Here is a 53,962-nt window from a genome sequence, read left to right on the forward strand (position 1 = left end):
AAAAATCGATTTTTTGTAGCTTCTAGCAGGATCCTCCCTTAAAGAAAGATAATGCATAAATACGTGTTCGACGGACTTTTATGATTTTTCTTAGATCGAGTGTTTTTAGATTAAAAGTCGTAAATACTAATTTATTTAAAATGTCTAAGAAAAAAGGGTTCAGGTAAGTTTTTAGCAAATTAAAGCCCAAATGCTCGCACTTCTTGACTATGGGGAAATCGTGAATAGATTAAAATCAAGTTTGGTATCATATTAACTTATTTTAAAAGCTTCCTGAGTTTTATTACCATATTTTACTTATGGTCAGCGAAAATTATACTTAAATCATCCTCAAATGAGGTATATGTTTTAGAGTCAAGGGGGAAAGTCGGAAATCATTCTATTGGAGGCAGAGAAATGAAAGAACTGATTGCATTAATTCTTGACTTTGCTCAGATATACTTGAGATCTTAGAGGACCCTGTTCACACGTTGCTACAGGTAACATATGCATTAATTATGAACTATTCAATACAATCAATTGTATTTATTAATAAAAATAAAAACGTTATTTCCGATGTAAGAATCCACGGCGTTAAAATTTGAACATTACGTCCAAATTTGAAAATGATTGATGAGTAATTTTTAAAGTTATTAGTTGATAACATTAGATTTAAATAAAGATGGTAGATCATTCTTCATTTATTAAAATAATATTTATAGTTTTTAATTATAACAATTTTCAAACTCAATTTAATTCAGGTCTATTCGTATCGTACAATCTAATGTGGCAAGAGGATCGTTTCTCTTTTAAATTTTTCAGTCAAAATAGTTGCTACAATAATATTTCCTGTCATCTTTTTAATTCCCAATCGTGTACCGTTGCATACTTGAGGTGGATTAAAATTAGGCTGAACAATATATGTATGTATGGTGAAACATTTTTCAACCCAAGATTATGTGTTGTTTTTATATATCTAGATAATTTAATTTTCATCAACAACAGTAGCGAATGATTTAAAATACATCTGTTAGCATGGCAACAGTTTTTGTATCTGGAAAATAATTTCGTCAACATCTACGCTAATGTAACCAAATTACTGAGCCAGTTATGATCCAACCATTTAATTTTTATTTTCAAGAATGTGGTATTAATTAATTAATTTTGTCGTGAAGAAATTGTCTGGCATCTATGTATTTGGCTGTAGCTCGATAATATTTCTGAGCCATTATGATCATTTCCAATTATAGTTGAACTTTTTATCAACACTACATCTATTCTGCTATTTTTAATGTTAGATGTAACTTTCTGTTTGTAATAAATGCCAGTGCGTCGCAAACTATCAATGCGATTTTCTGTTGCGTTATTAAATATGTCTTATCGGTTCCACGTGGTGCATGCTAAAAACAAACAGAATTGTTCAGTAGCAACATTCAGTATAATTCATGTACTGTGAATACTTCCAACGTTGAACGTGTTATTATAACGCAGTCTTTAATACAACAACGCGAAGTTTAGTTACAGAATGCAAGGCTTATATTAGAGTTTAACTTAGTATAATAAACAAAAACTATGCTAGTATTTTGTTTGCCTTCCTTTGGACAGGAACTCACTTAATCTTCAAGGCACGAATTTTACATTTTTCTAAATTCTGGAGAGATTTTACTCATTCTTCAATCAAGGTCTTTTTGGATCGTGCTTCCTTGAAATGTTTTCCTACCTGATTTTTCATTCAAGGTACTTTCAGGATTTAGGTCTGGGGACTGCATAGGGTTATCCAGAGCTTGTGGTGTTCAACATACCAGGCACTTACTAACAATTTTAGATTTATGGTTAGGATCAATGCTTTTGAAAGATCCAATTCTCTGTTAGTCCAAATTTTTCAATATCAGGAGCTCTGTTACTTCTCAAAATCCCATACATAATTATTTTTTTCATCGCGGATTCCCAATACTAGATGCTGTCATACATCCCCAAACCGTAACTGACCCTCCACCGTGCTTTACGCTGTTGGTAACACACTATCATCAAAGTCTATATTTTTCGAATTTTCATTAGAGTACAAAATGTTTTCTGAGAAGTTTGTAGTAAAATTTCAAACGGTTCTGTAGATTCTTGTTGATTACACACCTTTTTTCGTGGTACTCGTCGATTCAGACTACTTCTGCTCAAAGTTTCCCTGATTGTTCTAGCTTTTATAGGCTTACCCGGTGCCTCTACTGTATATTTCGATATTTGAACAGCACTTTAAACCGGATTTGCTTTAATTTTTCGTTCTATCGATCGCGCTTCAATGTCAGCAAGGCGATCTATCAAAAACATTTCTTATTTGCAATGGTTTCTTCCAACAATTTCTCCGATTTCACGCCAAGATTTACCTTACAAATTTAAATTTAATGACTTTCATATTTCAGTGGTTGCTTTCTTACCCATTGCAAAATTTGATGTTTAAATACAAGTGCTATTCGAAAATATTTTTTAATACACTCATTCGCTCCACTAGTAAAAAGTACGCCTCTCCAATTTACATCGTTTCAGCCATTATTGAGTTATAAATAGTGCAACTAATGTCAGCCGATCGTTTCTAAATACTGATATTCAGTAAGTTAAGGTTTATGGCATACTAACTGTCAAATCTATTGCCATTGCCGTTGCCAAGTCTGTATGTGGGCATTTGTTATCATAACATAATTATTTGGGAAATTCGAGCTACTATACCGCATGTTTTGAGCTCTTGAACCGTTTACATTTTTATATTGATGAAAAAAATTTAAGTGCAAAATAAAAAAAGTAGAAATGTACTATAATAAGTGTATGTAATTTTTATATACCAATTAAATTAATAAATTTAATATGAGCAATGATAATTTGACTTATGCTTGTAAAAGTTTAAATTTAAGACTTCGCTTATTTCCCAATCCATTTTGTATAATTTTTCTGCAAATTAACAATATTAAACAAAATATTAATTTTTTGGAAAAATAATAGGTTGTCAAAAACGTCTTGCGGTTTTTTCGTTAGTTGGCGCTGAAAGCGCGTAGTTCTAGTTTTATTCGTCGCATCGGGTCATGCTATACCTTTTTGGAAAGCTCATTTCACTCGCTAACAAGTGTTTGATTGATTGTCGTTTCTTTTAAGTCGTTCGTGAGTTATAGCGTCGCAAACATGGAGCAAAATAAAGAGAAAATACGGCATATTTTACAGTACTACTACGATAAAATCAAAAATGCCTCTCAAGCCGCCAATACAATTTGTGCAGTTTATGGACCCGATACAGTTTCCATTTCCACCGCACAACGATGGTTTCAACGTTTTCGTTCTGGTGTAGAGGTGGTCGAAGATGCGCCACACTCCGGAAGGCCGTCGTCGAAAATTGCGATAAAATCGCTGAATTGGTTGCAAGAGACCGGCATAGTAGCAGCCGTAGCATCGGTCAAGAGCTGGGCATGAGTCATCAAAAGTTATTACAATTTCAATAAAAAACAAAAAATTCAATAAAAATACCGCAAGACTTTTTTGACAACCCATTATATTAAATTATTTAGAAAATGTACTCATAATTTGGTACTTTATTTTTATTATTTAACACAACCGTCTTAATACTCGCGCTACTAAATTTTAAATTACCGAAATGAAACTGCCGTCGATATATGTATATGTAAATGAGCCGTGTTGCCTTTTCGAAATTTTCATAGAAATGAAAACTGATCTGTCACACTGCTGAAGTGACAATTCATTGCCTGCAATATATGGCATACAAATTATTATGGTGTTTAACCGTTAGGCTTGTTGAAAGTTCCCCACTACCTCTGGTTAAGGTCTAATTTTTCTTTAAAGAAAAATTTCGTTGACGTTGACTTCTCACAACACTGAATCGGTTTAAAACATAAACATAATTAAAATTGGGAATAAAAAAGCACGGAAGGAACCACGAAATGAGCTGAGCATTAAATCCTCACGCAAAATTCTAAGGATGTCAGATGATGTATCTGTTTAATTTTATGTAGTGTACAAGTACATATTTTCTTCTTTATTGGCGTAGACACCGCTTACGCGATTATAGCCGAGTTAACAACAGCGCGCCAGTCGTTTCTTCTTTTCGCTACGTGGCGCCAATTGGATATTCCAAGCGTAGCCAGGTCCTTCTCCACCTGGTCCTTCCAGCGGAGTGGAAGTCTTCCTCTTCCTCTGCTCCCCCGGCGGGTACAGCGTCGAATACTTTCATAGCTGGAGTGTTTTCGATATTCGCCGTGGCCAACGCACAAAGGACTATAAATCTTTCGCAGAACTTTTCTCTCGAAAACTCGCAACGTCGACTTATCAGTTGTTGACATCGTCCAGCCTCTCCACCATATAGCAGGACGGGAATAATGAGTGACTTATAGAGTTTGATTTTTGTTTGTCGAGAGAGAACTTTGCTTCTCAATTGCCTACTCAGTCCGAAGTAGCACCTGTTGGCAAGAGTTATCCTGCGTTGGATTTCTAGGTTGACATTGTTGGTGGTGTTTACGCTAGTTCCAAGATAGACGAAATTATCTACGACTTCAAAGTTATGGCTGTCAACAGTGACGTGAGAGCCAAGTCGCGAGTGCGACGACTTTTTGTTTGATGACAGGAGATACTTCGTCTTGTCCTCGACCACTGCCAGACCCATTTGCATTGCTTCCTTGTCTACTCTTGAGAAAGCAGAACTAACGGCGCAGGTGTTGAGGCCGATGATATCAATAAGTGAGGAAAGTTCTCTGATCGCCATTCACTTGGGAGTGACTAGAAACGATTCTTTTACATATGACTCCAGCAGCTCACGACTTCCGGTCTTTGACAAAGTATCCTCTGGGTAGCCTAAGAACATCCGTTTGAAGGCGAGCTAAAGTGAGAAGGCGAAACATCCCCTCTGCAGGGTTGTGCGCTGAGTTTGGGACCCGCCACGTAAAAAAACACCCCCTATGAAAGGAAGCCTCGGACGAGAAATCCCCCTTTGGTACAAGTACGTATATTATAGAAAATATAGCAGAAGTGCAACCAAACGCTAGTCTCAAGGAAATATTTAGATTTTGATGAGTTCACGAAATCAATTCTTCATTAATTATAATATATATATTATCGATAAGAATATGTGTATTAAAACTATTATTGGAAGTTATAAATATGGTGTTACAAATTAAGAAAAGGAATTTAAATTTAGTATATGGTATTTTTAGAGAACTGGAAAAAAATAAATGTTTTTAACCTCAGTCGGAGATAAATCCGCGTCCGTCAAACTACTCTTGCTTTATAATATTAAATTTATATACTAAAGGTCGTTTCCAATGTCTGGTTAGCAGCCTGTCAGTTAAGTTCTGGTAAACTTAACCAAGACACCTTTCCTTAAAGAAAGGCATTAAGAAAACGGCCCCAAGAGTAATATTACTTACCTAAAATCTCCCATGGTCCCCTAAAATGCCAAGGTTTTTTATCTGACTCAACGTTTTGGACATCACTCAAGTGATTATTTAGAAGATCCCTCATAGCAGTACTTGAAGCAAGCATTAAAGGCGTTTGACCTGTTCACAAAATCAGATTTGTATATATAGAATTGAACATATTATAAAAAAATATTAAATATAAAATGTCAACGAACCTGAATACGTAGCGAGCAAAGGATCGGCACCATAAGATAGCAGTAACCTTACAATTTCTTCGTGATCATTTTCACTTGCCTCGTGCAACGGTCGTATGCCTGAATGAGCCGCTTCTGAATGATTCGCACCGTACTGCAAGAGTGTTCTAGCAATCTCAAGCCAACCTTTTGTACAAGCTTCATGTAGCGGGGTATAACCAGCATTATCTTTCTGATCTGGATTCATACCCATACGGTCCAAGCAGTAAACAACAACATCTATGTAACCTAGACGTGCTGCTTTATGCATTGCACTTTGGCCAACGCTTTTGTTTAGCACCCATTTATTTATTTCACGGCACACATCACTCTCGGTCTTCACTTTCTTTTCATACTTTTCTTCCTCCGTTTTCCTATCTAGTTTGGCTAACATTTGCAAATTTTGAGCGGAACTCTGGTTCCCGGATAGAGTTGAATTAGGTTTCTTTTTTTTACGTATGTAATCAAAACCGGAGCTTCCTTTACGCCGCAGATACTTTCCCGGCCGTCTTCTTCTAAAACCAGATGCTGTATTATCTATTTCAGGCGTGGTTCGGTTAGCAACTTTTGAGTTTAGGGACGTATTATCGTCGGTTTCAGGTACACCAATACTTGCCAAGGTGTCTTCCTCATCTTTAATATGTTGGTTCGCTGTCGAAGTTGATGCAGAAACTGAGCCCGGAACAGAATCGTTAATGACAATGTTTAATTGTTGTAAGAATTGTTCGTATTTCTGTTCGAATGTCATTTTGTCATTTCCATCTGACATCTGGGATATTATTTCTGGTGGAGCAGATGCTGGCCGATCATCGCCTACGAAAATCTCTCGAATAATTTCTTTTCGTTGTTGCATTTTAGACTCTGTTCGTGTTTTAGTTTTTAAGACAGTTGTTTCAAAAATACTAAAATGACGTTTCTTTCCATCACTAGATTCTTCGTCAAAATCTTTTTTCACAGGTATAGAAAATAGTTCTGTAACTGAACTCGATTCTGCACTGTGAGAAACATCGCTATGAATTTGGCTCGAAACACCATAATGGTTCACATTTTTTTTATTTTTGGGCTTTGTACTGAAAGCAACGTTTGTATTTATAACACGCGAATGCAGCACATCAATTATTGACCGCCTTTCACGACACAGTTGCTCTTCATGTTGGGTTCTAGTAGTTAATAAAGACTTTTTGCTTATATTTGGTGTTGACTTCTGAAGCAATCTTTCTATAGATTTTGCAAATTTAGTGCTTCGATTAGTATTGGATAGTAAAGAATCTTGTTCACGCTCTAAATCTGGTAGTGAATTGGCCATTTTCAGATTATGTGGATGATCTATAGTAATTAAGCTGGGAGGAATTTTGAGCGAACGTTTATAACGGTAAGCTTCTAAAAGCAATTGACTTTCTTTATCTTTAGGCTTGCTATTTTGAATATCACTTTTGTCGATAGCCAATGCTGCCTTATTCAATTTCTTACAACTGGAATCAGGTACCTTTTCAGTTTTGCCAGCTTTCCCCGACTTCTCATTTCTAGAACGCAACCGCATTGAAAGTTCGCGATCACAGTGCTTGTTTGAAAGCTCTTTGCAAATTGTCGATGTAGAGCTCTGATTGTTGGCAAATTTCCGCACATACTTTCGTTTGATTGACTTAATTTTGGTAGTGGAATTACGAATAATTTTATCATTGCGCAATACTTTGCTATTTGCCAATTGCAGTTCCATTTCCCGTTTCTGCTTGGAGCGTGTCATTGTGTTTAAACCTACCATTAAATGCACTTTTGTTTTTTTTTCAGCTTTCTTTTCTTCGATGGCTTCTTTATATTTAGAATTATTTTGCATCGACGTTATCGCTTTACCCTTTTCTGTTTGTTTTTCAATGTGCATATTATTATATGTCTCCTTTTCCCCAATACTCTTTCTGACTAATTTTTGCGCATTATCGGGAAATTTTGATTCATTGATGACAGAGTGGATATTTTTAATAGCATTATTTTGATTTAAATCCGCTAAAGTCGTTATATCCTCTAAATTATGCAGTTTTGGTGATAACTTTTCCTGTATAACTTTGTCATCGTTTCCTTGAACATATGTTTTTGTAGTAATGTTTTTACCGCTATTATTATCATTACTCTCGGAAGAATCGCAGCCGCAATCAGAAAACTGATTTGTATCAGTGTGATTGCTTTGTCGAGCTTTAATTTTCTTTAGTGGTTTCTTCGAACGATCCGATTTTCTTTTAATAATTTCATCGTCACTCTCCGAACTGCTTTCCACTTTCAAACGAGCAGCAATACGTTTTTCTTGCTGTAATCTCATTTTCCCCCTTTCTTGTTTACTTATCTTTTTTTGAATAACGATATTACATGACTGTGAGGAATGGCCTTCCGGGGATTTGCCTGTAAAACGTTCTCCCGTCATGGTACTTTGAACCCTTACGTCAATTATATCACAAGATTTACTACTTTCTGTCGATTCAATACTAACGTTTGATAAATTATTTTCCATTGTTATGTCCCTTGTTTCTAAGTCTTTAATATCATTTGAAGATTTTTGACTCTCTACCCTTAAATCCGTATTCACACTTACAAATCGGCATTTGGCATTACTTTTTCGTGAACTTGTAAGTAACTGTTCCATAAAATCAGTGCATTTATTATTCCAATTGAAATCTAAAATATCAATCGAACCGTATTTTTCTTCTAGACCTGGAATGGACGGCAGCTCAGAGTTAAAAGTCGAACAAATACTTGGTTCTTCTTTTATTTTAATGGACTCTTTAATAGTACTGGGTACGTTTATTGGTGTACTGAAAGTAAAACCTTTCAGTTCCGCTTTAGTTCTAATCCGGGCTGCAATTATTAAATTTGCCTCCGTTTTTATTGGTGCAACTGGAACAGGTTGGGGAATTGTGGGTGGTGGAGTATCCAATGTCGGCGTTAATGGCTCTATTTTACAAATAGGTACATTGTTGTTAACAATTATGGAGTTTTCCCTTTGACAGCATGGAACAATTTCTGCATGTATTGCCTTTTCAACTATTTTCACATCTAGTTCTCTTTCCTCACTTACTACTCGGTCATTTACAGTTATAACCGCCGTTGAAGTGGAAGTTATAGGTGTTATTATAGCTTTCGGTTGAACGATATGCTCCTGATATCTTTGCTTAACGACGGGTTCATTACGTTGAGAATTTGAGTACTCTTGAAGATGGCGCTTACGACCAAGATAATTAGGATTCCGCTGTTCTCGAACTAGTGTATTGGATGAAGGATTGGTATTTACTAGAGAAATGGGATCAGCAGTTTTTATAACTCCACCAGAATAAGCTGGCGGAATAGTAAGTTCAGAGCTAGTTCTCGATACGGTCCCCATATTAGTAGCTGGTTTAAAGTGTTCGTCTGTTGCAGGCACATTACTACCAATCACTAAAGGTGGTTCAGATTTTATTGTTTTTACTGTCGCAAAAGGATTTGTTTCTACAACACTTGGACGCATCTGACATATTTGTAAGCTTTTTTCCGAAGTTTTAAATACCACAGAATTTGTCTTCAGGTTACTGATTGAAGTTGGGCCTATCCGGGGTGAGATAGTGCAAACTTTAGATGAAATATCAGGGGGAAATTGCTGCAAATTCTGTTTTAATTCTGGTTGTGCTGTAATTAACTTGCAATCAGCAGGCACTATTACTGGATTTGTAACCTCCGATGAACTGTAGAATTGTTCATTTTGTTGGCTTTCTATTATTTTAGACCCCTCTAATCTCTCATCCGAGTGTAACGCAAAATTTGGCGTGAAATCCACTCTCGGCAGGGTGTGCCTAAAATCAGTTTGGGATTTTTTTAAAATTGCTTGATTATATCGATACTCAGTAGAATCAGCCTTCGTTTTAACTGTACGCATCGATAAATCTAGAGGCGATGGAGTTAACGGCTCCTCTATCTTGATTCTCTGATGCAATTCAGGTAAGTTTGCATCGTTACAAACTTTAGCTATATTACGTGTAGATATGGGTGGATTTTCCACTAAATACCCATTTTCTATTGACCCAGCCCCATAGTCCTTAGATATTGAGGCATTAATGGGCAGTGATAAACAGCCGTTGTTTATAGGAGCTTCGCTTTGAGATAATTTGTCCACAGGTGAAATTCCTGTCTGACCTGACGCTGAGTTTAAGGCTTTCTTGATTATCTGTAAATCCAATTCTTTTTCCGATGTAGCACTTCTCATTGCGACTACCTGGTTTATAAGTTCCCTGTAATTGGTTTTTTGGACTTGAGTTTTCTTTACAGCATTTTGTTTTGGTCCTTGGTTCGAGAGGTTTGAAATTTGTTTAGATTGCATCTGTGGATCCATCGATTGCGACTGCGATAAAGTTTGGATAGTCAGCGAATGAGAGGGCAGTGGCTTGGAACTCTGGGAATGTCGTTCAAAACCACAATAATTCGGATTTGGATGAACTGCGGCGCTTTCCTGATGTGCACGTGCGGATGACCGATGACTTTCAATTTGACTGTGATGTTGTTGACGAATTAATTGTGTATAATTCGACGGTGATTGTGATTGGCTCTGAGGGGTTAGACTTGTGTGATGCATTTGTATGTGAGATGGCGGCGTTGTGTGCGAAGGTGACGGTGAAGCCGCCACATCAATAGATGGCGACATATAATTTGTATTATGCGTATTGTTTTCATACTTTATATGCTGTGCTTCATAAAAATATGGTTGAGCTTTGTATCCAGACGGACGGTGAACAGGAGTAGGAGGAGGGGTATTTTGATTTTCCGTACAGAAACTGTTTTTAGTGACTGTCTCTTTTGCTATTTTACTGATTTTGAAATAACCATGCTGTACATTACTTTCACTAAAGCTATTAGTTATACTGTTATAAGGGGAAGTTACGTCTTTACAACAGGTTTCCAAAGGCGAGGACGTTTTATATGGATTAGTATATAAGTCATTATTTTGATGATGCATTGTGTCGCTATAAATTTCTTCTTTATTTTTAAACACTAAATCATGAGTGGGCGTCTTCGTTGGGTGACGAGGAAGTGATAATGAATGCACTTGGGAGGGTGATGGTAAGGCTTTCTGGCTTTTTGAATACTGACTTATAATTTGCGTCTGTTTTGTTATAATCGGTGGCTTTTCTGAGATGGTAGGTATTTCGGCACCTTGCATATAATAATTTTGACTTCGAGACAAATGTGGTCTGACATTGTTCAATAATGTTTCTTGGTGCTGAATATTTAACTGCGACTGTTGCAATGAGTTCTCCTGAACATTATGATGATAACTGTTACCACTACCATGCTGTGAATAATTATTAGTAGAAGGAATTTGCAATTCGTTCAGCTTCACCTCAGAACCATAGCCACGAACTTTAAGTTCTGACTCATGTAAAATTGTTCTTTGCGCATGAATATTACTGAATTTATCCGAACTAAATTGTGGTGTCGACATATATAAGCTCTGATGACTTGTATGCGTGTTGCTGTGATCGCTGTGTGCAAAGATTTGCGGACATTTTCGGGCATAGTTTGGGCTTCCTTGCTGTTCCTTCAAAGCTAATGAGTTACTTGGATTTATAATGGTACTAGCATCCCTTTTGCTGTTATGTATTAAGTCCATTGTTGTTGCAACTTTCTTTTGACTCTGTATAACCTCACTGTATATTGTTGCTTTTGTCGACCCGTGATCAGGAACCGATGCATGGTAACTCACTATATCGTCATATATACTGCCTTTAGGATAATTGCTTATTGCACTTAGAAGTTGATGGTGGTTTTGTTGTAGTTGTTGAGGTGGTAAATTTGTTGCATTGGCGGTATTCGAATGCGTTGGCATTTGTGTAAAGTTTGGCGTCTGAGAATGGTGGTGAGATTGTTGATGCTGAAGTTGTTGCTTGAAATTACAATTCGACTCCAAGGCACAGCTTTTATTAGACACTGAATTTCTTTCTTGTTGCAATCCTACAATACTTCTATTGGTAGGCATTACTTCTGTACCGTATGTTACGTTGCTATTTGAATGGAAAAATTGCCTACCATCGTGTGGATATATTGAATTTTGATTGATTTTATCTCGCGATGAACCTGATTTTTGAAAATCTACTCTTAAAGAGTGTTCTGAATTCCAGGCTCTATCTGCTGCCGATGGACACGCATTGCACGTAATATTATTTGACATGTTTGGGCACCCACAAGATTTATTATTAACAATAACTCTCTCATGCGAATAATATTGAGTATTTGTACGACCATCATTGATTCCTCTAGTAAAATACATTGCACTTTGTCCTTCGTCATCGCCACCAATGACTTCGTGATGTCTATTTGGATCCATAATATTCCTCAAAGAATCTTAAATGATAATAAGTATGTAGACATTAATCAAGTGTTCATCGCAAACAAATGGTATCAATATAGGTTCATAATAAGATCAGAAAAGGCTGGGATTTAGAACAAAATCCACCGATTTGAACTGAGTAGGAGTTATTTTTAAACTATTTAATAAAAAATAAATGATTAGAAACAAATTAATTAAAAATGTAATGTAAAAAATTCATTATAAATCGAAGAAACACGCACTTTATATAGTTGATTTTTTTTATTTTAAATACAAATACACATCTAAAAAAATATAAGTCAACGGCACCCATATACATATATATGTTTTCTTAATCTATCCGAACATATCCAAAATCGGTGGATGCTATTCTAAAATTCCCCCGCATAAAATTTAAAATTCCATTAATTATAATTGAAAATATATACATACATATAATTTCTATTTCAAATAATATATGTATAATGTAAAATTAGAATTTCTAATAAGCCTTGAATTCATTCTATACTCAATATGCTTTTTTAAATTTATAGTTTTTGATATAATTTTTCTTTCTTCCGACACTTTCTTCGGTTTACCCATCGAAAACTTTGTGCTTGCAGCAAGGCCTTCGAGGCATTATAACTGTTTTTATCTGTATGTGTGTTGAAAACCAGTATTTTATTTCGGTGTGGCGCTTTGCTATGTAAGTTCGAATTTCACTTGCTTTCTTCATATGTAGTGTAGTTTTGTTTCATCAAATTATGTTTTTTTGTTGTAACTTATGTTTTTTTAACAAACGTATTCTACTTCTAACTCTGTGCAAGTTAACACTTTTACAACAGGTGTTATTATTGAAAAATGTAATTATAATTTATTCATCTTATTGGCGCTAAAATACGCATTTACATTGTCTTTTTGATTGTATTACGAAGAAAAAACATATAACTAATACTTTGTTGGCCCTTGCTCCAAATCGAGGAAACAACTATATTTTGGCAGGATTTTAAAACATAGATTATATATAATACACATATCTTCCGAAAAAATTATTTGTATAACAATAACATTAACAATTGGTATCACTTATACTGCCACAATACTTATTGAATAATCATTATAAAGAACTGTATATATGCACGTGTGAGATGAGAATTCGGGATTTGAGGACAAAACGTTTTTTCTATGAATTATTATTTTTGCTGTTGTATCAGCAGAAAAGATTCCCTAAAAATCCTGGTCGGTTTAGTACACCTGACTGTGTCTGAGAACAGGTTTACATTTTTTTATATTTTGTATTTAGTTTAAATGTTTATATACTATATGTGGTAAATTTTCGGCAATTCAAATGAATTAAATTTGTTACATGATTAACATGAGAAAATCTGTACCTCTTATTTTTCAATAAATACAATATGTATACATAACCATATTTTATAGAATATTGACGATTTAAACAAGTGTGTATTCCAAATAGCGGTGCTAAATATTAATATCACCTTGCACAGATGAATGTGGTTTACACACATATACTAAAAATTACATGCGTTAATAGCTTACTGAAACAAAGAATGTTCCGATTAATAAAATTTAACACTACACCTTCCCAATAATGGTTTGTTGGTAGGTATTTTTACTCTTGCTTCAACCCGCCACCATCAGCTCTCGACGCAAGTTTTGATTTCCACAACTTTGCTGTGTCAGCAAGGAATGTAGGAAGTAAAGATTACCTATTTTAGTGGTGTTAACAGTGATAATTTTAAATAAAGTCTGATGATCTTCAAATCTTTCTATTATTTTTTTTTTATTTACTCATTTTGTTTTTAATCCATTGACTAATCATTTTTGTTTTCTTCTTGCTTTCTTTAATTAGAATTCACTTTGCACATTATAGTTGAGTACTTCCACTTTCCTAATTACTCCTTGCTTTGCATTATTTTTCGTTTGCTTTACGACACAATTACATTACAAACCTCGACGACTCGTTTAGCTTTGCATTTACTTTTGAATTGTCTTTGCGTTGGTTTTTCTTTGCTAAGCTGTGCATAGACTTGCTACTGAAGAAAATTCAATGACCAAAAGCAAAAAATTTCTACTTCTACTTGTCTTCTTTGATCGGGTGCTTGCCTGCTTGTCTTGTTGTTTGGCCTACTTTGGCGACGAATTTCACGATTTACTCACTACGATTGTACTTATTTTAAATACTAAAGCAACAGTAAATAAAACAAATATTATGTACAATACGAATTTTAAACAATATTACAAATTTGTATATATATTATCATTTTCTTTACTTTTTCTTAAAATCACTGCTTCATTTTCACCAAACGAGACAACGACGACGAGATATAAAAATGAAAATGACGACAGTGTTACCAATGTGCGCTTACGTACATCCTAACCGTACAACCCTGTTCGAACTTGGCATTGAAAAGTATACATAAATAATATGGCCTTTAGCTCGAGGATTATTGCAATAGGAAATTAACATTTTAAATTTCTATACTTTCTAAAAATACTTGTGACTTTTTCCAAATAAAAAATTCTAATATTAGTGAAAATATATTGCATCCAATAGAATACGAAATAAATGCAACAGTGTCGTACATGGTGAATATAAAATTTGTCAGGGTTGAGGAATTTATTAGTTTCGAACACAATAAAAATTTCAAAAACTATTATTGCGACGTTAAACGATCAAGTTGCAATGCACTCAGCCTTGACTCTTTACTTCCAAACTTTAACACTCAAGCACATGGCGGCTAATCAAACTTTGTGAAAACCGCCCTAACTGTTTGAACTTTAACGCCGTCTTGACATCAATTTTTCCAATTAAGCAAACGAGCCAACACGATACTCGAGTCAAAGCTGCCGATCACTTAATTTTGCAAACATGTCTCGGCTACCGAAACCTATTTTAACAGCACGTTGAGAAGTAAAAGCCCTGACAGACGGCAGCGCTAATATGCATTAGCGGGCTTAATTTACATTTACTTGCGCATTTGACCCATTTAACAGGCGATACCAGTGTGACACTTTCAAAAAATTTTTTTTTTGCATTTTCGATAGTTTATATATTCAAAAATATCCTGTGAAATCGGCAAGGTCGTATTTTGAATAGTTTTTGAATGGCAGCGTTCTAAACAGCGACCGCTGAGAGGTGCAAACAGATATAAGTGAAACTTTGAACGCGTTTTTCTCGAAACGAAATTATTCAAAATTGCTGACATCATAACTCAATGAGAAATTGACCGATCGACTTCAAATTAAAACTTGGTATAGTTGAATACATTTGCTATACAATGGAGTACGATCTTTTTGATTGGTGGAAAATTGTCTTTTTGGCATTAAAACAACGAAAATTTTTATTGTAAAAAAACGATTTTTTTTCAAATTACGCTATTTTCTTAATTTTTGATATTTTTTAAAGATCGTAGTTCATTGTATAGAAAATATATTTAAGTTTAATAAACATTTTGAATTTTTTTGTTTCAGCTACTCATTCGACCGGAATCATGCCAGCAGTTGAGGCACTTTTTTTTCGGCACCTCCTGACAGGACATAACTCCGTAATTTTTAATATTTTTGTAAAAAAAAAAACTTCAATATAGTTAAAAATATACTTTATTACGTCCATAGAACGTTGAAACATTCAATCTAGTACTTTCTTAAAAAAAAATTCACGAAAATCGCCTAATTTTTCAAGCGTCACACTGGTATAGCCCCTTAATGCAAGTTTGTAATGCACAAAAATTTCCAGCATTTAGCTGAATTTACCAAATTTGAGTAGGCAACACAGCCCAAAATTGGGTAGTTTCTGCTATTGTTTGGCAGATGTCGCTTGAAATCTGCCGCCTTGTTTGTGTTTACAGAAGGGTTCTCATTTACTACTCCGTAGCAGCGAAATTTCTAAAATTATTGCTATGCTATCGCTACCACTCTCACTTTGCCGGGAGTCACAGCATAGCCTTAGCATAACAATGTAAAGTATGTGCTCTACTCTGCTCCGAGTTTTGTTAAAAAAAACTATAGCTGGAGCGGGAGCAAAAAATTAAATTCTCCGCTATGCTCTGGCGTAGCGGTAGCATAGCAGAGCTAATGAAAATTTTCATGTGCTACAGCTCCCGCATGTGTTTGTTGTTTTTTTCTTTTTTACTATTTTCTGTCATTTACAAGTATGGTACAAGTTGGTGTATAAAAGAAAGTCGTTTATAACTCAAGAACGGCTCAACCGATTTGGCTTAAAATTGGTGGGGAGGTAGCTTAGAAGCAGGGTAAGGACATAGGATACATTTTATCTCTTTATGCTAAAATTCAATACAACTCATAAATACAAAAATTATATTTCAAATCATAAGCATTTGTTCAAAATTTATGTAAGAATCATTTGAAATTTTTAGTAATTCAAAAGTAGAAAGAAATAAGTAAAAATTTTCATTTCCAAACATGCTTAGTATATGGGTTATACTGATTTTGCTTCTTAACTAGGTAGTTTTTTTTTAAGACGAGCCCGTCCGATATATTTAATATCACAACAAAAAATGGTATTGGAATTTTCATCGTCAAGGCACTGCGGATACTTTGCTAGATTATTGGTCAAGGACGCAAATGCATTCATAACAAACCAAACGCGATATCTAACATAAAGATATAGCGGAATAATTGGAGTGTTGATAAAAAGGTTTATTATAATTTTAGATATACAGAAATCTTTTCGATTCTTTGCAATATACATTGAAGTATGTATATGCGTACAATTTCAAACTGATTCTTCCTAAAAAATGATAAAATTACTAAATATTGGGAATGGTAGAATAGAACTGTAAATACGCAGTGCAATGGATTAAAACTGGCTCGGTAATCAGTTCCACGCTTGAGAACCGTTTCATAATATGCAGTCCACTAGGACTGGGACTGTCGATTGGACTTGGTTGATTTCACTGGTGCACAGCCCAAATTCAATGCTCCCAAAAACCAATGCTTTATTAACACACGAAATGTTTTTTGATTCAATTCTTTTGTAAACTAAGACAAGTTCCTTCACCAAAAATGGTATATCTCCTTAACAAATAGCTATACCGTGCGATTCTGTAACTTGAGACAGTCTCAAGTCTCTAAATTTGAGATTTTACGTTAGAGACAATTTTTGAGACTTGAGATGATATTGCTATTCTGTAAGTGACAGTCACAAAATCTATTACATTTCATTATTCAGAGATGTTTTTACACTTGAATGAAAATAAATATGTCGATAACAAATATTAAATTTTCTATAACATAGTCAAAAAACATAATTATCAATGAAAATAAAAATATATGTTGACTTTGTTTCATAATATTTACGAAATTTATGTAAAATTGATTTATTTTTAACCTTTTCGTGTTTGAGTTGCTTACAAAATATAAAGAAACGACAATCGATTAATATCTATGATGATCTCTATTCAGTATATTCAAAATGGCAGACAAGAGTTCTTTTTAGTTTTGTGACCTGCTAACTACCAGGTCTCAATATTTTGAGACTAACGCTAGAGACTGTTTAGTGAATAGTAACTAGTCTCAAATTGAGACTTTGCCTCAAAATGTCTCAAATAGAGACTAGAGACTGGTTACAGAATCCCGCTAATAATCTAACGAATAGAAATCATATGAACAGTATTACTAGTACTATCTATGTATCAGCCACAGTGAAACGTGGACGGGTCCTCTAATAATATTTAAATTGAAAGAAATAAATTTAATGATAATATTTTATTTAGAAACAAAAAATCTAAATCAAACACTTATTTTATTCAGTCAGTGTTTAAATTAAAATAATACAATAAAAAATAATAAAATACCTCTGATCTGTAGGAATTTAAAGATAAAAAATCAGGATTGTAGTGTGTTTTCTATGAAAAATTTTTACATGCCTCGGTCCAGTTCTTAATATTAATATTTAGGGTTAAAATTTTCAGGGAATTTTTTTTTTTGGGTATTTCCAAGGAAATTTCGTGACGGGACTGAAAAAAATTAATAGTTCTCAAAAAAAACATCATAATGTATATAAAAAGGGGGAAAGTATATGTAGTTAAAATTAATTTCGAAAATTCATAGTAATTAATTATTGTAATACATTTGGAATAGATGATGTTTTGGTAATATAAAAATGGTAAATATTTTACATAATAAAAAAAAATTTTATAATTTATTTAATTATTATCTAATTCACTTTATTAATATATTTCTTAAAATATTTGATTTTAGATTTATAAAGTCATATAACGCAACAAGTGCCAAAATGATTTGCATAACATTTTTTTGTTTGAATTATTCAATTAATTTAAATATTATGACAGAAAATAGCAAAAAAGAAAAAAACAACAAACACATGCGGGAGCTGTAGCACATGAAAATTTTCATTAGCTCTGCTATGCTACCGCTCCCAATTTTTTGCTACCGCTACGCCAGAGCATAGCGCAGAATTTAATTTTTTGCTCCCGCTCCAGCTATAGTTTTTTACCTAACAAAACTCGGAGCAGAGTAGAGCACATACTTTACATTGTTATGCTAAGGCTATGCTGTGGCTCCCGGCAAAGTGAGAGCGGTAGCAAGAGTAAAATGAAATGCTACGAGAGTAGCGTAGTTTTTCAAACGCTGGTTTACAGCTTCAGAGGTAAACAGTTTTTATATTGCTAATTAAATTATGTGCAAGTATATTAACAAAAACAAATTTTAATATTTTTAGATGGCAGAAAATAAACAACGCACAGTTTACTATCCATTTATCCAATATTCTTAACTTTTTCGCACACTTTTATTTCACTTTTTTTTTTTTAATAAATTCACTATCAGCTGTCTAAATGCACAAGTCTGCCGTCTGTCACCATAAAATTTCAATGCTCATTAGCGTTGCTAAAAGCGCATTCATTTTGCTCGTCTGTCAGGACTATAAAGTAAACGAAGAAATTGTATATTTTCTGAATTTTGTTTTTGTCGTGCGTTGTTTAATGTCATTATAAATGGGTACAGGTATTATTAATAAATAATAAATAATGTGTACATTTGATGTAAAGTTGTCGTTTTATGAGCTAAACACATAGAGAGCGACACGACATGACTGCACGACAGTGAACTGTACATGGTGTCGTGAAGCCTTTTACATGAACATTTCTGACGCCTGAAATATATGTATGTGCAGTATTCTGCATGCGGATCTGCACAATTTTTTCCAGCCAAAATAAGTATGTATTTGTTTGTCAATCAGCTGATTGCAGTAAATAATTGATTTTGAAATTAAAAAATGGAAGTGGAAAGAAATAAGGATTGACACAATTGCTTTTACTTCTAGCAGCCAAAAATAAATAAATTAATCTTTTATACTTGTGCGCATTAAGTGATAGAAAACAAGGGTATGGACGATTCCCGGGTTTTTTAGAGCTTTGAATAATTTTACATTTTACATATTGGTGGCATTCTCTCCTCTCCTCTCTACTGTCGTCGGCAAATTTAGAAATATTTTTTAAATTAGCGAGAGCAACAAGTGAGAGCCTGCTGTCGTGTAGTCGTGCAGCTGTGTCCTTAAGAACGTGTGTATTATAATATTTGAGAGATTTCGCTTGAAGTCTGTCGCTCTCTATGTGTTCAGCTCATTATTTAGAGATGTCGCGTAGGCTTTAACTGTGAAGTGCTGAACACATAGAGCGCGACACGACATGGCAGCACGACAGTGAACTGTAAATGGCGTCGTGAATTCTTCTACATGAACATTTGTAAGAAGGCAGCGACATAACAATTGCCGGCGTGTACACAAGACAACACAGCTGTTCATTTTGCATGTATACAATTTCGTTGTGGCCATACTAATGCCCTTCATTTCAATGAAATTTTAATATTTTGTTCAAAGTGAAATTTCGTATGCAAAAAATAAGTAAATAGGTAAATTTATTTGTTTTAATTATCAATTGTTATTACAAATTATATAACAGAGCTATTTTATGCTTTTATTTGTAAAATAACGTCAGAGCTTTGATTAATTTTACATTTTACCTATTAGTGGCATCACTCCTCTCTACTGTCAACTCTACTGTCGTCCTATTGTCGTTGGCAAATATAAGAATATTTTGAAATTAGCGAGAGCGACAACTGACGGCCTGCAGTCGTTTAGTAGTGCAGCTGTCTAAACAACTGTGTCCATAAGATCGTGTGTATTTTAATATTTGACAGATGTCGCTTGCAGTCTGTTGCGCCCTATGTGTTCAGCACTTGAGCGGTAGAACGCGTCGCTCAGTCCTTTATTTATGTACTTCAGTTAAGGTTCAATTGAGAATTCTAACTGAAACTCTAATAAAGGTTGTTCATTCCTTCCTTACGAGAAGACCGTATTACCTTATTCTTTAAATGGATTGGAGTTTTGGTAGCCGTGACTTGCGGGGTACTTTCCAATGTTGGGCGAATCTAAGACAGCTTATATATGCAAACGATATATTCCGATTAATACACACTTCAGAACCATTTTTTTTAATATTATCCTTCACCGCCGGTAGCTTAACTCAAAGATAGCTTTAATTGCTCCTGCGAACGGTAGGCACCTTGTCGCGGTGCAGGGGCTTAAACTGTGGGTGGTGCTGCATGGCATCTCTCCTGGGGGTTTGCAGAAGCTGCATGTGTGCGACCAAGAGCTACCCCCTCCTAATCCAGGGTGTTATGCGACTCCCGTGCCCATTGGATGATTTTCAGCCAGGAGGTTAATTCGGCTGTATTCGAACGGAGCTTTCCCAACATCGGGCCGCCTTGGGAAGTAACGGTGGCCTTACCGCGTGAAAGGGCTCTGGCGCGGCGGACCTTTGTGTTTCCTCTTTAAAAAGAATAGACCAGTAGGTCTGGCACAAATATGGGCTGAATGGCTCGTAAGATAACATGATTTGATGGGAATGCAACAGTAACAAATTCTGAAGCCAACAACAGCAACGACAACCAAAACAACAACAGCAAATGATTTATTGTGGAAAGCAATGAGGCACTGCAGGATATAATAGAAGCGCCCTCACGTCCCTCTTTTGAATGAGGGATCTGACTATGGAGAGGAGGGTGGATCCTCAAAAAAAGTTTGAATCGAATAAGAAACTGAAGATAGGTGCCAGAATGAAAGAGGAAATGACTCCTTACGCACCCCAGAAGCAAAAACGCCCAGGAAGTCGCAGACGACCCACGGAGGCGCTGGCATGAGTGATGCTGTCACACTCAAGTGGTACTGGGAGACGCTTCCGCGGCGACTTTACATGACAATTCAGATGCGGCGGCAGATGAAGGGTCTCTGAGCAGGGGCAGCAACCTTGCTCCTAACAATGCACGACGTGCAGGTGCTAACGCAGCGTCTGCAACCAGACGCAGAAATCGGAGGCGTCGCCGAGCCAAGGCAGCCTCGTCGGAGGGATGGAGCAGTGAAAGGCCAGCACCTCAAGATGCACCCAGCGGGTCCGAGAAGAGGAAAAGCGGCCAGATAACTCCTCAGGAGCCACCAAGGTCGAAGAGGATTAGAGAAGACGAACCACAGAAGGTAGGTAAAAGACGCTCCAACCCAAACCCGCCGCCGGCGAGAACTGTACATCGCAAGTACTCGGAGGCTTTAAGAAGCATCCGAATGGTGGTGGTGCCCCGCAACAGCCGGCGGAGGTCCTGAGGTCTGAAGAGCAAACGGCTCTTCAAGACTGCCTAGTAAATGCGCCATTCATGGGAGATGAATTCACCGGCTCCTTCAAAGGCATTTATTTTAAGGGAGGTATGCTGATTGGTCCGTATGCCATTGGCCGGTCGACTGTCAAGACGAGAAGTCGGCCACCAGGCTAACGGAGATCACGCCAAAGCTGGAGGGTTGGAAGGGTCCGGTCCTGTGCGTAAGGAGAGGTGAAGACATATCACAATTGCATAACATGACGGTATTCTTTCCCCTGAGTGCGGATAAGACATACGACTTCGCGATTCGTTTAGTAAAGAACCAAAACGAGGGCTTAAGTACTTCGGCGTGGAAGGTGGTAGCGAGCAACGTTGAGGGGTCAGGGTGGAACCTCAACATTACAATAGAAGATGAATCGTACAAGTTCATACGGCAGAAGGGATTCCGGCTGAACTTCTGATTCAGCAAGGTAATGATGCGGTCAGGGAGGCCCAAGGCAACGCCTACGGTGAGCCAGGAGCCTGTGACGGGGACGATCGAATTACTGACTCGATCCGAAGCCAGTTCAGCTGTGCATGATGCGACTGCTTCTGTGGTTGCAGGAGAGCGACACGAGTCCCGAAGAGGTTCATTTCGGATCCTCTGGGCATCCTCTTAATCCAGGAACCATGGGTGTATAGAGGAGAGGTAAAAGGCCTCAATTCGAGAAACAACAAGGTAATCTGGGATCTCTCTAACGAGAGACCCCGTTCTTGTGTAGTTGTTAGAACCGATATAGATTTTTTCTGTACTTCGGAGTTTCTAACGCAGGATCTGATGGCGGTACAGGTGAAGGACAGGGAAGGTTCAAACTTCGACCTTGCATCCGCTTACTTTTCAGCAGAGATGGCCACTAAACTCCCCCAAATGATTCTCAGTCTGGCTGACTATTGCAGAGCGAATAAACTTCCCCTCACTCTGGGATGTGATGCCAACGACTGCAACGAGAGGTGTGAGTCTCTTCTTGAATTCATTATTAGCAGTAATATAACCATCGAAAATGTGGGTTGTGAACCCACATTCGTAACCAGTGCTCGTAGGGAGGCCCTTGACATTACCTTAAGCAATGAAAACATGACCGGACTGTTCTCGCAGTTGCGGGTGTCGACAGAGCCCTCAATGTCGGATCACAGGATCATTCGATTTGCCCTGAAGGTAGAAGTCGAGGACCGACCTCCGATACGTATCCCTACAAATACGAACTGGGAAATTTTCAATGAGGTTCTAGAGAAAAATATGAGCGGAGTGGGGTAGGCAGATGATAAGTCCACTGCAACTGGATTGGAGAGCAAGCTGAGTGCCATAAACCAGTCCATAATGGACGCCTATCATTGTGCCTGTCCACTAAACGTGGCTATCAGAAAACAATTCTGTCCCTGGTGGTCTAACAAACTCTCGGTCCGTAGGCATAGGGTGCGCAGGCTGTTCAATAAAGCCAAGCGCACGGGCAACTGGAAGGAATACAAGCAACACATAACAATCTATAACAAGGAGATTAGGTTTGCGAAGACAAATAGTTTTGGGAAGTTCTGTGACAGCGTCTCCTCGTCCCCAGAGGCAGCCCGACTGCACAAGGAGTTGTCGAGCGGCAAGACGGACACGGTATTATCCATCAAAAGGCAGGACGGGACCTATACGACTAGCGCGGAGGAGAGGGCAGAGACACTCCTACAAGCGCACTTTCCGGAGACGGTTCAGGCTGACAAAACTCCAGGATCGGTCACAAGCAGGCCGGATCGTCTGGACTAGCTGATTGCAAGTTCAGTCAGGATCTTTCCAGCTCTTTTGCAGCAAGGTATGGAAGTTCTCTTGCCACACCTGCTAGGGCTGATGAGAGATAGCCTAGCGATGTCGCATATCCCAGAGCCATGGAGAATTGCGAAAGTAATCTTCATCCCCAAGGTAGGTAGAAGAGACTTCTCATTAGCCAAATCATTCCGGCATATTAGTCTCACATCTTTCATGCTAAAGGGGATGGAGAATGTAGTAGATAACCACATAAGATCGGAAGTGCTGAAAATCGCAACCCTACATGCCAGACAGCACGCGTACAGAGCGGGCAGATCCATTAGCACTGGGTAGTGGGGGAGAGCAAGATCCGTCTTGGCACCACAAGGGGCTGCCCACAGGGTGGAGTACTATCCCCTCTGCTATGGAGCCTGGTGGTAGATGAGCTCCTTGAAAGGCTCACCTGCAACGGAATCCGTTGTCAAGGGTACGCGGACGACATTGTCATAATGGCCCGAGGTAGATTTGAGAACACTCTCTGTGACATTGTTCAAAGGGGCTTAAATCTAGCAAAGGGATGGTGCAACACGGTAGGGCTAAATATTAACCCGCCAAAAACTACCGTAATCCCTTTTACTAAGCGTAGATCTCTACCGGGTTTGAGGCCCCTAACAATTGGAGGCAGGGAGGTGGAGATGTCGAAGGAGGTCAAATTCCTTGGCCTCACTTTAGACTCATCCTTACGGTGGTGTAGACCTTTGGACTTAACGCTGTCCAAAGCAACAAAAGAGGCCGGCAGATCTTGGGGATGCAAGCCAAGTATCATTAGATGGCTGTATACCATGAGTGGTAAGGCCAATTGTCACCTATGGAGCGGTTGCCTGGGCCGCCAAGGCAGCGCAATCTTCGGTGGACCGGAGACTATCAAAGCTGCAAAGGCTTGCCTGTGTCTGTGCTTCAGGGGCGATGGGCACATGCTGCTAATGTCAGCAGAGGGCTGCAGAAGAGGAAAGCTAATGTCGTCTCGACAGATGGAAGCACTAGCGGAAAGCACACCGCTAGCCCTTTTCCCAAGGGACGGCGCCACGAAGAGGATAAATTTCATAAAGAACTTTAGAGTTACTCTAGGCAGCAAGACAGAGTGAAATGATTTCATGCTGGAAATGCTGCTGAAAGACAGTACCATCCAGTGGTACATTGACGGCTCAAAAACACCGGAAGGTATTGGTGCAGGTATTGCGGGACCGCGTACCAAGCCGTCCATACCAATTGGACGCTTCCCAAGTCAGGCTGAAGTTTTTGCTATAAGTCAGTGCGTAGAAATTAACCTCCACCGCAACCTCCACCGCAACCAGCGCATGGCCATTCTCAGCGATAGTCAAGCGGCACTAAAAGCGGTCTCAGCATATGAGATCAAATCGTTTTTAGTAGACGAATGAAAGGCTGAACCGCTTTTCGTTGTGCAACCGGGTGCACCTAATCTGGGTGCCAGGGCATAAAGGGTTAGAAGGAAATGAGAGGGCCGACGATCTAGCCCGCTCTGCGGCAGCGTCCAAGATGATGGGACCAGAATCATGCATCGCGGTGGGATCCCACTCTCTTAGGGAGCTGCTCCGCATGGAAGAGAAAGCGGAGAGAGAACAGCGCTGGCAGCATGTAGGTATGCGCCATGCCAAGCTGCTTCTAGGGGGGTACAATCTCTCCTGGTTCAAAGAACTAATTAACCTCTCCCGTGACAAATTCAGCATCATCGACGCGCGCTACACAGGGCACTGCAAGCTCAGGAAGCGCTTGTCCAACATGGGCATAGTCTCCTGCGCTAACTGTCGGTTCTGCGACCTGGAACAAGAAACACCAGCACACCTAATTCTGGATTGAACAGTAATTTCCAGAAGAAGGTTTAAGGCCCTGGGTTCCATATACATTGACAGGGATCACGCCACCTCAGTAGCGCCTAGCAAACTCCTGGAACTTGGTGAATACACGTGATATAGGAGAGGGCACGATAGACCCTAGGTCGCGGTACAATACTCCACTAATAATAATATCTATCTATCTATCTAGCTTTAATTGACAAACCCGGTTTCGCTAAGATGTGGATAGCTTACTTACAGAAAGTCCCTACAAGATGGGTAATAGTTACGTAACTGGTCACCGATAGGTTATCAGTAAATAATGCCTTCGTTATACGATAGGTAATTTTTGTTCTGGCCTCGGGAAAAAGTAACCTTTCCTTTTTTTTCACTACACGTCGGTGTGATTAGCTTATTCGCTCTCTCTCATTGATTTTGAAATAGTTTTTTTGATAATTATTATGGTCATTCATTGGTCACAGAAAACTGGTTCAACGGTCATCGCGCAACTTGCTATGGGTTATTTGTTGGGTTATTCATTAGTCACCACTGTCTATCGTATCAATCAACTTTTTTATTCTGAATAAAACAATTGAATTTTTATATCTTTTTATTTAATTCTTTTTTGAAGTTTACATGTTTATACATAGCAGTTACATTTTTCCTTTCTATTTTTATAAATTTCCAGTAATTATTTAGGAATAGCTTTTAATTATTACCATTTATATATACATACATTACAAAATAAAATGTCCTTCTTGCAATCATTTTTACAAATTTTTCGCATTTGTTTTAGATTAGCTTTTAAATATCGATATTTATATATACATATATGTATATATTACAAACTGAATTTTCTTTTACAATAAATTTTTTGGAAACATTTAAGTATGATAATTACTATATTAACATTATTTTTTTTGGTAAAAAGTTTATATATGGTTTATATTGATATACTTCGTATAATTTACAATACTAAATAAATTAATTTCGCATTCGATGGAACGTTGAGCTGTACGAGATATACGACGACATTGACATAGCGAATTAAAAGACAGCGGCTATGCTGGCAAGGTCATGTTGTCCGAATGGACGAAAACACTCCAGCTCTGAAAGTATTCGACGCAGTGGCGCCGGGGGAAGCAGAGGAAGAGAAAGACCTCCACTCCGTTGGAAGGACCAAGTGGAAAAGGACCTGGCTAAGCTTGGAATATCCAATTGACGCCACGTAGCGAAAAGAAGAAACGACTGGCGCGCTGTTGTTAACTCGGCTATAATCGCTAATTAAGAAGAAGAAATAAATTAATTTACTAATTCTTAATATTCACAAAAATGGTACATTTGTAAGCTAAACTAACAATAACATATTAAATGAATTAATTTAGAGCTATTAGTATTGAGTTATTTAATAGCGGGATTCTGAACCAGTCTCTATTTGAGACATTTTGAGCTAAACCGTGCGATTCTGTACTGTGATACAATCTCAAGTCTCTGAATTTGAGATTTTAAGTTAGAGGCAATTTTTGAGATTTGAGACGATTTTACTATTCTGTAAGTAACAGTCACAAAATCTATTACATTACGAGACTAGAGAGTGGTTACAGAATCCCGTTATTTATTGAAACCGTAAATCACTTCTCAAAAATTAAAATAAATTATATATATACGGCAACACAGCAAGATCTACTCTGTTTTGAGTCAATGTAACCCTGATAAGTTATTGTCATTGAATGTCAGAACGTATAAAAGAGCTTCCAGTTTTCACCTGCATATCATTTTTCCGTGTAAAGACGGTTTTAAAATATATTTTAATTCTGCAATTAAATTACGCACTTTTGCCGGTTTTGCCTTTGTGATTCTTTAAACTGTTTGAAGCTACTCTTGGAAAATATGTCTAATCGTGACGCAGCCACAAACCAACTAATCGACTATAAAAATAATTTGTCGGTAAGTGTTGTGCTAATATCGAGATAAGGGTTTTATGAAGTTAAAATCACCTAATTTTAAAGATCAATTAAAATTTAGTTGGGTTTTCAGTGTATTTGGTAGATTTTATGGAAGGATATGTACTTATACTTCTGTACACTTTTTTTTGTCATTTTAACCCTTTAACTATGAATATTACAACTAAATTAAATATGTGTAGAGCTTCCGTTATATTTTAGGTATAGATTTTAGATCATTTTTTGAATTTAACATAATTATAATATTTAAATACGTATACTTTTCTTAACTTAAAAAAAAGTATGCATAACACTAGTTTTTATAACATCTGAGTTCCTATACACCATTGCTAATATTTATTCCCAAGCTTTAATTGAAGCTATTTAATATATTTATACGAAATTGGTCTTTTGTAAAGCCTTTTTTTTTAAATCCTCGCAAATTGCGATATGTATTATCACAATGTGCCTCTTAAAGCCCTAGGTGCGTCGTAAGACAGCCATTTTATCTACCAGCATATATATACGTAGGTATATACATATATATATTAGAAGTATATGTATAGGCATACATGCATTCTTTTTCGAAAGGCGTGATAACTATTGCAAAAGAATCAATTTTCGCACCTTAATAGTTTATTTTTTATTTTGGTAGAGCTTCGCAAAAATTCCTTTTAGATGTATAAGCTGATTTCTCTCGTGTTAATTGCTTGAATCTATTTTCCATTAACAGTCTAATTATGACTTGCAATTTATGCATACAAACACCACACTACTATTCCATACTTTGTCATTCATTAATATAAGTATATAATTTTGATTTCATAAGAACAATCAATGAAATAATAAAAATTGTAATCTTAACCTCCGTTTTTAACTTACAGCGGTTTTTATATACATATACTTATGTATATTTGCTGCTAACTTTTGGTTTTTGAATTATATGCATTTAATGTTTGAAAATTTAAAGTGCGTGTTTCTCCTTTTATATTCACTAGCACTTCATTTATTCGTTTATACCCATTTATTAATATGAAATAACAGTGCAAAAATAACTTTTATTTAATGTATAATCAATTATTTTTGTTCCCACAATAACAAAAGTGTTACGTTCTAGCATATAAACAGTCTTCTATATATGCATTTTACAAGGCCACCAAAATAAATAAAGAAAATAAATAATGCATCAAAGGCAGGAAGTAAATAGCTCATTATTATTTTCTTCATGTAGAATTCCTGTCAGCATTGGCGGTCTTCGGCCGCGCTTCAAAATATACCTTGGTTGGACCAAACGGCCTTAAAAAAATAACCCTGTTCGAACCAACACCAAGATTTATCTAAAGAAAACAAATTCTGAAAGATTTTGCGTTACTAATCACAATATAATGAATTTGTATTGACCGTATAATCCTTTTTTTTTATTTTTTTTTTCTTTCGTCTATAAGTTACTTTTACCATATACATAATAGCTCATGTGCCTTTTTGTTGTAGATGTGTTTGATACTTGTTAACGCCATATTTTCGCCGGAAAAATTCGATAAATTTCTAAAGTATAATTACTATAAATAGTAAATCCTTATAATATATGTACATATGTCTAGATATCATAAATTTAGTTTGGTAGGCATAAGGTTTTAAAAATTTTTTTAACAGGACCGCTGAATTGCGCTATTAGTTCAGTAGATACAGTAATGAACCTTGGGTTTTGTTGTTTTGTTTGTTGATATACCATATGTATGCTGAATTTTAGGGCGTTGTGAAAAACTTTTTTTATTCCTACTTTTGTGGTATTGTGTATCTGATACATTTTAAGAAAAAAATTTAAATATTAAATGTGCTTAAATCGGCTGTTAATAGCGGCTACTTCTGTTTACAACAGGATAACGACGCAAAACGCAGGTCTTATCTTGTACGTGCAGGGTTGCTATGCAATTAAAAATAGTTCCATAGGTACCGCATTCACCATACATTAATCCGATTCAAAACATCTGGAACTTTTTGGAAAATCGAATTCGAAAACATCGAATTTTATCAAAATAAGGCCAAAAAGCTGGATAATGTACTTAGTGGGACAAAATATCCGGAAATAATACATACATCGATGTCTAGGGACAATAATAGCAACAAAATGTAGGCCAAGAACCGCTAAAACTATTGTAATTACTTTTGATTTATATAAATAATCATTAGTGTACGTAAACTTTTTGATATAAATTATGTCCATTTTAAGCTTTAGCATTAATTTTTTTTATTTGCGTAAAAAAAAATATTTTGATATGCTAAATTTAATGTTAAATATATATCTTTTGAAATGGATAGAAAAAAACCACAAAATTTATTCATTTTATAACATACAAACGTTTCGTAATTTAATAGAACTAGGTGTATGTAAACCTTATTGGTCCATTGTATAAATTTTAAAGCTTATGATCAACCCTTTAATAAATTTTATGTCCATGTAATGCAAATTATTACTTTATTAAATTTATTATTTTGAATTACTTTGCTTATTTGTTCAATACTAGTTGGATATTACTTGTTATTTGAAGTTATATCAGTTATTGGGTAGTCGAAAAAGCCTTTTCGTATTACTAATAAAATTTTAATTAATTTATTTTATTTATAATAATAAATAAATAAACAAATATGTACCATTCTGGTCGACCACATTTTGCGATTTTCCGCTAGAGACATTAGTTCATCAGTGTAAAACTTTCATTAGTGTAAATCGAAATTTCGAAAGTTCCAGAACGAAAGCGAGTGAACCATTGTTGTGCTACACGTATTGATACAGCATCGTCTCCGTAAACTTCAGAAATTTCATTGGTGGCTTGCGTGGCATTCTTCCATTTTTATACAAAAATTTCAAAATATAGTTAGTTAAATGAAGCTTAAAATCTCAGATGCTCTTAAGATCCCTTATTAGATAAAGATCCGGACTAAGGCGGGGTCACTCTAACAATGGGTACGTTATTTTTTTCCATTAAATATTTGTGGGGACCATCAGGATCATGTAAGTTGATTTTTTCTTCCTCTGGGCCCGGGTTTGACTAGGAGTATGCGGGGCAACCTTGCTGCAAGGAGTTGTTCAGTGACAACACACTTAATCTAAATCTCACCTATCCTAACGGGTATTAGATCACGGAAAAAACAGGCCTTGGCCGGATAAAATTCAGGTCAATTCTGGTAACGTATAACCGGCTGTGGTGGAAATTCCTGTACGTAAAAAATAAACTAAGACGTCAACGTTTTTCGACACTTGAAGAGGCCGATGATACGATCAGAATTAGGGTTTTGAGATACCTCGATCACATTGACAAAAGTGCTTCGACTATTAGTCCAAACGCATACAAAAGTGTATAGATCTTAATGGAGAATCCCGAAATTTAAAACGCAATCCTTGTTAAATAATCAGCTCTTCCCAAAGGTTTACGGAAGAAGTCTGCATTCGCAGAAATCCTTTTAGAAAACGCAAAATTTTGTTAAGGGAAATAGATATACCGACCCGATCAATGCTAAAACTAAGTCGGTCAACTGATCAATTTCTCACAGGCGCATGATAGTATCTTTTTTAAAGATCAAAAAATGTTCACTGTTAAAAAAAATTTAATAAGGGAAATGACAAAATCTACGCAAAAACTTCCCAAGAGCAAAAAAAAATGTTATTCCATGGTCTCCATCCAGGTTCTATAATGGCGTTACACCTTTTCACTTCTGTAAAATAGGAGTTAAAACTGGTGTTTTAGAAGGAGTGGTAAAGCAGTAAGGCAAAACTATTTTCGGTAAAGAACATTGGATCTTCCACCAAGATTCTGCTCCAGTATTCGAGCAGCGTCGTCAATATCAAGAGAAACTGTGCGTGCTGCTATTAATCAATGTCCGAATCGTTTGAGGTCTTTTGTGAAAGTAAAATGTGACTATTTCGAATAAAATTTTGTATTTGTACATACATATGTATGTAGTAAACGTCAGTCATGCAGAAAATGTAGTTTTATTTTGTTGTACTCAAGTTTTAAGCTATGTGTCCAGAAGTTTTGCATTTATTGTTTAAGGGGTCTTTTAAATTATGTACACGTATTAATAAAAAAATATCCAGATAAAACTTTAATTGGTTTTCCTGGTCTTTATATGCAAAAATTCCATGTTAAAATTACGCATAAATGTGATTTAATTTGGTACAAGATATTACACTTAGTTCAAAGTGAAATAAGCAAAAATGTCAGATTTCCTCATATATCCTTGTGTTCTTATGCAAGTGCACACAATAATATAAACAGAAACCTGTTGAATATATACATATGTACATTCATCTATATACCCGTATGCCTTTGTGTAAAATACATGGTCATATGGTGAAACCTTTTTAAATTAAAGCAAATAATCAAATGTATTATACTATATATACGATGATGTAAAACCTTATGTGGTATATTTTAATAGTCATAGTTCCATTGAATGCGCAAATCAAAGCCACAAAAGGCACCTTCGAGTACTCTATATTTCAATGAAGCATGGCACAGTTTATACATATAAAAGTCAATGCACTTCATTCCACGATTGTAAAAACTGGTATGAAGTTATTTTCGTATAATCACATTGACTGCCAGTGGTGTATATGTGTAAGTAGAAATGCTAGTGTGCACTGCTATTGTTGCTGCTACAACTATACTATAACTCCTTTCAATTAGCTTAATGATTCACGAATTTGTTCGCGTCCGAGAACTGTACCCTGTATTCAGTATGTGTGTTAAAATAGTTTTCTTCCGATATGGCTTGTAATAGATGTTATAGGACTTGCTTTGAGAAACACATGGACATAATTACATAACATACCACACACTGTTAAAATTTGCAGTTTTGGCATTGTCAATGCACGCAATGAAATTTCGAATGGAATCACGTCTTTATAAAATTACATACACATGTATATATGTATATATGTATATAAGAACATGCCTATGCGTACTTAGTCGCAACGAAATTGGTTTTACTACAGCTAATTATTTGCATTTTGACGCATTTGATTGAATTTGGCGAGTATGGTAAATTACCTAACTACGATGCTACATATAAGTATTTAAAAGTTTAAATTTCAGAATACAACCTGTTTATCAACGGTGTAACCTTCGGCTGTTGTTCAATTACATTTACAACTTTAAACAATTTGCATCATTTTCTGTACATACGTACATACATACATATGTATATGTAAAGTAGTACATATTACAGTTAATTATAAATTTTGAGCGAAGTAAAAATAATAAAACAATGAGGTACACTGGACTGAGTTGCACCGAAGTTGATAAACCCAGCATTACACATTTTAATGGGTGAAATAAAATGAAATAATACAAAATTTTATAAGTTAAAATTCTATATCGCACCAGCACTGCTGACGTTTATTTTAAATTACTACAATATACTATATAATGCATATATGTATATATGTATGTATACTGTGTCGGAAATGGAGGCATTAATTGCGTATTAGATACAATCTAAAATATGGAAAAACATATACATACAACATGTACATATGTATGTACATGGTACATTCGTATAAACAATTTTCAGTATTTCTTTGATTTATTTCCAAATACTAGCATTTATTGTTATAAAGTGAAATTATATCTTACTAATATATGTACGTATTTAGCGGCTTAAACAATAAGCTAGAAAATGAGAATATTTGTTATAAGATTTTAATAAAATCGAAGTACAAATGTTTCGTTACATTTTTGCAATGAAAATACAATTTTACCTTAATAATTTACAAAAAATTGCACAAACATTAATATTTATAAAATTAATTATTTCTGCAAGAGACCAAGTTAAAAAATATATAGTATAATTCTTTATAGATAACATTTTCCAGTACTTTTAAATGAACTTTGTATTAACGGCAACGCTTCTAGCCTTGAACTTATGAAAGATGAATGCAGAGCACAAAGTCAAAGCGAGATATTGAATTTTAGTATTGGATTTGAAATGCATGCAAACAAACGTATGTACGTTTGTACCTAAATGTGTATTTATACATATATGTAGGTATAGAATTATCACTCAGAGGACATATTCATAAATATGTAAATAGAAGGTTGGGTGTGTAATGAACACCACTCTTATCTTAATGTTTTCAATGTATTATCTGAACATGTTATCTGCCAAAATAAGCAAAAAGCATTGATATGGAGGTGGAAAAAATAAATTTTTATTTTAGATTTTAATCACAAATTTAAGTATTGTATAATGTATGTGTGTTTAATTTCGTACATATGTATGTACAGTTGTGGTTAAAATAACAGTAGTAAAGAAATAAAGAAAATGTCGGTTTGTTATTTGCTAAATTTTTATTTTGCAACTTTTGATATTTAGTATTATTTGATCATGTTTAATTTCGAATTAATTAAATTAATAATAATATAAAGACTGTCAAAATAATAGTAAATATAATTCAGATGAGTAAAAATGTTTCTGGTACTAATTTAAAAATTAAAGATTTTCATAGCAAAATTAACTTAAGTATATGACAAACTAAATAATTCTTAGTAACGTGTACTTTGTTGGCTTTTACAATGTATTGAAACAATAAGTTTTTCCAATCGTTCGATTGTTATTGAGTTTCATGCACGCCCAAGAGTTTCTCAAAGTTGATTATTATTAGTCGGATTAGCATCGGCAACCACAAATTCTATAGGGTAGAGATTTGGAGATTGTGCAGGCCACTCTAATCCTACTTTTCTAAAACCACTGCTGGGCCAACTTGCTTGTGTGCTTTGTGTCGTTGTTGAAAGACCCAAAATAGCGGCATTTTTTCACGGGAATATGGTAGCATTACTTCCTGTAAAATTCGAACATACACAGTACGATTCATGGTTTCTTTAATCCAATATATCGGTCCAACTATATAAATTTAAAAACATGCCCAAACTTCCCATATTTAATTATTTTGGTGGTGTATTTTTGATTGCACTCCGAGTTGGTTAGTCATCTTATTGATATTGACGAGATCCCATTGCACCGTATAGCACGATTATGGATTTATCTGTCCATCAAATGTTTCATCATTTCGCTAGGGGCCTATCAAAGTGCATTTGCTAACTTCAGCCTTTGAGCCGCATGTTTTTTTGATAACAATGGCACATTTCTTGGGCTTTGATTTTCTAAATTACAATCTACGAATTGTTTCTACACTTCTGTCCAGAACCAGTTCTTTTTTTAATTTACGTTGCAGGTGCAAAAGAATTCTGCTTTGATAATATTAGTAATATTAGAGGGTTGGGTTTAGTATCGCGCCGGTTAATTTTGGCTCACTGTACCTAAACGAGACAACCGAATTGAAAATTTTAAACACGAATGTATGCTTAAATTATCAAACTTTATTTTAAAACATATTTTATAAAAATCGGTTCACAAATTTTTACACAAATTCACTTTAAAAAATGCTATTTTTTGCAAATTTCTCAATATATGCTAGTGTATTTTCACCTGTTGTGCATCGTACCAAACCAATTATGGATAACTAGTAATGTTTTTAATTACTTTTGATTGTTAATTTCTTTGTAAATCTTTAAATAAAATACACCTTTTTCTGCATTGAGTTCAATAATGCGAAAAACCAAAATGACTGCCTAATTTCAACTGTCAAATTACCGAGAAAGCACGAACAAAAGGGAATAAATTAAACCCAGTTAGCAATAAATGTATGAAGTGAACGCGAAAAGGTGTTCAATGCTAAAATACTGTGGATGGCGTAGCCGGTGTTGGACCGGCCAGGGTTATTTTTTTAAAGCGCGGCCGAAGGCCGCCAACGCAAAAAGGAGTTCTATGCGAAAAAAATTCTGAAACACCCGGGTGTTGGACCGACCAGGGTTATTTTTTTTGAAGCGCGGCCGAAGGCCGCCCACGCAAAAAGGAGTTCTATGCGAAAAAAATCTGATACACCCGGGTGTTGGACCGACCAGGGTTATTTTTTTTGAAGCGCGGCCGAAGGCCGCCCACGCAAAAAGGAGTTCTATGCGAAAAAAATCTGATACACCCGGGTGTTGGACCGACCAGGGTTATTTTTTGAAGCATTAATAGATAATTTGTACCATTAATAGATGCAATTAAATATGTATATACATTGCACTGAAACATTTTGGTTTTCTTTATTTTGAATTATTGTCCATACAAAAATGTTGGCTGGGTTGCATTGGTTTCAGTTTGTATGGAAAAATGAGCAGAAACACTGATTTTTGGTCATTTTCAAAGGGCTCCCTACAGATCTATAGGGGCTCTAGGGGGTCGAGGGGGTCGAGGGGAAGTTTATTAAAAAGTTCAAATCTTCCTCTTTCCGATAAGGGGGCGTGAGGGGGGGGGGGGGGTAGCCCCCCCTGTTTTTCTCCATAAACGATACTAAACCGGCGCGATACTAAACATTTCCCATAAATATTAGATATTAGTAAGATTAGATAATATTAATTAGCCTCTTTGTCAGTTATTTCCCGAAGACGTCCACGTGTTCCAGGATTCAGTTTGTATTTTAGGGCTATTCGAATCATCATATGTAGGTGAACAACCAAATAATTTTTTAACTTCTTTATAAAATTAATAAAAAACTCAATACTTTTCTGAAAATTGGTTATCAAACTACATATTTTATTTTTGTGTTTTGATAGCTTAATCTATGCACTACTATTATTTTGACTGTCTTAATAGCTCACACTTATGGAAATAAAGGAAATTTTAATAGCAAGTGCTAATCTACATAGTTAAAGTTGTACTTTTTATACATAATAGTGCTTTGAGCACAACATCAAGCAGATAAAGCAACATAAAAAATTATAAACGTAAAGCTATATGCCGTTTCCACGAAAGTCGGGTAACCGGACGGACGAATTTTTATCCGGCCAAGAACTGCCAACTCGGCATAATGCTGGAGCTATAACAACCACTAAGCTACATGCATGTCCGTATCCCGAATAATTTGGGCATACATACTTTCTTATGTATGTACATTTGAAAACAATTAGTATAAATTTACATATATATGTATATACAGCTGCGAGCAGTGAAATAGTAGTGGGTGTTAGAGCTTTACATATCTGTGAGTTATGTAAAATGCCAAACAATTTAAACATCCATTGAAATGCAAAAGTGGATCATATTTTCCAGGCTATGTTTATTACTAAAAATATTTTGATTTGAATATGTATAAGATATGTTTATTTACAAAGATGTGTTTATGTATGAAAATTTTGGGGAGCAGTAAAATAGTAGTAAAGTACTAAAAAATTTTTTTAAAAAATACTGAAGGATTTTTGCAAGTTTCGTCTATAGGAGATCTTAGTACTTGGTAGCATGGCCATGATTTTTGATAACAGCAATATATCGCTTCATCAGAGAATCTACGAGACTGTGGCATCTTTTCAGTGGTATGCTCTGCCATGATTGCTGCACTACGGCCCACAACTCGTTGTTGTTTTTGTGTTTATCCTTCCACACGGCTTTCTTGACATCTGCCCAACGGTTTTCAATAGGATTGAGGCCAGGGGATTGAGCTGGCCTATCCATGACTTCAACTCCATTGACCCGAAACCACTTTTTTACCACCCTACTGGTGTGCTTCGGGTCATTATCCTGATGAAATATCATTTTCAGCGGCATGTCCTCTACAGCAAATGGTATCATAATATGCTGCATTATATCCCCGTATGTGTATCGGTCCATTATGCCAGTAATCTTGTGAATTGGGACTACACAAAAAAATTGGGCCTGTAAGAAAAACAGCTCAAACCATGATATTCAAACCGCTATGCTTCAAAGTTTTTGTGCTGAATCTGGATTCGTACTCTGCATTAGGGGAGCATCTTAGATACTGACGGGACCCTTTACCACCGTATAGAACAACTTTCGACACGTCTGTCCACAAGATGTTGCGCCATTTCTCAATCGGCCAATTCAGGTGTCCTTTGGCGAATTTAAGACGTGTTGCTACATGATTTTTTTTTTTAATAACGGTACTTTTCGAGGACAGCGGACATATAAATTATGTTCATGTAGAAGTCTTCTCACTGTATGAACACCGCAGGCCAGGTTAAGTTCATTCCAAATCTCCATAGCTGACATTCTAGGTCGAGTCTTGGCACATCTTACAACTATTCGTGTAGAATTCTCAGAAAGAATCCATCTTGCGCCCCTTTTTCGCCTTTTTTTATAAATAATTGCATTGCGAACCATTGTGGCTTCACACCCTACAAGTCTTTCCACTCCATTGTAGGATTTACCGTTGTTTATGACAGATTGAATCCATTCTCGTTTTTCTTCACTACAGTGCTTCCCGCGGTCCAATAAAAGGAGCAAAATCATAGATTTTTTTGCTTTTTGCATTGAATAATAAATAAAATATTAGGAAACTTACTTTTTATTTGATAAAATTAAATTTTTTTTAGTAAAAATTATCTGTTTGTAATCAGCTCACCGTTCACTACTATTCTATTGCTCGCTTATAAAAACAGATATTCCAATAAAACTGGCTCTAAAAAAGTAACGGTAAGTGTTTCACACTTATTGTTGTGAATAACAGGACCGTTATACTTCAGAGAATATAACTAAAATAATGATCGACGGCAATATCATAAAATAAACAAAATTTAAAGCAAAACTCTCTTGGCCAATAGGCACTACTATTTCAATGCTCGCAACTGTACATGTATTCGTATTGTATTTATATATAAAAATTACTTGTCACGTTGTTTGTCTGCGATGGACCCCTAAACTACTGAACCAATTTACTAAAACTTAGATAGGATAGTCAAAACAATTCATAAATTAGAAATACAGTGAAAGCTGCATTAAATGGACGCTCTATTAAGAGGACATCTCCATTAATATATTGACCGTTCCCACAATTTGTTGATATTTATTACGTACAATCTATTAAGCGGTCAACTCTAATAACTGGACAGAAAGGCTGGTTCGTCTGTGTTTGTTTATGGGATATTTCCCTGTATATATTTCTAAACGTACGCATGTATTCACAATCCTCAAAAAAATATAATATAGTTGAACTTCAATAACTCAAACTTCTATAACTTGAACTCTTGAATTAACAATAGAAGTCAAATTGCATACGAATTTTCAGCCATAACTCGAAGTTTTTTGTGGATTATTGTGATTCGAGTTAGGAAAGTTCAAATGTTTAGCAGCCATTTGTCACTTAAGTTCTTAGCCAAGATTCCTTCTTTCGGTAAAACGTTTTTTTTTTTTTTTTGGACTGACAGATGCTTTAACCTAAGTGAGAAAACAGCCTTAAGTTCCTTTTTTTCATTTATTTGTATGAACATATTCAAAATTAAACCTCAAGTAAAATCACCTGGATTCTTGTACCGTTAAAAACGGTTTCGCCTTTATTCGTTGACATTTTCACTGTATTGAATAGTTTATTATATGAATAATAGTATAAAATATATACCACAGCAACGCGTGGCCGATCCTTTATTATAATATATATTTGAATATTAAAATTTCATTCCTTAGTTATACTCATTCTTCTTAGTTTTATTGCATTTAATTAATTATTTTTGTTTTTGATACTTTTTTCTGTTTAGAAACCTCCTGGCACAATTACGACAGGAGCTGGGAATCCTGTTGGTATTAAGGATGCCACGCTGACTGTGGGGCCAAGGGGTCCAGTATTGTTGCAGGATGTCAAGTTTTTAGATGAAATGGCTGCTTTCGACCGTGAACGTATACCAGAGCGTGTTGTTCATGCCAAAGGTGCCGGTGCATTTGGATATTTTGAAGTAACACATGATATTACAAAATATTGCGCGGCTAAGGTATTTGAGAAGGTACATAAACGTACGCCGATTGCTGTGCGTTTTTCCACTGTGGGTGGAGAAAGTGGATCAGCTGATACCGCTCGTGATCCACGCGGTTTTGCTGTAAAATTTTATACTGAAGACGGTATTTGGGATTTGGTGGGCAATAACACACCCATTTTCTTTATTCGCGATCCGATTTTGTTCCCCAGCTTTATCCACACCCAGAAGCGTAATCCGCAAACTCATTTGAAAGATCCTGATATGTTCTGGGACTTTTTAACTCTTCGGCCGGAAAGTACTCACCAGGTATAAAGGAAACATATGAAAATATAAGTAAAGAAGGGCTAAATTCGGGTGTAACCGATATTTTATACTTTCGCAATTTGCCTAGGTTAAAGTGGGAGAAATAATTCGATCTACTATATTTGATTAACCGTTATTTTCGGTAAACAGTCAGTTATAGGCTCTCAGTGTCTGCGAACTTGATAACTTATGGTCTTATTTCGACCATTTTGAGACGTTAGATGTCATAACTTTATGGAATTATTTGTATAAAGTTTTCTTCCGATAACTCCATTGTGGTTTGGGTAGTATACTGTAAAATGAACGATATGTACGGAATTTGAAATTTCGCTATATAGAGTGTAGGCGTGATTGTATTTCGATTTCGCCTAATTTTTTACTAAGATAACGTCGACATTATTGTGCAAATTAGTCAAAAACTTCCTGAGGTATAGTTTTTCACCTCAAGATGGGCGGTGTCACGTCCATTGTTCAAATCTTATAACGGCACCTATGGAGCCCTTTAATATATCATCTTGCCGACATTATATATTAAATAGTGCCCATGCTCACTTTGATTAATTTCCAGCCTACAGGTGCTTCTTACTACTGCGATACCTTGTACCAAATGACAATTTTGAGCTTAGTTATTGCCGTTATATGTTTTCGCTTAGCGGAATTTGTGGGTGTGGCAATAGTCCAATAATTCTAATGTATAATAAAAAGTAGTAAAGTAATTTAGTAAATTTTCTTCAAGATATCTAAATTTGTACCCGAGTTATCGCTTCCACAGACAGACAGACAGTCATTCCGAAGCCAACTGGTCTTGTCATTCGGATCATTTATTTATATATGTATGTATAAATCCATATCTATCTTGATTAGTTTAAGTGTTACAAACAAACGTTAGAAGTAACATGTTGCGAAAGTATATTCGTCGTTTCGCACAGAAGTTAACTGATCAATTAACCGGAGTTTGTTCGATTAAAGCGTTAATTTAGATTGATTTACTTTTCAAAATAAAATGATTAATTTACTGCATTCATTTTTAATCGCATTTTAGTAGAGTTGAAACTGAAATGCAACTCTGCGGGTAGTTCTCCAGGTTGTAAAATTGGTTTTGTGGATTGATAAAATAGCAATCAGTTTATGAATTTTAATCAATAGAAAAAACACAAAATGAAAAACAAAATCATATATAACAGGTGATCGTTAAACGAGCTTACCGTTAATCCAGTTGACGGCTTTGTGAAAGGCAAAAATTGGTTTCTTGATTATAATCTGAATGTACTAAATTAATTCGGCTGTGTGTAAAGGCTATACAAATGTTATACTTAATTACATAATCGGATGTCTTTGCAGGTGTCCTTTTTGTTTGGCGATCGAGGTATTCCCGATGGTTATCGCCATATGAATGGTTATGGTTCTCATACCTTCAAGTTGGTAAATTGCAAAGGTGAGCCTATCTATGCCAAGTTTCACTACAAAACTGATCAAGGAATCAAGAATCTCGACCCTAAGATTGCTCAAGAGTTGGCAGCAACTGATCCAGATTATAGTATTCGTGATCTATACAATGCTATTAAGAATGGCAATTATCCCAGTTGGACATGGTATCTGCAAGTGATGACATTTGACCAAGCTAAGAAATTTAAATATAATCCTTTTGATGTGACAAAAGTGTGGAGCCATAAGGATTTCCCACTTATCCAATTTGGCAAGATGGTACTTGATAGAAATCCGACCAATTACTTTGCTGAAGTTGAACAAATTGCCTTTAGTCCAGCGCATTTGGTCCCAGGCATCGAACCATCACCAGATAAGATGTTGCAAGGTCGACTTTTCTCGTACTCCGATACACATAGACATCGTTTGGGCCCTAATTATTTGCAGATCCCGGTGAATTGTCCTTATCGTGTTAGTGTAACTAACTATCAACGCGATGGCGCAATGCGTGTTAACGATAATCAAGGTGGTGCTCCTAATTATTTCCCGAACTCGTTTTCTGGACCAGACGAAAGTGCTCGTGCAAAGAGCCTTATGCCGTGTTGCCCTGTGCAGGGCGAGGTTTATCGCTTCACCAGCGGCTTCACCGAGGATAACTACAGCCAGGTGACAGATTTTTGGGTTTATGTTTTAGATGAGAAAGCACGTCAGCGTTTGGTAGCTAATATTGTAGACAATTTGAGTAATGCCAGTCAATTTATTCAGGAGCGCGCTGTTAAGAACTTTACTTTAGTTCATGCTGACTTTGGTAGAATGCTTACTGAAGGTTTAAACCTGGCCAAATCTGCCAAAATTTAAAGAACTAAAATTTTCATTGTATCTGCATTGTTTTCACTTTTTACATTGTTATACATGTAATAACCACTTGTTTTGAGGTTACTGGTCGTTTTGAGAAACTTGTTCTTGAAATATTATTACTACATCAAGGTATCCAGTCTGCCAAATGGCAAAACCATTATATTCTTTATTTTTACTGGATAAAAAACGTTATTTGAAATTCAAATTGTATTATTGTTAAATGGTTAACACGTTAAAAATTAAATACTTATAATCTTTTAGGAGAAGATTAGGAGGCCTTATTATGTTGTTTATGTAATAACATCGCAATTCCTTTATGTTTATATAATCATATTATTATATAATATTCTGTGTTTAAACAATATACATATATGATTTTTTACTTATTCAATAAAATTTGATACTTTCATAAAATAAAAATATATTACAGTTTTTATTTGCAATAATAACGAGAGTAGTACTAACTTACATTCACTAAATTTCGATGAAACTTTTTTTGCTCTTAAATATTACATAGTATACTTTGAAGGAGGGTTGCGAATTTTATAATTAAAAAATGTTCCATTAAAAATTAAATTTTCATTTTTTAATCTAGATTTTTATTTTTTAAATACGACACTACATAGTATTATAGTTTTGTTCACCTAACGCTTATACGTATCACCTAAAACTAATCGAGATAGTTATAACATATATATAAATGATCAGGATGACGAGAAAAGTTGAAATCCGGGTGATTGTCTGTCTGTCCGTCCGTCCGTTCAAGCAAGCTGTGACTTGAGTAATAACTATAGGCACATGTGCGTTAATTATTTGGAAAAATCTCTTAGCACACCTTTCCGGCACTGTAAACTTATGTCCACTCGGCAAAATTCTGCAACAACAACACATCCCCACGACAGTTGGGTCTACGTAACCGGAGCGGACTTTGATTTTTTGTACAGCCAGGACTGCCAACTCGGCAGAATTCTGCCGCTACAACAACAGCAAAAACTCTAAAAATTAATGACATCGGAAGATAACCCCGTCCACTGCCCGTGTAACGGCACTGTTAAAAACTACTGAAAGCGCGATAAATCAATAACTAAATACGACAGAGGCATACAATTTTACATCCGAGATGGTGGCACCGCCCACTTTTAGGTGAAATCACATATATCGGGACCCGCCCAAACGAGTTAACCAAATTTGGTGTATGACATTCTTCTCACATTCCTATGTATGCGAAAATGAGGGAAATTGAACAACCACGCCTACTTCCCATATCACAATTTTAAATTCTATTTGATTATTACTTTTTCGGGATACAACTTTGCTCAAATACTGCCTTTGAAATGTGCCAAATCGAACCGAAACTATTCAAGCCCTTGTTACCGAATAGTTAAACTTTCGCATAGCACGCTTGAGAGGGGCTTAATCTGAAAGTTTAGTTTTCTCATTTTTACAGTAAAATGGGGAAATAGATCTGAGGTGAAGCTGAAGAATATTGAATATTTTTCCTAACAAATGAAGAAATCAATACCTCCATTAATAACATTGAAATCAAATGAATGGCAGTGAACGGACCGTCGATTTTCAAGTGATTTAAGGTTTAATAGCAATAAACGAGATTCATAAGACGGTATGGGGTCAACAAACTTTAAGAAGTGGAGGGTGAATTTAAGGAAAATCTTTTTGAACACTTTAAATCCTATTAACTGAGAATAGATAACATAGTCTTCAGATGAACATAGCATATGCTAAGATAGAAACCAACAATATACGTTAACAATAATTTTGACGGATAGTAAGGGGTCGGAAAATCTGGAAGTAGCAAGCACAGAGAACGATTGAGAGTTGATGCGAATATTGAAAGAAAAAATATATTGTCAAAGATTAGCCAAAGATTTAGGTTAGACATTTTAGGACTCAATTAAGGTAAGCTTTAATTTCGGCCACCAATCATAAAAACTATCAATATCCCATTGAAGTTTATTTACAACTTCAGAGTATTTTATTATTAAGTATATTTTTAAGTATAAAGCGGAAGGAATGCGAGTTATAGATTTCACAAATATCCAAAAAAAGACTTAGATGTCAACTCCGTGCTATCAAAAAACAGATTATTACAGATTATTTTATTCAAATTATTAAACAGTTTTGTGTAGTGTTGAAATTGAACGAATAAGGCATGAGTTTATGTTAAAGAGAGTTTTCTGTAATATTTATTTTTAAAATTTTTCAACCGTTTAAGGTCCTTAGTATACCAAGGCAATTTATATGGTTCTATATTTTTAACGGGGATATTATAACGACAAAATTCTTGAATGGATTTCTTACAAATCGAAAAACTATTAGCTGAATCTAATCCAGAAAATAAATTATTACATTTAAATTTAAGGAGCAGATGGTTAAGTTTTGTGAAATCACACAAAGTAAAAATAAAACCTAATCGAACGAATCGAGCGAAAAGATAAGTAACAAACCTTAAAGGATAATGATGAATGGTATGGATGAACACTAAGTCAAGAAATCGATCAATACTATTTGAACAAAAGTTGATTTGAATCAGATTGAGACTATGGTAAAGAGGCCTTCGATGCGATCTAACTCGTGAGAAGGCAAAACAGTAAAGGGAATGAGAGCAGGACTATAGTAGCAACTGGACCAGACAATAGATTAAAGTCATCAATAACACAAATATTTTTCGGTCTAAACTTATTTAAAGCTAGTGAGAAAACTTTATTTATACAACTCTAGAGGACTATTAGGAGGGATGTAAGAAACAACAATGAACAGATACGCATTTCTACAAACACATACATATGTAAGTTCATAGGTTGTTGAGAATATAATCATCATTACTAAGTAATATTAAATGAGAAATAAATTTCTGATGAACTGCTTGCACGGAATCTCTCGGAATCTCTATCCATACGGAAAACAAAAATAGAATTTGTCGAATTACTCACTCTCGTAGTAACTAGAATTAAGGCAGGTCTCAATAATAACATACAGAATAATAATAACAGAATCATCAACATTGGAGGGAGAAGTATTTGTACCATCAGCAGCGGCAGCGTTGAGAGTGGAGTTGACAACAGATGGAGCGGTAGAGTATGCATTCGATACAGCAGGAGCGAGATAATCCACACTCACATTGTCAGCAGAAGCGGCAACGGTGGACGGAGAAGTATTTGTACCAACGACAGTGAAGGAAGTGAGGGTGGATCTGGAACCAGATGAAGCGGCAGAGAATGCATTCTATACTGATGCAGAGAATTTGCCGTCGTCAGATAATGTGGTCTGAACATTGCAGATCTCTGACTTCAATTCGTTAAGTTTGCAAACAAGGAATTTCGGTCATCATACATATAGTTTTTGATTAATGAGAGCTTCGAGTTTGTATTTCTCAGTGAAGTAACTTCAGCAATAACAGAATTAAGCAAACAAATTTACCTTATTAAAATAATGCTGCTCCAACAAAAGCCTTGTTGATTCCTTTTGCAACTGATCAGTACTTTTTTGATGTAAATTTCTAATGGGAGTACTGAAAAGCTAAGCTCCAAATAAAAGCTGCTCTCTTTTCTCGCGGCAACTCGAGTTCTTCGTCTGCAAATGCGGCGGCGGTTTGACTCCATGTACGCCATTTACTTAGAGGGAATCGGGGAAGGTGTTGATGGCTCCACTGTGAATGGCGGTTAGTACTCCTAGGGGACGGAAATTAAGGCGGAGTCCCGCGATTCTTCCAGCTGAGATGAAGCGAGCGGTAGCTGCTGCGATTACTTTGCGGAATAAACGTTCGCCAACGATTACGTCCGTAGGAATGGGTAAAACAGTGAAGGTGTGGTAAAGCTAACGAAGGTGCGGTTGTCCGCAGAAATAAAGTTGGAAGGTTTTTCGAACGAGAAGGGTTGGCATAGGTCGCCAGGTAATGCTAATTATCAGACCACCGCCATAATTCTGGTGGGTCTTCGTCATTCATTGTGTAGGTTGTCAAATCGTATATCTGGGCCCGCGTTGGATTCAATGCCAGCACGAGTCAGGAGGATATGGAGCAACCCTGCTGCAAGGTGTTGCTCCAGTGACGAAAAACTTAAACTAAGGCTTACCGATCTAAACAGGGTTAGATCTCCGAAATAACAGACCTTGGCCGGATGAAATCCGGGTCAATTCCGGTGCGTAGAAACGGCTGTTTGGGAATTGAATAAATAACGATCATTATGTGCGATATATAATTGAAATTCAGAAACAACATTGGTATGTCTGTATGTTAAAAATGGGTTATATCGGGTCAATACTTCCTTTAGCTCCCATAAACCTAATACAACGATTTTTGAACTTCCAGGTGACTTTATACCGTATATATCGACCAATATACTAGTTATCTAATGAGAGAGCGTGTTTTACTCATAACATTATATCTTTGAGCCTAAATAGGTAAAATTGGGTGAAAACTTGACCTAACGCCCATATAACAAACATATAACATCCAAGTGACTTTACTCCATGTGATTGGTGAAGGTATCTTAATGAACCTCAGGGAATGTGGCATATTATTAGTATATAGTATTGGCAAAAATAGAATAAATATATACATATGTATGTATGCTTTTCGGTTTTCGATCACACCCAAAACCGATACTAATTTTGTTTCGAACATCAAATTTTTTTTGTCGATTTCAATTCTGATTCCGACAACTATCATATTTCAACACCCCTGATTTGTTAGCCTCAATTTGATATTGAATAAAGGCAAAATAATGTTATGACTAGAAACTAAAGGTGAATTTCCAATTTTGTCCGTCATATTATATCTCGAAGGCCTATCTTTCTTGTTCATATGGTCTGGTATTGCTCTGCTATCTGATAAATAACAATTTGTTGTGAAAGGTTGACAATTTTTCCTTTAATAAGAGTCATTTGATATTCCTCATTTCTTTTATTGAGCAATAGTCACATTTTATATATAGTAAAACATAACTGTCTATAAACAATCTCTCTTCTTCAACTTTCTAACTTGATTTACATATTACAATAAACTATAAAATTTTATTAGCTAAATAATTCAAGAAATTCTTGTTCGAGTTGAGATAAAAAATTTCCTTCTTTGAGTTGAAATACTATTGACACTTTTGAAAAATGAAGGTCTCTAATCATATAGCATTTTGAAACAATGTGAAAGCGCTGCTGACACTTCAAAGTCTTTGTCATCATATTAATAACATATAATTCTACAAAACAACAGTCATCCATGCGATTTTTCGGTTCTGTCAACATCATCGGCAATACTATACTTGTACATACATTAAATTATAACATTTGCCGACTATCTTAAATGTTCATTGTACAACATGTACACAATGTGAGGCAGAGATAAAGAGATCTCTCATTGGAAATGAGAGAGCAATTGCTAAAGCCAAAACCTTCTGAACTTTGTCAGTTGATAACGTTTAGCAATCGGAAACGAGAGACGGCCACATTGAACTCCTACCATAAATATATGTAAATGGAGGGATCTGTTGAACGGCGGCACTAATAAACAACTAAGAAAGGGCTAAGTTCGGGTACAAAAAACCATTTTATACTCTTGTAACTTACAAGGATCTAAGCCAGGGAAATATTTCAAGATTTTACATCTACCAGATAATCGGAATATTAGCAATTTCTTAGTAAAACGAAAATCATTATACGTAGTATATAGGGGGTTTCATAAAGGTACTTTACATACAATCACCAGTTTTTGATGCACAGAATAACTACTGTCAGGAAAGGATTTTGTCTGAATTAAAATTGTATATCTCACACATTAAGCGATATTTTCGGTCAAAACACAACCATAAATACTGCGTCCACATATTCGGTACCTAGAAGTTTGAACAGTTTAGATTGGATTTGACAAATTTTTAGTCATAAGATGGAATAGTACTTTAAAGGATTATTAGTGCAAAATTGTATAGTCTTCTTCGAGTTGACAACAGCGCGCCAGCCAGGTCCCTCTCCACCTGGTCTTTCCAACGGAGTGGTGGTCTTCCTCTTTCCCCGGGTACTGTGCCGAATACTTTCAGAGCTGCAGTGTTTTCGTCCTTTCGAACGACATGACCTAGCCAGCGTAGCCGCTGTCTTTTAATGTGCTGAACTATGTTAACCCTTTACCTGGTCATGTGACAGAAATGGTACAAACCCTATTTTTAACTGTAATTTTACCATTCTTATTTAATATAGTCATATTGGTTTTTGTAACACAACTGGTACAAACTGTGAATAGTATAAAAGTAATAAGATAGAGCGAGACATCCCTATTGTAACGTATTTTTGTGCCAAAAGTGTAGTGCATTATGTTTGGTGATTTCACAACAAGTGCTGAAATTGGTGACGAAAAGCGGTTTTTGTGAATGTGAAAAACGTGTTTGTTTTTTATTTAAATTCATTGGGTGAGCATGTAATTTAGTGATTTTACTAAGTGCAATCGAAAAAAAATTTAGTTTTTGATTAATGAGAGCTTCGAGTTTGTATTTCTCAGTGAAGTAACTTCAGCAATAACAGAATTAAGCAAACAAATTTACCTTATTAAAATAATGCTGCTCCAACAAAAGCCTTGTTGATTCCTTTTGCAACTGATCAGTACTTTTTTGATGTAAATTTCTAATGGGAGTACTGAAAAGCTAAGCTCCAAATAAAAGCTGCTCTCGTTTCTCGCTGCAACTCGAGCTCTTCGTCTGCAAAGGGTGGTGGTTTGACTCCAAGTACGTCATTCACTGAAAGAGAGTCGGTGAATGTGTTGATGGCTCCACTGTGAATGGCGGTTAGTACTCCTAGGGGACGGAAATTAAGGCGGAGTCCCGCGATTCTTCCAGCTGAGATGAAGCGAGCGGTAGCTGCTGCGATTACTTTGCGGAATAAACGTTCGCCAACGATTACGTCCGTAGGAATGGGTAAAACAGTGAAGGTGTGGTAAAGCTAACGAAGGTGCGGTTGTCCGCAGAAATAAAGTTGGAAGGTTTTTCGAACGAGAAGGGTTGGCATAGGTCGCCAGGTAATGCTAATTATCAGACCACCGCCATAATTCTGGTGGGTCTTCGTCATTCATTGTGTAGGTTGTCAAATCGTATATCTGGGCCCGCGTTGGATTCAATGCCAGCACGAGTCAGGAGGATATGGAGCAACCCTGCTGCAAGGTGTTGCTCCAGTGACGAAAAACTTAAACTAAGGCTTACCGATCTAAACAGGGTTAGATCTCCGAAATAACAGACCTTGGCCGGATGAAATCCGGGTCAATTCCGGTGCGTAGAAACGGCTGTTTGGGAATTGAATAAATAACGATCATTATGTGCGATATATAATTGAAATTCAGAAACAACATTGGTATGTCTGTATGTTAAAAATGGGTTATATCGGGTCAATACTTCCTTTAGCTCCCATAAACCTAATACAACGATTTTTGAACTTCCAGGTGACTTTATACCGTATATATCGACCAATATACTAGTTATCTAATGAGAGAGCGTGTTTTACTCATAACATTATATCTTTGAGCCTAAATAGGTAAAATTGGGTGAAAACTTGACCTAACGCCCATATAACAAACATATAACATCCAAGTGACTTTACTCCATGTGATTGGTGAAGGTATCTTAATGAACCTCAGGGAATGTGGCATATTATTAGTATATAGTATTGGCAAAAATAGAATAAATATATACATATGTATGTATGCTTTTCGGTTTTCGATCACACCCAAAACCGATACTAATTTTGTTTCGAACATCAAATTTTTTTTGTCGATTTCAATTCTGATTCCGACAACTATCATATTTCAACACCCCTGATTTGTTAGCCTCAATTTGATATTGAATAAAGGCAAAATAATGTTATGACTAGAAACTAAAGGTGAATTTCCAATTTTGTCCGTCATATTATATCTCGAAGGCCTATCTTTCTTGTTCATATGGTCTGGTATTGCTCTGCTATCTGATAAATAACAATTTGTTGTGAAAGGTTGACAATTTTTCCTTTAATAAGAGTCATTTGATATTCCTCATTTCTTTTATTGAGCAATAGTCACATTTTATATATAGTAAAACATAACTGTCTATAAACAATCTCTCTTCTTCAACTTTCTAACTTGATTTACATATTACAATAAACTATAAAATTTTATTAGCTAAATAATTCAAGAAATTCTTGTTCGAGTTGAGATAAAAAATTTCCTTCTTTGAGTTGAAATACTATTGACACTTTTGAAAAATGAAGGTCTCTAATCATATAGCATTTTGAAATAATGTGAAAGCGCTGCTGACACTTCAAAGTCTTTGTCATCATATTAATAACATATAATTCTACAAAATAACAGTCATCCATGCGATTTTTCGGTTCTGTCAACATCATCGGCAATACTATACTTGTACATACATTAAATTATAACATTTGCCGACTATCTTAAATGTTCATTGTACAACATGTACACAATGTGAGGCAGAGATAAAGAGATCTCTCATTGGAAATGAGAGAGCAATTGCTAAAGCCAAAACCTTCTGAACTTTGTCAGTTGATAACGTTTAGCAATCGGAAACGAGAGACGGCCACATTGAACTCCTACCATAAATATATGTAAATGGAGGGATCTGTTGAACGGCGGCACTAATAAACAACTAAGAAAGGGCTAAGTTCGGGTACAAAAAACCATTTTATACTCTTGTAACTTACAAGGATCTAAGCCAGGGAAATATTTCAAGATTTTACATCTACCAGATAATCGGAATATTAGCAATTTCTTAGTAAAACGAAAATCATTATACGTAGTATATAGGGGGTTTCATAAAGGTACTTTACATACAATCACCAGTTTTTGATGCACAGAATAACTACTGTCAGGAAAGGATTTTGTCTGAATTAAAATTGTATATCTCACACATTAAGCGATATTTTCGGTCAAAACACAACCATAAATACTGCGTCCACATATTCGGTACCTAGAAGTTTGAACAGTTTAGATTGGATTTGACAAATTTTTAGTCATAAGATGGAATAGTACTTTAAAGGATTATTAGTGCAAAATTGTATAGTCTTCTTCGAGTTGACAACAGCGCGCCAGCCAGGTCCCTCTCCACCTGGTCTTTCCAACGGAGTGGTGGTCTTCCTCTTTCCCCGGGTACTGTGCCGAATACTTTCAGAGCTGCAGTGTTTTCGTCCTTTCGAACGACATGACCTAGCCAGCGTAGCCGCTGTCTTTTAATGTGCTGAACTATGTTAACCCTTTACCTGGTCATGTGACAGAAATGGTACAAACCCTATTTTTAACTGTAATTTTACCATTCTTATTTAATATAGTCATATTGGTTTTTGTAACACAACTGGTACAAACTGTGAATAGTATAAAAGTAATAAGATAGAGCGAGACATCCCTATTGTAACGTATTTTTGTGCCAAAAGTGTAGTGCATTAAGTTTGGTGATTTCACAACAAGTGCTGAAATTGGTGACGAAAAGCGGTTTTTGTGAATGTGAAAAACGTGTTTGTTTTTTATTTAAATTCATTGGGTGAGCATGTAATTTAGTGATTTTACTAAGTGCAATCGAAAAAAAATTTCATTTGTCTTTTCTATATTGTATTTATTGTTTGTTACATATACATATGTCACATTGCCTTACAACGCGAATATATTTTTAGCAGAATGTCTAAAACTTTGAGCAAGGGTGAAATTCGAGAAATTCTTGACGAGAGTGAAGATGGACTCGATTTTGATGATGATGATGATGTGGATGATCCTAATTATAATGAAGAGTTGGTACATGCTGATTTTGATGAAGTGGTTGAGAATATATTAGAAGATATTGAAAATGAAAATATGGAATTGTGTGCAGATCCGTCGAACGATGTTCCGCCCATTTTGGCAGAGAGAGCACAAAAACAAAAAAAGGTTACAATGACATTCTCTGGAAAAAAAAAAAAATTAGTTTTGGAAGAGCACCAATTGCGTTTTACAGGCAATACACCATTGCCCTATGATACAAAGATTATCGAAACGCCAATTGAATATTTCTTGTACTTATTTCCAAAAGAATTGATAAAGTTTATTGCCAATGAAACAAATTTGTATGTTGTCCAAAAGGACGTTAATGATCCATTTCGTGTATCAGAAATGGATATTCAGCAATTTATTGGAGTAGTTTATATGATGTCCTTAGTACAACTTCCTAATGTACCCAGTCACTGGAGCAAAATTGGTACATCCATGATACAAGAAGCGATGCCGCTGAAAAAATTTGAAAATTTACGACGTCGCATACACTTTAACGACAACAGCAAAAATTTGCCGTCGACTGATAAAAATGTTGACAGAATGTACAAAATACGCCCGATCCTGGATGAGTTAAATAAGAATTTTGCAAAAGTGCCTCTTGAACAACATCTATGCGTCGATGAACAAATATGTTCCACCTTTTGAAACGCTACCTGCCAAACAAGCCTCATAAATGGGGCTACAAAATATTTGTTCTCTGCGGGACAACTGGATTTGCTTACAAAATTGAACCGGAAACTGGCAAAGAAAATATCGTTGGGGATAACGAGCCGGATTTGGGAGCCTCTTCCAATATAGTCATGAGACTGTCACGTATGATTCCACGAAACCAAAATTTCAAACTTTATTTCGACAATTATTTTACTTCAATTCCACTGCTCGTATACTTGGCAAATGAAGGTATATTCAGTGTGGGAACAATTCGGAGGAATAGAATTCCCAATTGTAAGCTAGCAAGCGAAAAAGAAATGATGAAAAAAGAGAGAGGATCTGCCGTAGAGTACGTGTGTCAGGCTGAAGGAATTGACATTTCAACAGTTTCGTGGAAAGATAGTAAGATTGTAAATCTCGCATCGACTTTCCTTGGTGAAATACCAAAACGTAAAGAAAAAAGGTACGATAAAATTCAAAAGAAGTACGTTGAAATTGATCGTCCGTCTATTGTTGGTGAATACAACGCGCATATGGGTGGTGTAGACCTTATTGATTCCATCATGGGAAGATATAAAATAAAACTTCGAAGTACAAGATGGCAAGTTCGAGTATTTTACCACCTATTAGATTTAGTGATGGCAAACGCTTGGCTTCTATATAAAAAATATCGATCCAATAACACAGAAAAGTTGTTGCCTGCGGCAGAGTTTCGCTTACAGATCGCGGAAACACTTTTAAAATACGGACAAAAAATCAACGTCAAGAACACTAGATCCCTCGAGCCACAAATACAAGCGAAAAAACGTAAAGGACCAGCGCAGCACGCCCCTCCACAAGCTTTACGACTTCATCAAGTTGGTCATTGGCCAATATGGACGGAAAAGAGGATAAGATGCAAGATGCCTAATTGCCAAGGAGTTACCCAAACAATGTGTGAAAAATGCGGAATTGCATTGAGCTACAACAAGCATAATAACTGTTATCGTGCATACCATTTGACATAAATTTAATTTTCCCTTGCCAGGCAATGTAACATATCTGTCAATAAAAAATAAAATCTAAGAAAGTTGTATTTTTATTTTGACTGACGCTACCGAAAAACAAAAAAATATTCAAAATTTGTGGCCTTGCCCGATTAAGGGTTAATGTCGTCGTATATCTCATACAGCTCATCGTTCTTTCGATTGCGATATTCGCCATGGCCAACGCGTAAAGGATGGATTGGGCAGAGCACACTTAATTTCCAATCGTTGGGCATGCTTTCGTCCGATCATATTCTTCATGGTCGGCCAATGGAACGTCTGCTCCATCGTCATCGATTAGGCAAACTTGTATCCCGTTATATTAATTACTTCTTGATTTGTGTTCTGGAAAGTGAAAGAGTCAAGCGAATTTAAAATTATGTTTTGTGGTATGTAGGCGTGGTTGTAGTTCTATTTCGCCCTCCTTTGACATAGGAATATGAAAAGAATACTACGTACTAAATTAAGTCCAAATCGGTCGATCGGGTCCCGAGATATTTAATTTCTCGAAAAAGTGGGCGACGCCGTGCTCATTGTGCAATTTTCATACCCATAAATCCCTCTCATACCATCTCGGACCTCCGACTAACCTAATGACCTAATTAGTTATTGATTTATTGCGCTTTTAGTAGTTTTGAATAGTACCGTTATATGGGGAGTGAGCGGGCTTCCAACTTCATACATTTTCATGTCTGTAGAAGTTCTTATTATACTTGCGCTGAGCAAATTTTGTAGCTTTAGTAGTTTAGGAGATATGTACATTAAACTGTTTCATTTTTTTCCAGAGGTGCCCCTTGCTATCTTAATTTAGTGCTTAGTTGTGGCACTTTATAGATTGTCGGTTAATGACGTTTTGTGGGCGTGGAAGTTCAATTACGCCCTTCTACGAACTCGTAATACCAAGTTTCATCAAGATATCCGAATTTCAACTTTTCTCGTCATCCTGATCATTTACAAA

At 35.8% G+C, this 53,962-nt stretch overlaps 3 protein-coding genes across 4 annotated transcripts; 2 read left to right on the forward strand and 1 right to left on the reverse strand.

Annotated features, from left to right (window-relative positions):
- Positions 1-5,380: 5,380 nt before the first annotated feature.
- LOC120776628 lies at positions 5,381-14,276 on the reverse strand. 2 transcript variants are annotated; one of them, XM_040107435.1, is made up of 3 exons: positions 14,231-14,276; positions 5,600-11,971; positions 5,381-5,522 (listed from the first exon to the last, which is right to left on the reverse strand). In XM_040107435.1, exons 2-3 carry the CDS (start codon positions 11,952-11,954, stop codon positions 5,386-5,388), a joined length of 6,492 nt encoding a protein of 2,163 aa, XP_039963369.1. In that variant the 5' UTR covers positions 11,955-11,971; positions 14,231-14,276; the 3' UTR covers positions 5,381-5,385. The 2 variants fall into 2 exon arrangements, with proteins under 2 accessions (XP_039963369.1, XP_039963370.1); XM_040107436.1 differs by lacking the exon at positions 14,231-14,276 and adding an exon at positions 14,064-14,135.
- A 12,678-nt stretch (positions 14,277-26,954) lies between these two features.
- LOC120777191 (catalase) lies at positions 26,955-41,827 on the forward strand. The gene is made up of 3 exons (XM_040108360.1): positions 26,955-27,158; positions 38,746-39,267; positions 40,606-41,827. Exons 1-3 carry the CDS (start codon positions 27,102-27,104, stop codon positions 41,545-41,547), a joined length of 1,521 nt encoding a protein of 506 aa, XP_039964294.1. The 5' UTR covers positions 26,955-27,101; the 3' UTR covers positions 41,548-41,827.
- Positions 41,828-51,199: 9,372 nt separating this feature from the next.
- LOC120778382 (piggyBac transposable element-derived protein 1-like) lies at positions 51,200-51,973 on the forward strand. The gene has a single exon (XM_040110168.1). The coding sequence runs from the start codon at positions 51,200-51,202 to the stop codon at positions 51,971-51,973; it is 774 nt and encodes a 257-aa protein (XP_039966102.1).
- Positions 51,974-53,962: the final 1,989 nt, after the last annotated feature.

The sequence above is a fragment of the Bactrocera tryoni genome, chromosome 5, assembly GCF_016617805.1.
Source record: "Bactrocera tryoni isolate S06 chromosome 5, CSIRO_BtryS06_freeze2, whole genome shotgun sequence".
NCBI lineage: Eukaryota > Metazoa > Arthropoda > Insecta > Diptera > Tephritidae > Bactrocera > Bactrocera tryoni.

Coding starts and splice junctions, on each gene's coding strand:
- LOC120776628 (XM_040107435.1), bottom strand. CDS start 11,954: ATGGATCCAAATAGACATCACGAAGTCATTGGTGGCGATGACGAAGGA. Junction 5,523..5,599: donor TTTGCTCGCTACGTATTCAG/GTTCGTTGACAT, acceptor TTTTGTGAACAG/GTCAAACGCCTTTAATGCTT.
- LOC120777191 (XM_040108360.1), top strand. CDS start 27,102: ATGTCTAATCGTGACGCAGCCACAAACCAACTAATCGACTATAAAAAT. Junction 27,159..38,745: donor ACTATAAAAATAATTTGTCG/GTAAGTGTTGTG, acceptor TTTTCTGTTTAG/AAACCTCCTGGCACAATTAC. Junction 39,268..40,605: donor GGCCGGAAAGTACTCACCAG/GTATAAAGGAAA, acceptor ATGTCTTTGCAG/GTGTCCTTTTTGTTTGGCGA.
- LOC120778382 (XM_040110168.1), top strand. CDS start 51,200: ATGTCTAAAACTTTGAGCAAGGGTGAAATTCGAGAAATTCTTGACGAG.